Raw genomic sequence first — 72,089 nt, 5'->3', positions numbered from 1 at the left:
CTTGATTGATGTCGGTCAAAAAACTTTGGACGACATTGATAAAAAAAATAGTCTCAATCAACGTCGGCCGAAAAAACTCTTACTGACATTAATCGGAAAAAACAATCTCTACCGATAATGGCTTAAAAACATTTTGAATTGACGCCGACCAAAATAACTCAAGATAACATTGACCAAAAAATAACCCTTACCAAAGTTGATTAAAAAAATCCAGCTGTCATCATACGAAAAATTATATTGAATTTAAAAATTCATACAAATATTCAATCTATATCCAATTAATTGATTGGATTTATAATCCAAAAAATTGGATTTGAATATAAAAGGGATCATTTAAATGAATTTAAAGGAATTTGATTAGATTAAATATAAATTGATTTTATATATTTGGATTTTTTTGCAAGGCCTAGTTGCTGGTTGGTGGTTTATCAAATCTCAGAAACGCTGTATTTTCGGAAGTGACTATTGTAAAATTGGTCCAGCTGGAGTTCAAAAGAACATTAATTTAAAATACACTTGAATGTAATTTAAAGTGTATTTTATACCCTTCTTCGTACGCCACTTATTTCTGATATTTTTCTAGTGAACATAACTTAACTTTTAGGTTATGTTTGAATATCTAATTGTGAACTAAATGGAATGAAATGAATCAGAAAGAAGAAAAACAAAATGAAGTTATTATTTTATCATTAATGAGTGAAATGAAAAGAATTAGAATAAAATGAAATGAAGTTATTATTTAATTGATTAGATTTTTAATTAAAACTTGATTTCATCTTATTACATTATTAGTTTAATTATTAATTTAATTCTCAAACTATTTTAAATTATTTAATTTAATCTTAAATTTTTAAAAATTACAAATTAATTCTCAATTTCTTAAAAATAAATTAATTTGATATTTTTTCCAAATTGGCAAATTCTAGCATTTTCATTTGCAAATAATGACAGCTAAAAACTGTAATTATATTTTTCTCATTTTTTTCCCTTTCTCTTCCTCCCCTCTCTCCTTCCCCAGTCCTCGCGCTTGTTTCTCTCTTCTGCGCGACCATCACCAAGGCTCCGATCCATGCCGTCGCGCAATCCCGACGTGACTCTGGCGCCGTCCTGCAACCCCGACGTGACTCCGACGTCGTCGCGCTACCGTGCGCCCTCCCCACCACCATCAGTGAGCCCCATCGAGCCACCATGCCCTCCACTATCACCCTGGCATTCGTTCGGTTGAATTTCATTTTTCAGTTGCGGAGGATTTCTTATCCATACTGAAGAGCACGAATATCGACATTTGGGCATTCATGGACGCCGCCATCGTGATGCCCTCGTCAACCATGACGACGAGTTAAAGCGTCAGAGAGACAGAATCGTGGAGCGCTTGTACGCTACTGAGTTTAATGCTGTCGTAGGGAACAGGATAGAAGAGAAAGAGAAAGGATTGAGGAAGAAGAGAGGGGAAGAAGAGAAAGAAGAAAAGGAAAAAAAAAGAAAAAAAAACATAGTGAAGATTTTTAGCTGTCTCTGATTATAAATAAAGCTGCCAGAATTTTCACCTTAACACCATCACCTCCAATTTGATGAAAAGCACTATATTGATTTATTTAAGATGGATTGAACTTTTTAAAAATTTGGGGATGAAATTGAATAATTTGGGGATGAAATTGAACAATTTAAAGTAATTTGAATCAAATTGATAATTAAGTTTATTATATTCTTTTTTAAGTTTTTATCAATCCAAACATATCATTGATATGAGAAGAACATCATCAGTCTTGAATTATTAAAATATATCATACCTAGAAAAATATGAGAACTTTATCCGTCTTGAATTATCCAAATATATCATTATATTTGATTTAATCTCTATGGAGTAATATATCACATATGGTGTCATTTTTCTTTTTGTGAACCCTTTCTTATGTTGCTTGATAATGGTAATATACCTTAGTATATTTTGTTTTTATACCCGTTTGAATATGTCACAATTTAATTAAGTTTGATTCTTTTGGTCAACTCTAGAAAACCATCCACCTCAACTCAACGATATGGATCTCAATATCTGATTTAATTCGTATGCATCTTTGAATATGTTACAATTGAATTCAGATTCTTGATTCTTCTGGTCAACCCTATATTTAGCGTGTATTTGAGAAATCATTCTCTCTCTCAACTCAATTATATAGATGACTTACTTTTTTATTTTTCCCATCACAAATTCACAATCCATCAAATTTGTTTTATAGGAAATGTTCTTATTCGTGACAAACAGACACACAAATTCTAATGTTTATAACTTTAGGCCTAATCTTCATAAATGGAGTGAAATAAGGTTATAAAATATGTCTATAGCTAAATGTGGTAAAAGAGAGACCTAAATTAAGATCCAAGTGCATTTTAGATTATAAATTTAACAAAGTGACTAAAGTGTTTAGCATAACATAAAAATACTAAAATATAGTGTAACACCCTTAACTGGCAGCCTAGATGTGAGTTACAAAAAGGTTGACAATTAAGAATGTTAAATTACAAATCAGAACCAACATGATTCATGGCACTTGAATTGCAACACATACGCTGCACTGTTTAAGGATCAAAATCTGTTTGCTATGGGTCTTTGCATAAGAGACGAACGAGGGCAATTTGTAATAGCTAAACAAGTTGCAACATTGGAGCACTAGAACCAATTGAAGTGGGGGTGTGGAGCTTATTGCATGCATTGTCGTGGTTAAAAGATCACAACATTAACAATGTGGACATAGAGATGGATGCAAAAGGAGTTGTGGACGCAATACACTTCCAGCGGAAGTTCAGACTTTCAAGTCTTAATAAATAAGTGTAGAACTCTTCTTTAAAGTTACTTAAAATCGGTGGTGAATTTCATAAGATGACAAACTAATCATATCGTTCAGCCCTTAGAGTGTCAAGTTTATATGCTCGTAGTCATGTTTTTTTTTTCTTTCTTTTTATCAAGTACCTCATTATATTTCTTCTTTCATTATGAATGAAATACCCTAAATGTCTTTTATTAAAAAAAATATTCTAAAATTTATAGCTGGAGAGAAGTAAAATTATAACATATATAATTTGAATATATATATATAATTTGAATTAGAATATAATTATGTTTGTATATCGAATAGAAATGTGCATTTCCCTAAAGTAAATCTCACGAGATTTTTTTAATTTAAATTTAATTTTAAGTCTACTTTAAATTTGAAAAAAAAGTATATAATTATATGCTCAAATATATTTTTCATATATGTTATATGTTTCTTTTTCAATTTAGTACTTTAAAAAAAATTATTGTAGACTTAAATATATTTAAGGTATATGATAAATGATCAAATTTTATTTTAGATCCTTAATAAATTTTTTTGTTATTTTATCAAAGACCTTAAACATATTTAAGCAATTATTTACCACATGATATTTTCAAATTTTTGTTTTTATTACTTATTGTTAGTCTTGATTAGTTAAGTGATGATGTGATAAGCTAATAAAGTTTCACATTATCGATTAGTTAAGTGATGATGTGATACTAACATTACATCATCCCTTAACGAACTTAAACTAATGACAAATAGTGAAAATAAAAGTCTAAAAACATCATATAGTAAAATAAAAAAATATTTTTTAACTAATAAACTAAAAAAAATAAAGATATTATATGTATGAAAAATATATTTAGGTCATAACTATGTTATAAATTTGAATGTTCTAATCATAATTGATCACCATAATTAAATATTTTATAGTTAAATAATCACTTTAATTACCATATATATATATATATATATATATATATATATATATATATATATATATATTTATGAATCCTACCATTACTACTTAAAGTAGTATATATTTGTCTCCAAAGTGATAATCTATTTCACTTTATTTTTCATATACTTATATCTTATTTTTATCACTTCACAAAATATAATATGATGTGTTTTAAGTGAATGAGATTAAATTTTAAATCGAGTAATAACTAATCCAAATGAGTGAAACTTGTTGAATACTTAAAATCTCCAAGTAAGGGTCAAAGATCTAATTGTTGTGATTACCAAAGAACAAGATACTGATACTAAAGTATCTTATAAACATACTTGTTTGAGACAAAACCCTCACAAGAAATGCTCATTCTAAGTTATAAATTTTGGATCACAACATACACATTTTAGCATTTATTTATTATGAATTTGTTTGAATTATTATATACAAGTCTTACAAATCTGGAAAAAGGCTAAAAGAGAGTCTTAAGATAATGTATAGAAAATTAAAAGTATAATTTGTATTAAAAATTATAATATTTAACATTATCAGTCTCTTAAAAAAAATTATCAATACATGTTAATCGTAATTTTTATTGAAAATATTATTTATTATTTTTTAATTATTAAACTCAAACACAGATACACACGTATTATTATTATTTAAAAATAATAATAATAAGGTTGTAAAGAAAACATCATCAAAACAAAACCTCATCTTGAGGAAGTATCTTCTCTTTCTCAGTCTGCTCCAAAGCCACAAATGTTGTCTCTCAGGCTAACCTCGTTCACCCACCTCTTCTCCCCGCCCTCTTCCGCCGTCATCTCTCGCCGGTCCACGGCGTTTCTGCGGCGGCGCCACCACCCCCATCCACGGCCACTCTCCGCCTCGTTCTCCGCCCAGAGCGCGGCGGCGGAGACCCAGGACCGAGTCGAGAACTCGAAGAACCGAGTCACCGAACGAGTCATCACGCCAAGGTCACAGGACTTCAACGCGTGGTACCTCGATATCATAGCCAATGCCGAGTTGGCCGATTACGGTCCGGTTCGCGGCACCATGGTCATTCGTCCCTACGGTTACGCCATTTGGGAAGCCATTCAGGTTCCTTCTCAATTTCTCGCCACGTGTCCCTTTTCTTTTCAATTTATGTCATTTTTATTTTATTTGTTTCTGTGTGTGCAGGAGTATTTGAATGTGAAGTTCAAGGAGACTGGACATAGTAACATGTATTTTCCGCAGGTAAAAGTTAACTACCATAGTCAATTAATTATTATTTACCGTGATTAGGGTGTGTTTGGTTACAGTTAAACAGTTTAATTAAGGACGGGACAATTTTGCCAAAAGTTTTCAATAAATATTTATAAGAAGAAAATAAGAAGGTAAAATTAAGCTCTTTCCGTGAGTTAAAATTAACTTGTGCATAATTTAAAACCAGCTTTTGGAGAACCTAAAATGAGAGAGTTTCTATCATAGTTGGGCTATATAAGTTGATTTAAACTTATATAAGGTTGGTTGTTTTACTTTCATATTTTCTTCATCTATAAGTGCTTACTGAATAATTTATCCAAAGACTGCCTAAATTAAGTTGTTTACCCCAATGTGTCCTATGCCCCTTTCGCGAGTTCAAATAAACTCTGTTGAAGCTCTTTTAAATGATTCCTTAGTGATATATTTGTCTAAAATTTATGCAAGTATTTCTATGGTAGCATTAATAGTTGAGAGAATGATTGCGAAGGGGTTGGAGTTGGAATGTTTATTACCATTGCATGCCGATGTTATATTTAGTGTCAAAAAGTGATGGTTGTGCAAAGTCAAATCTTGATAATGATGGGGTATATAAGATTATGTCCACAACATGAAATTATTGTTCTATCATATGTTTGATGCCTTTTTTTAATCTGTTCTGCAGTTTATCCCATACTCATTTATAGAGAAAGAAGCAAGTCATGTTGAGGGTTTTAGTCCTGAGTTAGCACTAGTGACAATTGGAGGTGGAAAGGAACTTGAAGAGAAGCTCGTGGTATGTATGCTATGCTCTTTAGTTGTTTGTTACAATTGCCTTCATGTGCATGTATTTTGATATTTGTTGTAATATATGGGATGAGTTGAAGTGATTAATCATCTGTAATATTGATTGAAAAGCTGTGACCTAAGGTTTTGTCTTTGATTTTTGCACTTGTTGAGGCTGTGGCAGGTCCGGCCAACTAGTGAAACCATTGTGAATCATATGTTTACTCAATGGATCCATAGCTACCGTGATCTTCCTCTCATGATTAATCAGGTAATGCTGTTGTGAGTTTATTTCTGAGCAAGAACTTGCATTGTTGAATGACGGGACAATTTTGCCAACTTGCTTTCAGTGGGCAAACGTGACAAGATGGGAGATGCGCACCAAACCATTTGTGAGAACTCTTGAATTTCTTTGGCAAGAAGGACATACTGCTCATGCAACTCCAGAGGAGGCCGAAAAAGAGGTGCACATCTTTTCTGTCAAGATGACAAAATCTTTACTAGTGTAGTTGCATAATCTTAGTGACAATATTCTGTTCAACTGCAGGCTATACAGATGATTGACATCTATACCAGATTTGCTTATGAGCAAGCTGCAATACCTGTTGTTACAGGTCGAAAATCTAAAGTGGAAACATTTGCTGGTGCTTGTAAGACCTATACAATTGAGGCTATGATGGGTGACAAGAAAGCATTACAAGCAGGAACCAGTCATAACCTTGGGCAAAACTTTGCCCGTGCCTTTGGAACACAGGTCTGATGTACTGTTTTTTTTATATATATATATTTTTAAATATTAATATAATCCTTTTGATGAGGATGCAGTTGCTCAAAATGTGTGCTTGTGCAGTTCACAGACGAAAATGGGTTAAGGGAATATGTTTGGCAGACATCATGGGCAATTAGTACACGTTTTGTTGGTGGCATCATCATGACACATGGAGATGATGCAGGCCTAATGCTTCCCCCAAAGCTTGCACCGATACAGGTACATTTGGATGCTATTGGTGTCTAAACCTTGCGGTGTAGACCCATTAGTTATATTTAGCTGTTGAAAGTTGGAATACTTTGCACCTTGGTCAGGCAAAGATGGTCAATAATGTAGTTTCCTACTTTTGCTGTAAACTGGCTTACAGAACATCCTGCTACACTTGATACAAAACCTGCTTCATTATAGTGATATACTGAGCTGCCTCTTTTGGACAGTTTGTTGAAGTGTCATGTTTTTAGTACTTATTTATTTATACTTACATGTGATTTGATTCATATGCTAATATCTCATTGCTAATTTTCTTGCTCTGCTTACTGAATTTCATTAAGAGTAAGTTCTGATGGAGAAGTTTGGAGGGGGAGGGGAACTTTTTCATTTCTATATTGAAAGAATTACAAAATGTTTACAATAATAGTTAGGGAGCTTAAAAGGTTTTTTGTTTGATTCTTCTCATTTTAAAACATTCTCAAATAAAGTGAATGCTTACTTCAAATGTACTCTCTTCTACTCCAAAGTCCAAACTCCTACATGCAGATACAGGATACTGTTCCATGCCTGTACTTTTATATTGTAATTTAAATAAATTATAAGTTTTTCCTTTTTGACAAAATCATGTTATGTTTCCTGATTAGGTGGTAATTGTACCCATTTGGAAGAAGGATGGTGAAAAGGAGGCAGTTCTAAATGCCGCATCATCTGTAAAAGATGTTCTTCAAAGATCTGGGATTAAAGTTAAACTTGACGACTCAGATCAAAGAACCCCTGGATGGAAATTCAATTTCTGGGAAATGAAGGTTTGGTGTAAACTTGAACGGAAATTCAATTTCTGGGACCAAATAATGCGCATTGCTTTGTCTCATGCTGCAGGATCTTATCCTGTTTTGAGTATCTGATTATATTTATATCATTTACTTCTTCATATTTCAGGGAGTTCCTCTTAGAATTGAAATTGGTCCTCGTGATGTGGCTAGTGGAAGTGTGGTGATATCCAGGAGAGATATCCCTGGGAAGCAAGGGAAAGTGTTTGGAATCTCTATGGAGCCTTCAAATTTGGAGGCTTATGTTAAAGACAAGTTGGATGAGATACAGTCATCTCTTTTGGAAAGGGCAATTGCTTTTCGAGACAGGTCCATTCCTTTAATGCTACTTTTAGCCTGTGACTCCTAAACATAATCTTGTCTTCACATGCTTTGAATTGAATTCTTCAAAATAGCCACTTTTATTTATTGATACTAGTCACATTAATCATCTTTCCTGAATTGAAGAATGTTAATGGTAGCATAAATGCATAATCTTTGGTTTTGTCAAAACAATGTTGTACTTTGCTAGGATAATTTCCACTGATAGAATTGTGCATTGATTTGACTTCAGTTACAAATATGTGGTTTGAGTCTGAGTATGGTTCTAGCCAAAGTTCAGATCTTACCTCTAAATAAGATATTTGCACCTTGTATTATTGTCGACCAAACCAAGTCCCTTTACTAGAATTTCATCAACAAATGGCTTCCATAAAATCATAAATTATAGACTAATGATGGCCTAATAGGTTAATTGTTGATGTAATCAAACTCAATGGCTTCTTGCTTTTCCCTAAGTTATTAAGCTTCATTTTTTTATTTTTCTCATTTTTTGTTATGCTCATTCAATTGCACATATGTTCTTGGCTTCATTGACAAACAGGCAAATTGACATGCACGGTTTTTCTCTTGCAGTAATATTGTAGATGTGAACACATATGATGATCTTAAAGCTGCAATATCACAAGGCAAATGGGCAAGGGGCCCTTGGTCTGCAAGGTTGGTCACCCTTCACCCCCCCCCCCCCAATTTTCACCAATATGTTTTGATGTTGAAAATGTACCTTCCAACACATGTTTAGACAAGGAACATGATTTATTCACAACTCTAATATCAAGCTTTACACAATTTAACAGTGATGAAGATGAGTTAAAAGTAAAGGAGGAGACTGGAGCAACTATTAGGTGTTTTCCTTTCGAACAGCCACAAGGGGTTAAAACATGCTTGATGACCGGCAATCCTGCTGAAGAAGTGGCTATTTTTTCCAAATCATACTAACTCTGCAAGCTTGCTTATTCTTTAAACTCCCAAATAATATTATCTGCAAGTGGGTATTTGTACTTTGTTTAAATTTTTACTTGCTTTTTGAAAAGTCAATTTCTTGTTGTAACTTAGGTAGGTTAGTACAAAATAACACATAATATATTGATTCAGGACTTCAATTCATACTTTCTTAGTTTGTTATCATTGTTTAGAAAAACAATTGAGATGATTCTCTTAGGGGTAAAAGTTGAAGGATTTATATTACTGTAGTTTGATGAAATCTTTGTAATCTATGAATGCTTCTTTATGTTTTATCTTATTCACTAGTGACTTTCATGGCTTAACTTATTCGCTAGTAACTTTCTGCCTCCGTGAAAGAGCATCTTCCGCTTATGTTCTTGCTTTAAAATTTTCGCTTTAGTGATATAAATACCTTGACCTTTTGTTTTTAATAATATCTCATTTTTAGTAGCTTTGTTAAAGGAAATCCACTAAAATGTTGCAAATGGATATAGGCAACTCAGACTTTTCACTTTTGTATCATCCTCACCCTTGTCGCACATGCATAGGTACTTGTTAGATGCAGATATTTTTCTCTTAATGTGATTATCGGGTCCAATCACCACATAATTACTTGGGAAATACATCTCATAATCTCATGTTTAATATCATAGGTCACATGATATTGAAATTTGCAAAGATACCAATTAGAAAGTGCAATTGCATCTTAGAAATAGTACCAAAGGTCATTTAAAATCATTTCAGTAAGTAATACTAATGATAGCAATGTTGATAGCAATTCAGCAGAGAATGGTGTTGATGACAATTCAGCAGAGAACCCATACCACAGCACAGAAGTTAATATCAATAACAGCAGGCACTAAGTGATTGCAGACCCTCCACTTTAGTTAGTTAAACAAGATCATTCTGTTATAACCATTTCCAATTCTGTTATATATATTCAAATTATGCTGCAAGCATATTTCATGATAGCTACAGACCTCATTTTATGCCATGCTGGAAAACAGGGAAGATATATTACTAAAATAGGAATCTGTTTGGAACACAGACTAAAAAATAGAGAGAAAAAAAAGAAAGAAAGATGGTATTTCTTGATTTCAAAAGAATAGAACAAAGGAATGGATCCCTCCTTCAAGGTTTTCCACTTAGCAAAGGGTTTTCCTTTGAAGTTTCTACAACTAGGCCACTACGCTATTATCAAACTCCCACCTCTGTGATCTGCTCCTCCTCTGTGCCCTCATCTCCCGCCTCGTTCTTGCCGGCAACTCCCACCACCGCCACCACAACCTCCCTTCCCCCGCGACATCCACGTCTTCTACCCCCGCTTGGGTCACCAACAGCACAATGTCAATTGATCCATGTTTCATTTCCCCCCTTTTTTTGTAGTATTTTTCTAATCTAACTAATTGAAGAAATCAGTAGCATAACTCACCTGCGGATTGATGTTCCGTTTTTGTTTTTTTATTTGTTGAAATTTAATTTATTAGTTTGTTTTGCTAATTATGGTCACGGGGTTGTTTTGTTTTTTTTCTTCTTTTCTTTGCTTTGTTGAATCTCAGTTGCTCTCAAGTCTCAATTGCGTTACTTTTGACTTAATAATCATAATTCTTAAATTTGGAATTTTGCAGTTTAAAATTTTGAAATCATGATGATTTGTTTATCATCAAACTAGGATTATTTGGGTGAGAAATGTGCTCATAGTTGCTTTCAGTAGGGAATTAAAAAAAAAAAAAAAAAAAAAGATAGACGAAATAAAAGAAAAAGATTCAAAAGAGTGGTAGCGGGAGGGATGAATTTTTTTATAAAAATAATAATCAAAATGTCTTAAAATAAAAACTTGCTAATTGAGTTGCCTTTCTTTAACTTCATCCGTTCATTTTTTCGAAACTATATCCTACGGTCAATTCTACTTCCTTACTGGTAAGGAAGTAAACTCACTACTTCATATTAAAGATTCAAGCCAAATTTCTTGCTTTAGTAGTCCACATTTTTTCATCACATCATATTTATTAATTGAAGATTAATAGTCTTTTGTTTTTCCTTATAAAACTATCACACAACCACCAAATAATCGACAAGTAAACGACTTAGTTCTTTTTTTCATAAAAAAACTTGTAATTGTATGCCGACGTATGCCGGGCATCCAGCGTTTCTTCTGGGACACCCAATAAATTTTCAAAATGTCAAAAATATCCTTAATTATAAATAGTAGGTTTCATTTTTCATTTCTGTAACGTTTTTTTTTTCTTCTGTAAAATTTAACTCTCTTAGTGTAATTTTCTTCCATTAGCCTCCTATTCGAGTGTTTGTTGTCTCTGGTGGTATACGTGTGTTATTTATGAATATACCATGAAATTGAGTGATTTTTCATCATTGAAGAAAAAGAGATGCATAATTTTTTTAAAAAAAACATATGGATTGTTCATACGGATTGTTGATCCGTAGTTTTTTTTTTTTTAAATAAAATTGTAAATATATTTTTTTAATAGTGTAATTTTTTGTAGTGTAATTTTTTTAATAGTTTTAGCAATTTTATAAATATGGATTTTAAATTTTTTAAAAAAAATTAAAAAGAAATTCATACAGATTGATGATCTAGATCAATATGACTTATACAGATCAATAATTCCTATATTTTATAAAAAAAAATTATTATTTTTTTAAAAAAAATAATTTTTTTTAAAAGAAAAACTCATACGGGTCAACAATTCGTATGAGTTAAAAAAACTCATAAATCAACAACCTGTATGAGTTTTTTTGTTTTTTTTTATTATTATTATTTTAAAAAAACTCATACGAATCGTCAATCCATATGAGTCATACCAATCGTCAATCCATATCAATTATTATATCCCGATCCGTATTTAAAGAAAAAATCATTTTAGTTCTTTCACCTGTGTTGCTCGGTGTCCAAAGTATTTGCCTCACTATTTTACTCCAAAAACACCTGACCCTTTTTTAAAGGTTTTTCTAACTAATCCCAACTAAAAATAAGTTAAACAATCTAGTGGTCCAATAAAATTACACCCATTTGTTTAGATTTTTTTATGCATAAAATTTGATGTAATTTTATTGAATGATTTAGGATGGAATTATTTAACCCAGTTTTACTCGGGGGCAGTTAGACTACTTTTTTTAAATGAAAACTTAGGCTCTACAAAATTTATTGAAATAATTTTTTAAAAAATCAAGTTTCTACGTGAAGCTTATTAACATAAGTTTAAAAAAGCTCACCTAAAGGTTAATAAGGTTTTACTAAATGAAAACTTATTGATAGGCTCTTCAAAATTTATTGGAATGATTTATTTTTAAAAAAATCGTAAATTTCTTTGTGAAGCTTACTAATATAAGTCTAAAAAAGCTTACGTAAAGGCGTAAAGGTTATAAGCTATTTTTATAAATTCAAATAAGCTGTTCTCTTGTCATAGAAAACATGTTCTAAAAGGATATGCTATAAGACGCAATAAAATGTATCTACTCAACAGCTTTTATCTTATGCCTCCAATATAAATTTTATTGAGACCTATGTTTTCTTTTGCGAATAAATAAATAAGTAATACGAGTGCATACAAATAAACACTACTATCGCGTCCCTTATCTACATTCATATTTAAGAATAGAATTTTATCATGGGAATTGACTACGGAATTACTTAACATTTTCATAAAATGAAATTTCGTTGAAAATAAACATTTTTAAAATAATTATATCAAATGCTACATAAAATTTTAAGAGCTACAATACAGATGGATGCTTTAATTAAACTAAACTAGCTAAAAGATATCCTAAAGAAAGTACTAAAAGCTAACTCAATTGCAAATAATGTGTGGAAACCAGCGGCAATGACACTGATCTATATGGGATCTTCAAAGTGGCCAAAATTGGTAGGTTATGATCAAGATTCAAGAGACTTTCATATAATATGATACATATTTAGTATAAAAACATTATCGTGCATCTAAAACATTTAGCACTTCTTTTAACACTAACCGTGACTAGTATTAATTATAAACAGTTATCTGCATGAGCTGGGAACTAACATAAGCGTATTTCTTGACTGAGGATATATTTAAGAATAGAATTTAAGAAAAAGGAAACAAAGATAAAAATATTATTTTAATAAATTTTCTGTAATTTAATAATTTTTAAACTATAAAAAAGAATGATACATTAGCATAAATTTATCATTGTCTTAATCTTCTTTATTTTTTTTTCAATTTCATCAACTGTTTATAACTTTCGTAGTTTAAATATGAAAAAAAAAAAACTATACTAGCCTTTTCCGCCTCTACGACCTCATTCTTCAACATATCTTATTTGTATTTGTAAAAACATATTGTTATTATTAATTATATAAAATATCATCTTTTTTTATTATTATTTTATTTAAAGGGATTTTAAAGAAAATAAAAAACATCATTTTTCTTATTTTCATGTTCTTCACAAAAAAAAAGAAAATATTCCATTTTTTTATAATAAAAACATCAATTTAAAACGATCTCACGCTCACAATTTCTGAACTCACTAATTGCTCTGATTCCATTGCATTTAAAATTAACATTTCATCTTAACTTAAGGAGCGAAAGCATACATGATGTCAAAGTAAAACAGAAATTCAGCAGTTAAATTCAATTTGGAGAATTTCAGATGGATAGTATGCTTCGGCAGTTACAATTCTGGCTAATGGCCTAAATTATATATATATAAAAAAAAGGCTTATCTAAATAAGTGAATTCCAATTGAATGGGTACAAACAATTGCACCACATTTCAATTCATACACCATTGAATTATCCCTTGATTCTGCATATTATATACTTGCACAATTGACTCAAGAAATATTATCACTTTGCTTCTGCTTCTTGGTCCTAGAACTCTCCTCCTCTAAGGATTTCAATTTGTTTTTTATAGCGGCAATTTTTGCACTGCGACTTGTTTGTCCCATGGCACCACCACCACCAGTGAGATGCATCTTGTGCCCTTCACCAGCTGCTTTTGTAGAGCTATCAACTGTTTCCAACATGCACTTATCACCGGCAAGACGAACCACCAATGGCCGGCTGCAAGCTAACCTCCCATGCATTTTCTCCTTGGCTAATTCTGCTTCCTGCATTCTCACTTTAACAATGGAAATCAGAAATTGCTAGAAAGTGAAGTAACTAATGTATGCAATCAACTTACCTCTTTTGTGCTATACTGGATAAAAGCAAAACCACGTGGCTCCCCACGTTTTGGGCCACGCGTGTGCCATAAGAAGTCCTCAGAAATTATCTTTCCATAGGGAGAAAACATTTTAAGCAAAGCAGCTCTGGAATATATTGAGAAGAAAAGGAGAGAATATGTCACTATGTGCATTCAGCACAAAACAAAAACAAAGTCTTGGTGGTTAGTTAGCAAGCCTCACTCTGTAATTCTAAGATCAAGGTTACCAATATAGAGTCTACTTTCACCCCTATCATCATTGGGATCCTGCATTCAGCCATACATAAAATAAGTGCTAGAATACACTGACATGCAAAATATCAAAATCCAAACAACCAATTTTAGGTACTACCTACATATTAGTTAAGTGAATTCTAAGAATTCCAAAATTTGAATTTATATCTATGGGATGGGATGGCTATTTTGCTGCTGTATTTTAAGGAGGATATTTTCAGTCCCTTTTTGTAATAATTTTTCTAGTTAAATAGATTTTCTTCTTTCATCTACAGATTTTTTACATCTGATTGAATTTCCCCTTACATGCAAAAACATACACGTGATGCTTAGACAAGGAAAATCATATTGACAATTTGAGAACAGTACAAAACCTTGCCCCCTCAGACAAGTAATTATAAAATGAGACATTGCAAGATCTGTCCCTCAGCAACGACAACAAAGAGCAAAACGATAAATTCGTAAAACTACACAACATTAGTTGAAATAACAAATAAACATGATATAACTAAGAGATCAGATATTGAGCATACCATGATGGCAAACAATACAAGTGAACCTTCAACCAAAACTCTGAATCATAGAATGTACATCACCCTGCACATAAACAATAACATTTAAGTTTTGACATCTTACTCAACAGCATGTTCAGACATATCATTGACATTATCAACTTATATGGGGTTACTTAGATCTAGTTCACAGAATGCAATTCGACGATGTACAATCATCACTTAGCCAACATAAGAGGCAATATTTTGCAGTGCAGAGTTGCAAATTTGAAAGAGTTTAATTTATATATAGTGTAAAGAATTTTTACCCAAATTATCTCAAAAGATTTAACCAATTTACCACATCATCTTATTTATTAATATCACGCAGTGATAAGATAAATTTCTATTAGATGCCAGCAATGTATATAGATTAAACTCTTTGAAATAACATGAATGAAAGAAGCAATAAGATAAACGACTCCCAAGTTATTAAATAAGAATTACTTGCCACACTCTACACTTTTGAAATTACTCAGGTGCACATAATTTCAATGGGATTTTCATCTACCCAAAAGCGAAAAACGAATAATTTTTAACGGAATTCACCCATGCTACAAAATTAAAATTTCAATTTTGCCAAATGGGTTCGTTATATCAAGAGCAGAACAACACTCTAAATAATAAAAATAAATAAAAGGGGAAAAAGCAAAACCTTGAAAAATCCCCATTTAAATAACACAGGATGACTAACTATCCGATAAATCCACCAATTATTTTCTGTATCCAGCAATTAACAATCAATTTCATTATCCCCAAACTACACATCTAATGTAGCCTTTTTTTTTCCTAATTTGTAGGTGCTAAAGGAATATTATGAAAGCAAAATACGAAGAAAGGGCGAAAGTTACCGTATTATAAAAATTGGGGGTTTCGATTGTAGCAAATAGAATGAAAGCAACGAATTAGGGTTTCTCTCTCGCTAAGGTGAAGAAGAAGAACAAAAGAAGAAACGAACTAGCTCTTTTGAATCCTACACTCTAAAGTGTATCTTGCACCTCATCTTTTTTTCTGAAAAGTCAAAAATAGCCTTAATGAGATACACCTTCCTTCCCAACGGCCTAAAGTATAAGTTACGCTCACGGAATAATCATTCCGAGACACAACTTAATTTATTCTATTAAACGCTTTTAACATTTCGGATCAGGGAATATGAAATCAATAAACATATTTCTAAAAGAGGTATTTCAGAAGCATATTTTCAAATAAAGCATACTTACTGAATATGCTTCCGGAATGCCTATTTCAGAAATATGTTTATTAACTCTGGATTTCTAATCCAAAATGTTAAAAGTGTTTAATGGACTCCCTAATCTAAAAGAATAAGTTATAATTTCTAGAAAATCTATTCCATACATCAATTTATATTTTGGAATGGTTATTTTATAAGCATAATTTATGTCTCTTGGAATGACCGTTCCGTACGTATAATTTACACTTCAATAATGATTTTGGGGAAGGAAGGTGGATCTCATTAAGGGTATTTTTGATTTTTCAGAAAAAAAGATGAGGTGCAAGATACACTCTAGAGTGTAGGATTCACAACTCCTTTGACCCATGAAAAAAAAAAAAAAACTCTCTTGAGATACTCTATTTGTCTTTAATTAAAATATTATTTTAAAAAAATTATTCTTTTTTATAAGATCACTTTCTAATATTTAGATATATTATTTATTTTTTTTAAACATCTTTACTAAATTATTTTTTTTTCAAAAATTAATGAAAAATAATTAAGTAAATAAAAAGATGAGAAAAATAATTTTAGAATAATGATATAAATAATTAACATGTAATTAATTAAATTAATCACTTTTATTAAAAAATGAATTATTTAAAACAATCTTATAATTAACTACGAATAGATTACTATTGATTTATAGATCTCACATGAATGGGAAAAAAATTATGCATTTAATAGGTCATCTAAGAGATTTTAGGATATTATTAATTTGATTTGATGGATTGGACCATTTAAATTAAAAAAATAATTGAATTTAATATAGAACCTATCTAAAGAACACTATGGGTCTATAGCCTACAATTAAACTCTTAGATAATTATCAATTATAATATGTTGCACTTATTCTGCACAATACAAATGAATGTACTATTGCACATTTAATGATTGTACATTTGCACTACATAAGTTTATAATTGTGGATTGCTTTAAGATTACTTTCCAAATTCAATAAAATTCTTGAGTTTTATTTTTAAAATTTTGTTACATTAATTCATTTGGTTTAATATAATAAATATTTATTATTATTATTTAGAATGACACGGCCTCTACATCGCTTTGGAAATACATTTTATGAATTAAAAATACTAACAAACATTTCAATTAAGATTTAATTTCATTAAACATTATCAACTTATGAACTGTGATGCATTTTTTCACCCCAATTTGTGAACAGCTAGTGTACAGTAGTGGAAGGCAGCCAAACCGATTACTTGGAATCAAAATTTCTGTTAACTTTCTTTTCAACCAATTAATGAAGCCAACCAAACAAGACTCATGGGCCATTAATGATTGCTAAATGGACTAGAAGCAAATAAGCTCCACTATACCACTTTCTGTCAATCTAAGTAATTGAATGGATTACCAAAAAGCTTAAGTAATTGAATGAACATTCAGTGCCATTCCAGTGTGCTATTTATCCTTCTAGTAAAGCACTTCAAAAGTCTAATTGATCGTTCACACTTCACACTCAAATTGTTCCTACAATATGCCATCTGGAAGGTGATTACCATCACACCATCTGCTTGGAAATTAATACTGATTACTTTCAATAAAATGTAATTAAATTCAAGATCGAAGCAGCACATATTTTTCCATCTAAATTGTTTTCATTTTGAAAAAGAATGATTATATTTTGACAACAAAAAATTTCAAATTCCTAATCAATAACTCTCTTTTCTCTCCATCTCTCTTCTCATCGTATTATATCAACAATCAAATTAATATCTCTCCTCGCTTTGTTTCTCTCTCAAGTTATACACAACTTAGTTCAAGAAACATTTTTTCAACAAATTCCATGAATATGTTCTAAAAGTATTAATTTTTTTATCTGATTTAATTTTTATTTTTATTTCTCTTCTTTTAAAAAAATTCAATTTAAATACATTTTTTTAAGAAATTAAAAAGAAAAGTAATTTTTTTAATAAAAAAGCTTACAAACAGATTCTCTTAAAATTTAATTGGATTTTTTTACTTTAAGATAAAAGAAAAAAGTTGAGCAAAACACCATTAATTTCAAGTGTATATGCCTAATATATACTTTTGGGGTTAGCTATACATTTTTAAGTCACACATACCATTTATTTACTAGCATTTCAGTTATCTTTCTCCCAAATACTATTTTCCGGATTCTCTCATATTTAAGATAAGATAAATATTACTTTACTATCCAAATTTTTTTTTAAGTTATTAAAATCCTCCCCGTTCCCCAAACAATTGAACAATATTTTAAGTATAACTATAAACTATTCTTCCAATTCCAAATGCGCACCACAAGTATCCAAATAAAAATTGAATTTTAGTTTGACAACTACAAAATGATCTCAGTATTTTTAATTACAAATAAAATATGTAATCGTTTCTTTGTTTCACACTTTCTCTTATATATTATTATATTATTACTCCATAAAAGGACCTACTAAATTTAAGGACCAGAAACCGAACCAAACTGAATCTAGCAGTTAGTTCAAGCCAGCATCCAGAGAAGACACATTTTGTGTAAAGCATAAAAAAATGTTGCTTTTTAAACACAACCATTAAGAAAATGAAAAGTAGTGGCAACCCTTTGACTTGATGAGTGACCAAAATTGAGGTACATTTATTGTCTTTCTCTTGTTTCTTTTTTAAAGTCTTCACTGCAAATCTTTTTCCAGCTTCCACTTCTTCCATGTGAGTTTCAAACTCCTCAAAGACCACACATTCCTTCTTCCATGGAGACTCAAAAGCTAATTACGCATTTCATTCTTCTTTTTCTTCTTCCTCTTCTTTTCATTTCTTGTTCATCCGCTTTCACTACCATAGATAACTACCTTATCAGCTGTGGATCACAGAACAATGCCTCTATCTTCAATCGCATCTTCATCAGTGATTCTACCAGCCAAGGTTCAATTTTCCTCTCTGCTGACAAATCCATTTCCCTCACCAACCAAAACCTCCCTCCACAGTCGCCTACTTTGTTCCACACTGCAAGAGTTTTCCCCCAGCACTGGGAGCTACAGGTTCAACATGAGGATGAAATGGTTCCCACTTTGTTCGTTTTCATTTCTCACCTTTTAAGGCTCAAAGGTTTGATCTAAAATCTGCTAACTTTAGTGTCTTGGTTGATGGCAATTTGGTGCTGAGAAATTTCAAGCCAAGTAATGGTGCACTGCTTAAAGAGTTTATTTTGAAGATAGAGTCAAATTTGCTTGAAATTGTGTTTAGACCTGAAGGTAATTCAGGTTTTGGCTTTGTGAATGCTGTGGAGGTGTTCACTGCTCCTGCTGATTTTGTTGTAGATTATGGAGCTAGGTTGGTTGGTCCTTCTGGTGTGGTAGAGTACAAGAACCTTTCATCTCAGGTTTTGGAAACTGTCCATAGGATTAATGTTGGGGGTGTGAAAGTAACTCCTTTTAATGACACCCTTTGGAGGACTTGGATTCCTGATGAGGAATTTCTGGTTTTCAAGGATGCTGCTAAGCGTGTGGGGATCACTCACACACCAAATTACCAGAAGGGAGGCGCAACTCGAGAGATCGCGCCTGATAATGTTTACATGACTGCTCAGGAAATGAATAAGGATCACTCCATTATAGCTTCACAGTTCAACATAACCTGGAATTTTCCTGTGGCTCCAGGTGGTGTTCGGCACTTGGTTCGGCTGCATTTCTGTGATATTGTTAGTGTTGCTCTTAATTTTCTCTACTTTGATGTGTATATCAATGGGTATTCTGCTTACAAGGATCTTGATTTGTCATCCCTTACATTTCATGTGCTTGCGTCTCCTATCTATGTGGATTTTGTTGTAGATTCTGATGAATCGGGTGTTATTCAAATAAGTGTTGGCCCTTCTGAACTTAGCAGTTCTACGAGGATGAATGCCATTTTGAATGGTGCAGAGATAATGAAGCTGGTGAATGTTCCGGGCTCACATGTTGTTCCTAGGAAGAAGAGGTTGTGGGTGTTGGTGGGTTCAATTGTTGGAGGAATTGTTGTTTTGCTTTTGGTTATAGTTGCTTTGCTGCTTTCTCTCAAATGCAGGAAGAAGAAGAAGAAGAAACCAAGACAAAGAACAATGGAAAGTGTAGGGTGGACGCCTTTACGGATGTTTGGAGGGAGTTCACTTAGTAGAATGTCTGAAGGGACAGCTTTTCCCTCTCCTGGTTCTTATGGTTATTTTGGCTTGAGAATCTCTTTTGCTGATATACAATCAGCAACAAACAATTTTGATAGAAGTCTAATTATAGGGTCTGGTGGGTTTGGTATGGTTTACAAAGGGGTGCTCAAAGACAATGTGAAGGTTGCAGTCAAAAGAGGCATGCCTGGATCCAGACAAGGCCTTCCAGAATTCCAGACTGAAATAACAATCTTATCCAAAATTCGCCATCGCCATCTTGTTTCACTAGTTGGATATTGTGAAGAAAATTCAGAAATGATACTTGTTTACGAGTATGTGGAAAAAGGTCCACTCAAAAAGCATCTATATGGCTCAGCAGGACATGCACCTTTGTCTTGGAAGCAGCGGCTTGAGATATGCATTGGTGCAGCTAGAGGTCTCCACTACCTACACACTGGTTTCGCACAAGGAATCATCCACCGTGACATCAAATCAACCAATATTTTGCTTGATGAAAACTATGTGGCCAAGGTTGCTGATTTTGGTCTTTCAAGATCTGGACCTTGTCTCAATGAAACCCATGTGAGTACTGGTGTGAAAGGAAGTTTCGGTTATCTTGATCCGGAGTATTTCCGAAGGCAGCAGCTTACAGATAAGTCAGATGTCTACTCATTTGGCGTGGTGCTTTTTGAGGTTCTTTGCGCCAGACCTGCTGTTGATCCACAACTTGATAGGGAACAGGTGAACTTAGCCGAATGGGCACTTGAATGGCAGAAAAAGGGCATGCTGGAGCATATCATTGATCCCTATCTTGTTGGGAAGATAAAGCAAAGCTCATTGAAGAAATTTAGTGAAACAGCAGAGAAATGTTTAGCTGAATATGGTGTTGATAGGCCAACAATGGGTTCTGTATTGTGGAATTTGGAATATGCACTTCAACTCCTAGAAAGTGAACAAGAAGGGGAGCCATATGATGATAGCAGTGCTCAGGAAGCAGTGAATGTGACAACTACAACAATTCCTGGAAGTCCTTCGAGTAATGTAAGAAGAGAGGGAGATAATGATAATGCTTATTCAGACATAAGTGCTACTGAAGTTTTTTCTCAACTAATGAACAGGGAAGGCAGATAGAGATAGAAATGTCATGCAAATAGAGGCTACTTTTGCTGATGTATAAAAAATTTCAGATGGAAATAAAGGTATCATCAAGCTTTACTTGTACTTTGATAATTATTTTCTTTATAATTTTTCTTTTGTTAAAGAAAATTGCACCAAAACCAATATTAATATTAACATTTACATATGGAAAGCAGTAATAGGTAAGGCTCATTTATAGTTTCTTAATCTTTATTTTCATGATGTCTGACATTGGAGGGATACAAATATCTATATCATAGTATAACCTTATCCGTTTTTGACTTTTTGTTATGTACCCGTTCTGTATTTATCAAGAGAAGAATTGGTATAAGTTGCTCACTTTATAAGTCTGGTTCTATCATTAATTTCTATTTCTTCCATTTCTGCTTCAGTTGAAAGATCAAGTCTGTCTTAATGATGTTGCTTGAAGTAAACTAGTTGTCGCAATAACTTTTTAAAAATTTCTGTTATTTACTTATTTTGGCCTGTTATGAATTCGTTTGAGAAAATAAAATGAACTATGCTATTCATCTACGGCTTTCACCATTGTGAGGTATGGTAAGGGCAGGGCTGCGCAAATTAGTAGACAAATTAGGCATTAGCGGCATAAAAAAAAACATATTTTTTAGGTTCCTAAATTTTTTTTATTAGTAACTATTAACAAATTTTAATTTATCAAAATAAAATAATTTAGAATCTCTCTCTTCCCTAAAAATTAGTCAATCAATATCATCTTTTTAAAAATTAACCAATATCACAATTAATGTCATTTAAAATATTTTATTTATCCCAAAAAAGTAAATTTTTATTAACTTTCCTTTAACCCGTCCCAAACCCGTCCCAATTCCCTAACGTATCTCACTCTCCATATTTCATTCTTCACGTTTTTTCATCTCATCATCTTATGTTCATACAAAAAAATTTATTTTTCTCCTTCCCTTGAATAAAACCTATTGTCTATTGATCAAATTTTGTCTCCGCGGCTCAACTTTTCTGGATTTGACATTGTCTGGATTCTGAACGCCTATAAATCGTATACATCCCGGCGTCCCGCATACGGAGTCTTTCATCTCCATTCCGGTGGATTGGTGGAACGATTCATTCCACGGACATGACTCTAAGTTCGCAGCAATACAACACGTATCACGTAGCACCCTTGCACTTGACACAACATCTAAACAACAAAATCTCTGTCTGTTTCCAATTTTAGGTTCTATTGTTCTGTTCATCGATCATCATTTTCTATATTTATTTTAGAGTTTATTTTAGAATTTAGTTTATTTAGATTTCTTTAATATTTAGTTAATTTTTTTATTTTGATTATTTACAAAAGAAAATGTTAAATAGAAAGTATGAATCTGGTTATGAAAAATTGAAGAATAAACGAAAAGTTGAAAAGCTAATTGAATCTCAACATGGTGCCCTTAGTAAATTTGTTATTATTCATAAAAATGACGAAGAAGCAAGTTCGATAGGTGAAAATGTGATAGAACAATCATTGATAGATCATACTGACCACGAGGAAAATGTTATAGAACAACCTATAGATAATACTGATTTTATAGCTAAAAAAGCTAGAAGATTAATATAAAATTTGATATTTTATATAATATACTAAGTTTATTTAAAATTCTTATAAAAAAAGACTTCTTTAACATTTTCACCTTAGGTCCCAAAATGTCTGTACACAACCTTAGGTAAGGAATAGATAGGCAATCTTGTCCCCATGAATGACAATGACAGCTTCCACGAGTAAATCCACCGATTGCCATGCCACTCATTGAGAAGACTAAAATTATACCATAAGATAGCTAACCATTTTGCTTAATGTCATATAACAATATGCAATACAATAATGACTTTCTTTAAATTTTTTCATGAGCAGCAAAGATGAATACGCAGAAGATAGGTTAAATACTAGATACAAAATTTATTTATTTACCTATATCTCAAACCTATATTTTTTTACCATATAGGACATGCTAAATCTTTGAACTATTATTGCTTTGGATAAACTCTTATTAACAGGTTCCTTTTTAGTTAAAATGCATACATTTGTATTAATAGACTATGATAAGCAAGAAAAAGACTCCCAAGTTGCAAATAATGCACTGGAGGATGATCAATAAATATACATTTCCAAAATCCAAGTTTGAGGGATGACCTGAACTTGATTCATATATCCTGCATCACTTGAATTTATTTAAGATGATACCTGCCATAAATAATGAGAAATACTGTCCTATTAGTCTAGGCACCATGGTTAGCTATCTCACCATCCAACCTGCTTGATCAAATAGAAGCTTCTCCAGTGAAGATTATATTGTTTTATCCTTAGGAGAATACAAAAACATGAATGGTTTTTCTATCTAACACACTCCCTCATGCGGGAGGACTTTGAGCTTGAAGCAGAGACAAAGATTGAACTCTAAACTGCATGGTCATGTGCAGACTCTGAAATCATGTTATGAACTAATTACCCCAAAAGCTTAAGCTATTGAGTACAAGTACAGGAATTGTTTCAAAGAGTTTACCTTTTTTTTGTACGTTTACACAGACAGCCATTTAATAGGAATTCACCCGTATCCATTTAATTAATAGGATAATGTGGCAATGGGAGTGAATTCTTATTGGATATCTGTGTAAAGAAATTTTATACCGGTGGTATAAACAAATTTAATTCATTGCTTTAATATCTAGTTAGAAACCCAATTGTACTCTTAAGGCTCCTCACAAAATCATAAAAACTTTATATACTCCGATGTTGTGTTTTCGGATCAGTTATACTATAAATCAAGTAGTTACTACCTTATTTCTAATTATAAGACTTTTTCAACTAATTCATGTATTTTAAAAAACTAATTATTATATTAAATTTGTCAATTATTTATACTATGATTCTAAAATTATTCCTTTTTTTATCTACTTACTTTTTACTCATTAATGTTTGGAAAGAGAATAATTAAGTAAAGGTATGTAGAAAAAAAAATAATCAATATATCTAGAAATTAAAAAAAAAGATTTTATAAAAAGAAATTTTAGAGTTTCAAGCCAAAAGATAAAATGCATGCATATTGAGAATTGAATTTTATCACTAAGGTTTAAGTGACTTAAATACAATGTGAAAAATTGCATTTTACTAGTTGAACCTTAGTTGAATGAATGCATTGGAAGTTGTTTTTGTTTCAAGTTACTAGCTTATTCCTAATTATAAGACTTTTTCAACTAATTCATGTCTTTTAAAAAAATAATTATTGTATTAAAATTTTCAATTATTTGTACTATGATTCTAAAATTATTCCTTTCTTTTCTTTATCTACTTACTTTTTACTCATTAATGTTTGGAAAAAGAATAATTAAGTAAAGGTATGTAGAAGAAAAAATAATTAATACATCTAGAAATTAAAAAAAAATTATAAAAAGAAATTTTAGAGTTTCAAGCCAAAAGATAAAATGCATGCATATTGAAAATTGGATTTTTATCACTAAGGTTTATGTGGCTTAAATGCAATGTGTAAGATTATATTTTACTAGATGAACCTTAGTTGAATGGATGCATTGGAAGTTGCTTTTGTTTCAACTTTCAAAAGAACTTATTTATTATAATTGGTGGAAATCTTCACTATAAATAAAGAAGAGAATTAGTGGAGAAACACAAAACATGAGGAGAGAGTGTGTGAGAAGAGAGATTGTGAAACAAAGTCACTTTGTTGAGAGAAAAGTGTCTTTGTGTGAGTGTTATCGTTTCTTGTAACCATTGAGTGGGGTACTAGGGTTTGTAGAGTGATACACTATTTGGGATGGGTTACAATCTTATAATTATTCTTGTGATAGTGAAATAGTTTTGAGACAATTCCGTGGATGTAGACAAAAGGTATCGAATTACGTTAAATTCTTATGTTTGTTATTATTTTTTCTACGGTGTAATCCTTGTGTGTGTTCTCACGATCCTTTGCGGGTGTGGATAATTTTATTTGTGGAAGCGTTGATTACCCAATAGTGGTATCAGAGCTATGGTCGGGAGCACACAAAGGTTCGAGATACCGTTGTTTGACGGAAAAATAAATTTTATGATTTGACAGAGTACTATTCAAGACCTTTTGGTGCAACAAGGTCTTGATCAGGTGTTAGAAGATGAAAGGCCGGCTTCTGTAAATGAAATCGAGTGGACTAAGATCCAAAGGAAGGCTGTGAGCACGATTCGGTTAGCCCTTGCTCCCGAGATAAGACACAACGTATTGAAGGAGATAACACCGAAGGCCTTGTGGGAGAAGCTCAAGAATATCTATGCGTCAAAGTCGCTAACCAATCACCTATGTTTGAAAATGGAGTTGTATCAACTCAAAATGGAGATGGGAGGAGATCTCCATGACCACATCAACAAGTTCAATTGGCTAGTAAGTCAACTGTTGAATGCAAATGATAAATTCTCTGATGAGGAGCAGGCGCTGTTGTTGTTGGTCTCACTACCAAGGTCCTTCAAAGCTTTGGTTCAAACGTTTCTTGTGGGAAGATCAACTTTGAATTTGGATGAGGTGATTGCTGCTCTTAGAGAAAATGAGAGAATGATGAGAGCTGAAAATGTTGATGATGAACACAATGCAATAGTTGTGATGGAGTCTGAGTAAGGGAGGAATCATTTAAGAAGACATGATGGGCCAAGAGAAAGATCAAAATCGCAATCACGCCCGCAATGATATATGAGTAACATACAATGTTACTATTGCAGTGAGAACGGTCATGTGCAAGTGAGGTGCAAACAAATGAAGGAGGACTTGAAAAAATTAAGAGATATGAACAAAAATGACATCAACTCCCAAGCTAATGTAGTAAAAAAGGTTGAAAATGAAAATGATGTGTTTTTGGCAACAAACGATGAGGTTGTTAAAACAAAATGGGTGATGAATTTTGCTGCCTCAAAGCACATTTGCAGAGATCAAGAGATGTTTGACACTTTGAAAATCGATGGAGAATTTGGCCATTTCAAGTTAGGGAATGATGGAAAAATGAAGGTTGAAGGCAAAGGGAGTGTGAGGATGAAGCTCCATGATGGTTCTATTCGAGCTTTCTCAAATGTGAGGCTTGTACCTTCTGTTGTTGTCAATATGATTTCTATGGGGGAGATGACATCACAAGGGTACAAATATGTTGGTTCAAAGTGGGGATGCAAAGTGTACAAGGGAAGACACTTGGTGTTGCGAGGACAAAAAAATAAAGGTAACTTTTTCTATTTGGATGGTCAAGTCTTAAAGAGGAATCATGATAACAAAGTGAAGAAGAAAGTGAAGTTTTCTAATGTTGTGGAAGTATTGGGAGATACATCCGTTGGAGGTGGAGTTTGTACACTTTCAAATTGATTGAAGGATATTTCTCTTTTGGCTTGAGAGGGAGAATTGTAGAGTTTCAAGCCAAAAGATAAAATGCATGTATATTGGGAATTAGATTTTTATCACTAAGGTTTAGGTGGCTTAAATGCAATGTGAAAGATTGAATTTTACTAGATGAACCTTAGTTGAATGGATGCATTAGAAGTTGTTTTTGTTTCAACTTTTAAAAGAACTTATTTATTATAGTTAGTGGAAATCTTCACTATAAATAGAAAAGAGAATTAGTGGAGAAACACAACACATGAGGAGAGAGTGTGTGAGAAGAGAGATTATGAAACAAAGTCACTTTGTTGAGAGAAAAGTGTTTTTTTGTGAGAATGCTATCATTTCTTATAATCATTGAGTGAGATACTCGGGTTTGTAGAGTGATACACTATTTGGAGTGAGTTACAATCTTGTAATCATTCTTATGATAGTGAAATAGTTTTGAGAAGATTCTGTGGATGTAGGTAAGAGGTGCCGAATCACGTTAAATTCTTGTGCTTGTTATTTTTCTTACGGTGTAATCTTTGTGTGTGTTTTCACGATATTTTGTGAATGTAGATAATTTTATTTGTGGGAGTGTTGGTTACCCAACAGTTATATTAGAGCGTTGATTTACCAACAGAAATAAATAAATTTTTGAAAAAAAGTCTTTTAACTAAGAAAAATAGAAATATTTGCTGAGAAATGCGATAGGTTCTTCGCATCGGTCACTTCTAATTAAGTATATTTATAAGGAATATACACTTTGAAGCTGCATATACATTTCACGTGCTTTTGTGTCATTTCTCATCATTTTTTCCGAACATGTCAAGCAAGAATATATGAAAAGATCATTTACCATCTGTGAACATGTTCACATTTGGCATGTCAATCGAACTCATTCAACAACCGCCTATAATATTCTCTTGAAGAATATGTAAAAATTCCTTTTCAGCTGGTAAAAGGGTCAAAGAATACTTATTCAATTCTAGATTTTCTTAAAAGTGATTGGCCTGCCCCATTTTTGCTCACTCCATTACTTTACAGAAAGAGAAGGCTCCTTTCAGATAAGATTGGAATTGAATGATGCATATAGAAGCATTTACATATACACGCACACATATTACTATTACCCGCAATCATAGGTCCAAGGCCAACCTCTTATAAAAGAAAATAAGACTCCTAATCAAGTAGGACCACCTACATGAACAAAATGGGGATGCTTAGGTAAGGTAGGTTTCCACCATTTTGCCTTTGAAACCCCTTTAAGAGGTTATTCTATCATTTCTATGCAAGGATTTCTGAGTTCTCAATCAAAAAAGCCAATAAACTGCGCACAATCCTGCTAATTTTTGCAATGTGTGGGGGCAATAGTAGTTTGTCCTCCACTCCTCTTTCTGAGTGCTGTGGTCCACTTGTCTATATATTGAGACATGCTTCTCTATGCTCCCTACGACTTATTAGAGCAATAAATTTATTTGTCTGGTGGAACTCGTGTTGTTCAAAACATGCAAATTAGATATGGATCTTTCTGATTAGTATTCTTAGTATTGATTAAAAAATTAAAAAAAGAAAATATTTATGGAGAAGAACATAAAAAAACATTATTAGTAACATAATTTTACATATTCTAGTAAAAATATTTTTTTTTAATTTTTTAATCAATATCATACAGACTTTGATTATCATTTGTCATTAGATATCATAAAAATGATAAAAAAGACATTACAAGGGGCACATCACAAGAAGTTTTTGAAGAAAAAGTAATTTGTTATGTCTAGGAATGAGTTTGGTTACATTAACGTGCTTGACTTCACATTTTGGACGTGATTTTCTTAATTTTAAATGTGATTTTTAGTAGCTTTAACATTTTATGGTATATTTGTATTTTCGTTACATTCTATGTTGAATATTTTTTTTATTGATAAATATTAATTGTTAGTTTTTGTTAACAGGAGTAATGGAATCTTTAATATTTTTTTATTTTTTTTATTTTTTAACCACTTAATCAATCTCATCTCCATTTATGTTGAATGTAAAAACTTGATTTTTCTTTTGTCACATTTACAGCTTTTTGGATGTGAGAAATTGCTTGATTAAGTGTGAAATGGAAAACATAACGTGATCCCAAACACACACCTTGACGTGTTTCCTCTATTCGCAACATGTTTCAATACATGCTAATAGGTTTGGGCGCACATCCAACCCATTATAGATGTGTATGCTACTACATGTTCCTGAAGCTATTAGTGCTAGTTTTTACTTCTAACATGAAAAATACGTGATGGATTTCCAAACACCCACCTATAATTTATAAGTCATTAGGTCCAACTAATCTAAGTTGAATAGAGTAAACTCAATTAAGGATTCCCGTGTACTTTCTTTTTTATTCACGAGACCTTTCATAAGAGAAATTGAACTCCTTCCACTTAGATAGATAGATATTTGTACTTAATCAAGCATTTTATTTTTATCGTACAATAACTACTAACTAATCTACACAAGCACAATTTCTTTGCAAAGAACAATAACTGGTAATTAATCTACACACTTTCTTTGGAAACAACAAGAACTGGCCAATGTTAACTAGATGCCATATGTTTACCTGCCCAACTGAAAAATCTGTTGAGCAAAATTTCATGTACGTGTTACATTGCATTCGTTGATTTCTTTACTGCATGGGTTACTGTTAGAACAAATGAAAGTTTGAAAAAAAAAAAGAAAGGAAAAAAAAGAAAGCAAAAAAAGAGTTTCAAGTCCCACATCGCTCAGGATAAACACTTGAATAGTGTTTCACTCCCTATATATAGAGAGCTCATTTCTTCTTTTTTTCCTTGCCCTTGTTGAGAAGCATTTCCTCAATTTTTCTTTCTCCCTTCCATATTTCAGCCGATGCATTTCCGGCAAACTTCTCCTTCTTTCTTTCTGTCGCTCTAAAATTTTTGGATGCCTTTAAGAGTGACTTTGTAAGTCATATTTTTCGGTTGCCTTTAAGAGTGACTTTGTAAGTCATATTTTTCGGTTGTCTTTAAGAGTGACTTTGTAAGTCATATTTTTCGGTTGGTTTTAAGAGTGACTTTTAAAGTCACATTTCTCGGTTGCCTTTTAGAGTGACTTTTCAAGTCATACAAGAGGGTGTAATTCTAGAAAAGGTTCCCTCAGTGCAGTGGGAATCTTATACAGTGATCTGGGCTGTTTTATCCTGGGGACGTCGTGATTGATAGTCTACTTGCACAATTTTTGACAGTGCCACGAAACGTCTTAAAGAAAGCGACATTGTCCGTGACTCAGCCAATAATTTTTTCGATTTGCCATAAACTATTGTTATAACAATTTTAAGACGGTTTCGGTTCTGCTATGGCTACCGTAGATATTACTGGCTCGAACAACAATGACCTCAACAAACCTTTTAGGTTTGAAGGGTATCATTTCAAACGTTGGCAACAAAAGATGATGTTTTATTTAACTATGAGAAAAGTTGCCTATGTTTTGAACACTGATATTCCGGTGGTACTTGAGGATGCTGAGAAGGAAGTGAAGGATAAAATGACTATGGAATTAGCTCTCTAGAATGAAAATGACTACCTATGCAAGAATTTCATTCTGAATGGGTTAGCTGATGATCTCTATGATTATTATAGCCCATATAAGTCTACCAAATTAGTTTGGCTGGCTTTGGAAAAGAAGTATGATACTAAGGAAGTTGGGACTAAAAAGTATGCTGTTAGCCGCTACCTCAAGTATCAAATGACTGATGATAAATCAGTAGAGTCTCAATCCCATGAGATACAGAAAATTGCTCATGATATCATATCAGAGGGTATGACATTGGATGAGCAATTTCAAGTTGTTGTCATCATAGACAAATTGCCTCCTGGCTAGAAGGATTTCAAAAACCTTCTCAGACACAAGACCAAAGAATTCTCTTTGGAGTCTCTGATCACACGTCTGCGCATTGAGGAAGAGGCACGCAGACAAGATCAGAAAGATGAAGTGTTGGTTGTGTCTCACAACAACACTAAAAGGAAGAACACAGGTGCAGTTCTGAAGCCTATTGGCAAAAACTTTAAGAATCAGAACCGCAATGTGAGCAATACCTCCAACCGCAACAAGAACCCCCCAAGGGTCCAACATGTTAGACAACATCCACCTGCCAAGAATAATCCCGGTGAGCCATTCCTCTGCTAAATTATGGCAAACTGGGACATATGACACGTAAATGCAGAAATCCTTCAATGACAGGTGCTCCCCAGGCTAACATGACTCAAGAGCCATACATAGCTGTGATAACAGAAATCAATATGATTGGAGGATCAGATGGATGGTGGATAGACACTGGCACCTCCCGCCATGTCTACTATGATCGTGCTATGTTTAAAACATATACGAATGTTGAAAATAAGAAAGTGTTGCTGGGTGATTCCCACACCACTACTGTTGCTGGAACTGGAGATGTTGAACTGAAGTTTACCTCTGGAAAGACTTTGATTCTCAAAGATGTGATGCATACTCCAGAGATGAGAAAGAATCTGGTTTCTGGTTTTCTTTTAAACAAGGCTGGGTTTACTCAGACCATAGGTGCAGATTTATTTACTTTGACCAAGAATGGGGTATTTGTAGGGAAAGGGTACGCCACTGATGGCATGTTCAAATTGAATCTTGATATTAATAAAGTTTCTCCTTCTGCTTACATGCTGTGTGATTTTAATATCTGGCATTCTAGACTTTGTCATATAAATAGTCGTTGCATATCTAATATGAGTAACTTAGGTTTTATTCCAAAGCTATCTTTAAATCACTTTGAAAAATGTGTTTTTTGCAGGCAATCTAAAATAACTAAGAAATCACATAATTCAGTAGTTAAAGAATCTGAGCCATTGGATTTAATACATTCAGATATATGTGAATTTGATGGAACGTTGACCAGAAATGGAAAACGATATTTTATCACTTTTATTGATGACTGCTCTTATTATACATATGTATATCTTACGAAAAATAAAAGTGAAGCGCTTGACATGTTTAAGTTATTTGTAACAGAAATTGAAAATCAATTCAATAAGAAAATTATGAAACTTCGAAGTGATAGAGGCACAAAGTATGATTCCAGTTTGTTTAATAAGTTTTATAATTTGCATGGAATCATACATGAAACGACTGCTCCATATTCACCTGAAATGAATGGTAAAGTTGAAAGAAAGAACAAAACTTTTACAGAATTAGTTGTACCTACTATGTTGAGTTCTAGTGCAACATCTTTTTGGTGGGGCGAAATTTTGTTAACTGTTTGTTATGTGCTAAATAGAATCCCTAAATCAAAAAGCAAGACATCTCCCTATGAGATATTAAAGAAAAGACAACCAAATTTGTCTTATTTGAGAACTTGGGGATGTTTGGCCTATGTAAGGATCCCAGATCCTAAGAGGGTTAAACTTGCAAGTAGAGCCTATGAATGTGTGTTCATTGGTTATGCTATTAATAGCAAAGCGTATAGGTTTTATGACCTAAACGCAAAAGTGATCATAGAGTCAAATGATGCTGATTTTTATGAAAATAAATTTCCTTTTAAATTAAGGGATAGTGGGGGTACTTCATCCAATTATCTTCCTGCTATTAGTAGTGAAAATCTTGCACAACCAGAACCAGATATAGAGCCTCGAAGAGGTAAGAGAGCAAGAATTGCTAAAGATTATGGGCCCGATTATATGGCTTATACATTAGAGGAGAATCCATCAAACCTCCAAGAAGCTTTGTCTTCTTTGGATGCTGACTTGTGGCAAGAAGCCATTAATGATGAGATGGATTCTTTAGAATCTAACAAGACATGGCATTTAGTAGACTTGCCTCCTGGTTGCAAACCAATTGGTTGTAAATGGATCTTGAAAAAGAAACTAAAACCTGATGGTACTATGGATAAATACAAGGCTCGCCTTGTAGCCAAGGGTTTTAGGCAAAGAGAGAATGTGGATTTCTTCGACACCTTTTCACCAGTCACTAGAATAACATCTATTCGGGTGCTAATATCTCTTGCTGCTATTCACAGTCTAGTGGTACACCAAATGGATGTTAAAACTGCTTTTTTAAATGGTGAATTGGAAGAGGAAATCTATATGGATATTCATGGACAAGAAGATAAAGTCTGCAAGTTAGATAAATCTTTGTATGGCCTAAAACAAGCACCTAAGCAATGGCATGAAAAGTTTGATAACTTAATAGTCTCGAATGGGTTTAAGGTGAATGAAAGTGACAAATGCATTTACTACAAATCTGTAAATAATATTTGCACTATTATATGTGTATATGTCGATGACCTTCTCATATTTGGTTCAAATATTCATGTAGTGAACAATGTGAAATCATTGTTGTGTAACAACTTTGATATGAAAGACCTCGGAGAAGCAAGTGTAATCCTTGGTATTAAGATTACTAGGTCAAAAGAGGGAATTTCTCTGGATCAATCTCACTACATTGAGAAGATCTTAAAGAAATATGATTACTTTGACTGTAAACCTGCTAGTACACCATATGATCCAAGTGTAAAACTGTTTAAGAACACTGGTGAAGGTATATGACAAACTGAGTACGCAAGTATCATTGGCAGCCTTAGGTATGCCACTGATTGTACTAGACCCGACATAGCCTATGTTGTGGGATTATTATGCAGGTTTACCAGTAGACCTAGTATGGAGCACTGACACGCTATTGAAAGGGTAATGAGGTAGCTTAAAAGAACTATAAATCTTGGATTACATTATAAAAGGTTTCCTGCTGTACTTGAAGGATACAACGATGCAGATTGGAACACTCTTTCAGATGATTCCAAAGCAACCAACGGCTATATATTTAGCATGGCTGGTGGAGTTATTTCTTGGAAGTCAAAGAAACAGACTATCTTAGCTCAGTCCACTATGGAATCTGAGATGATAGCACTAGCAACTGCTAGTGAGGAAGCAAGTTGGCTAAGAAGCTTACTTGCAGAGATTCCTTTATGGAAAAGACCGATACCAGCTGTGTTGATCCATTGTGATAGTACCGCGACTATTGCAAAAATTGAGAACCGTTATTACAATGGTAAGAAACGACAGATATGTCGTAAGCACAACACTGTTAGAGAATTACTCTCAACAGGAGCTGTTAGAGTGGATCACGTACGCACTGATGATAATTTAGCAGATCCTTTGACGAAAGGATTAGCTAGAGAGAAAGTCCATAACACTTCTAAAAGAATGGGACTATTGCCCTTACTGCGATGATCATTCATGATGGTAACCCGACCTATATGACTGGAGATCCCAAGAACTAGGTTCAATGGGTAATAACAAGTTATGAAGTGATATGAGATGAACATGCTGTTATAAGTGAAAGCAGCATGATTCCTGAAGTAACAAGAGGATGAGTTATGGAAAAAATTCATAATTCTTAATGAGATCTATGCTCTACATTGAGTGGAGTACCTAGGCTACAGGAGTACTCTTGATAGACTCACCTATGTGAATGTTGAAGTGGGGGCCGCTTCATATGAAATTTTGGGCAAAAATTTCTAGAGCGTTCACTATACCGGGATAGACGTGCATGACCTTTAACGCACAGGCTTTATAGAATACACCTATGAAAAGGTTGTGTGTGGTTTGATGTCGGAGATAGAGTTCAAGACTTCGAGTCACTCTAATAAAATCTGAATCTTACTCACTATGCAAAGGTTCAAGTTGTATGACACCTTTGTTTATGCACAATTTTATGAAATCCTCGAAAATCTTCTTTTCAAATTTCAAGTGGGGGATTGTTAGAACAAGTGAAAGTTTGAAAAAAAAGAAAGGAAAAAAAAGAAAAAAAAAGCTTCAAGTCCCACATCTCTCAGGATAAACACTTGAATAGTGTTTCACTCCCTATATATAGAGAGCTCATTTCTTCTTTTTTCCTTGCCCCAGTTGAGAAGCATTTCCTCAACTTTTCTTTCTCCCTCCCATATTTCAGCCGATGCATTTCCAGCAAACTTTTCCCTCTTTCTTTCTGTCGCTCTAAAATTATCGGTTGCCTTTAAGAGTGACTTTGTAAGTCATATTTTTCGGTTGCCTTTAAGAGTGACTTTGTAAGTCATATTTTTCGGTTGCCTTTAAGAGTGACTTTTAAAGTCACATTTCTCGGTTGCCTTTTAGAGTGACTTTTCAAGTCATACAAGAGGGTGTAATTCTAGAAAAGGTTCCCTCAGTGCAGTGGGAATCTTATACAGTGATCTTGGCTGTTTTATCCTGGGGACGTCGTGGTTGATAGTCTGCTTGCACAATTTTTGGCAGTGCCACGAAACGTCTTAAAGAAAGCAACATTGTCTCATCGGAATATGGTTTCACTTATTGCTAAAATAGATCAACCATAACATATTGCCAGAGAAAAAAATTGAGAATTTCTCTGCCTAGTGGTGTTAAGTACAATTATTTATAAGATGTCACACTAGTTGAACTTAGTAAAATCTTCAGCATTGATAATGAACAACTCAAAATTATTTAGCCTTTAACCCAACAAGATTCCATGAACATAGCAAATTCTGACTTTGCGAAAAACATACCTTTTAATTTCTTGGATTAATTGCAGTAAATGAGTAAAATCATATGCATATAAACTTATATGCTGTTATAATTTATATGGGTTTGGATTTGATTGACAATATGCTGTTATAGTTTCCTCCTTTCCTTCCTGGTACCTAAAACCTTAATTAAATATACTACTTAGACTTTATTACTTTTCTACCTATTTGGGTCACTCTTATTTTAGGACTCTAAATAATTATTCTATAACATTGCCTCCATTAATTAATCTCCCTGTTGCCCTTCCTAAATATGCATGTTTGATCAGAGGTCTCTATCAATCCTCCCATAATACTTTTCTATTAATCCTCCGACAACTTCATTCAAAAGGTTATTACAAAAAAAATTTCTAATATCTTAAAATATAAAAACATTTAATATTTAATATTTTATTCAACAAGTAAACAGATTAGTAGAAGGATGCATAGCAGAATTATAAATTATTCTTTACAAACTAAATTCTCCAACATAAGTACACATCTTTATTTAGCAATGAGCACTAAGATTCAACAAAGCAGGGAGATAATAATGTTTTTGGACTGACTGTTAGTTAACGAACAATTGCCATAGTGTAAGAAAAACAAAAATAATTCACAGTTTGAAAGAATAGACAGATAAAGCCAAATCACAAATCCCTTTCAAATATAAGATATATTCATTCTAGCCTTAGTTCAACCACTGGAAACTATTCTCTTAATCATTCATAACTCCACTACAGAGAATACAGGCAAGTGTATCTATCCCTGCTAATATACCTGTTCCCCAAAGCATAAGCAAGGGAGCCTTGCCTCAAGCAAGAACAAAAGTGAAACTGCCATTAACAAACACATTCAATTAAATAAAGATTAAAGGGACTAAAAAAGACCGACAATATGTCAAAAATAGAGTTTCTGGAAACATACTTAATAAACAAGCCACTTACAATAAAGCAACCTATAATTTGCTGTAAGAAAAGAGTATTTAGGACAAGGAGAAAGGTAAGCATAAAATAGAGACAAAAACTGAATAATATTCTGTAAAATTCTCTACATAAAGAATTAAACATGGATATCATTTAGACACTTATGATATCAATTCGGTCCATTGGAGAGTTTTGAAGAAAGGACTTCACTAATGTGTTTAGTTTCTCTTCAGATGTGTTTGAAAAATAACGCTTGTTGATTTTCAATGACTCCAATCTAACAAAGCTCGGAGGTTGAGGTCCAGTTGAGATGAGATCAGAGAGTTCCTACACAATTAGTGTGAATTGGAGACATTTAATAGTCAAATATTTTGACATGTGTACACAAACATGTTATAAACATTAAAGAAGAATAGAAGCGAAAATGTACTAAAACAACTTACATATAGCATTTTTCGTAGGGCACCCAGACAAAATTGCAGTATCTTTACATTGGCCACTACTTGCAGCCATTCCATGATCATTAAACTTTTCCCATGTTTACTTGGACCCAACCTCACATCAATATTCACTTCTTCAAGTAAAGAAAGATTCAATTCAGAGAAGAGTTGGTGACTAATAACACCCCTGATAGTAAAAAAATAAACTGAGATTTGGAGTGGAAAACACAATCTGGTAAAGTTGTCTTCCTCTTCCAGATATTGTCAAACTTGAAAGGGTGGAATTAGATATGCAAAGGACTTGCGCATCATTATACAAAGAACAATCTTCAAGGACCAAAGTATTCAACACATGGCAGTTTGAAAAGGGCTCAGTTGAGTGATCGTCACTTGCAGTAAATTTGACACATTCAAGATGCAAGCTTTTTAACACAGGCAAGTGCAGAGATTTCGGAAGTATTGCGAGGGAAGGGTTTACGCCATGGCAAAGCTTAAGAGAAGTCAAAGACTGAGAGCAAAAGATTAAAGGGAGGGACTCAAATATATCCATTTTCAAGTTCTGCACGTTATAATTAAGAGCATGTTTAAGGAGCCTGTCAAGGAGTTTGGTATCAGTTCACCTGTAAATAACCCAAGACGCAAATTTCTTAAAATTTTCTTTTTCTTCCACAAATGTCCTTGTTATTTAGGTTTCTGAACGGAGTAACCCAATTTTGATTAATCCACTCACGGGGTGTCCTTAGCAATTCTTTTGGAAACTCAGTCTCGTCTGAGTCATTGAAAGACACAAGGAACCTTCAATTCCCTAAATCTTTGGTGACACGACCTTTCCACCGGCGATGATTGCAGAACGCTTCCACCCTGTTGCCGGACTTGAATTTCCGATCGATCTCCGGCGGGGAAGTGGCCGGGGCCGGTGAAGATTGGCAAGTGCTCTCTCGGAAAAGTTGTGGTAATGCAATAAGAATCTGTTGGAGTCTATGCGGGCTTCCACTGCAGAGCGCGGTTCGAACACCGCGTATTTGATCACCATCAGTTCTTGCTCTAGGGTTTCACGGTGTGTATGTGTATTGTATAATGTTTTTGTGAACCAGAAATTTAAAAACGGAAGAAAGTGAGTGAGTGGGCTAACAGAGTTTTTCCACCACCATCTTTTGTATGTTGTCAAACAATTTTTTTATTTTTTTAAAAAATCCATGCCTTAAGATTTTTAAAAATATTCTAGGAATTAATTTTTTTTTTTTTTGCAGACTCAATAAAAGTGAGACATACATCAAAGAAGATATTGCCGGGTTTTGTAGACGATCCGCAAAAATTAAAGTAGTGGGACCAAAGTAAATTGTAATCGACTCTTTTATACGATTTTAAGTGGTTGTAATTTTTTTTGTGTGAAAAAGACATTAATAATGAGTAGTTTGGTATTTGGTATTTACTTAATTAAGATGGTCCTTATATTGGGTGTTTGGTATTTACTTGGATTTGTTTTGTAGGTGTAAGCAATTGTGTTAAAGTGTATTGTATTTACTTCATTAAGATGGTGATTTTATTAGTAATTAAATTTTCATTTACCTAAACAAATAATCGATATCCCATTTTTTCCCTTGAAATGTCCTTTCAGAATTTGGTGTTGCCAATATATTTACCAATAATGATGATTATAAATTGAACCTGTCATAACAAATTTCATTATCTACAATATTCATGTTTGTTCATAAAATAAGCAACACATAAGTGTGTTATCCAAAATAAACAACACATTTACAGGCTTAAAAAAATGTTCATATCATATAAGATAATTACCCAAAAAATTGTCAGCCTACATAAGTGGGAGTAAGAACACTTTGACTATACCCAAAAAAGAAGATGATTATCCTTCATAAGTGATTAGAGTAAGACCACTCTAACTATACCCAAAATAAACAGACTCAAATAAGCAATTCCAAAACATAAGAGTTGCCTAAAAACTTTCTATACCATATAAACATGTTTGTACTCAAAAAAATAATTCAGCATAATGTTATCATAAAATGTAGCACATGATTTTCCACATCAGTTGATCATTGGTTTCTTTTTTGGCTTGGCTCTTGGCTTCTTTCTCTTTTTTTGGATTGGTTGATGTTGAAGTAGGAGGCTGTGAATTTACTTGCACTCCTTATGTACACAAAAATAACCAATCAATATAAAAAAAAAACATGCCTTAACCAAAAATTGGTTTTAAAGTACATTTTAATTGATTTTAAGTTGCCTCAGATCTGGTTGTTGATTGTTGAGAAAAAGGAACTTGATTTTTCACAAGCTAAGAAGTTCCAGAGTTGCCAAGTGGTTAGGTACCAGACTGCTCAACATTGTTTTTCTAAGTGAAAAAATAAAATCATTCAGATTTAGGCAATTACTACAAACAATTCATAATATTACATCATGCTCACCTTTTTGTTGTTTTCACCAGTGCCCTTGGACATGTTCTACTATTATGTCCAAACAGATTGCAATTAGAGCACCTTAAGATGTTAGACCTTTTTCTTGGTTGATTTCCTGATGGCCCCTCAACAACACTTTCTTCTAGCCTTTCTAGGCCTTCCAGGTTGCCTTCTTAAAGAAGGTGGCTTAATATCAGGATAACCATCCATGTTATTGGGGTCAATATTAGGCATGGGATGAATCATTTCAGCATATGTAATCCTTAACTTAGCCACGGAATGTGAATCATCACAAAAAATCATCACAAACATGTTTGCAAGGAAACTCAATTATTTGCCAAATCCTACATCCATATTCTTTTGAGTTTAGGTTAACCACGAAGGTGGTGAAATCATCTATGACTTGAAATTGATCTTGACCAGCATACGTTACATTTAAAAATCTACCATCAAGGTCATGTCTAACAATCTTCCAAAAATTTATCATCATATATATTATATAAAATACAATTATTGATTGTGTTTGTCAGCAAGCATATCAAATACTACTAAAATAGGTCTCGTCTTTTCCATCTCAACTTTACTGCATATTAATTATGTGATTAATTTTTATCCATGATTTCAATCAAAATTTAATTTTTGTTTATATATATGTTATCAACTTTTGATTGATTCACCCTGCTCCGTTAAATCAATTGATTTGTGCTCATGACTAGATTTCAATCCATGAAAGACTATTTTTTTAATATTAAAAAATTAATTCTCTTTTCATTTTTCAATTTTAATTGATTGTCTCATAAACCAATTGAATTTTAAATCCAAATCAATCAATAATTAATTCTCTTTATGAATCAATTTTAATTAATTGTCCCAAAAAATTTTTTTTATTATAATATAATAATTATATAGGATATTATTATCTTAAAAAGTTCTCAAATTTAAATAACACATCTAAACTTTGAATTTTAATTATTTTAAAATTTTGAAAACTATATTATTTTACTTATTATTCCAAGTAAATAAATAAAATAAAATTATATTTTTAAAACTTAACATATGGTTAATAAAAAAAAAACCTAACATATGGCCCGTATCGTTGATTTTAATATTCTCAAATAAAACCATATGAAATTATATGATTTTTTTAAAAGAAGGAAATTATATGATTTGAGAAGTTGCTTTTTTGATTGATACATATATTAATTTAATTTCTTTAACTGAAATTGAAATAATTTAAAATGACACACTATTTATCGAAATTAATACATAATTAGAAATTAATTTTTCCTTTAAAATGACCCAATTTTCTTTATTACATCTTTCATTGTGATATAAATTGCAAAAATCAGAATGTGACTTTCTCCTACCTCTCTCCCTCAAATAATTAAAAAAAAAACGTACCAAAGAGTCTACCTCCACAAAAAAATGATTCTCCTTCTCCATCATGTGAGTATTGTTTATAGAACCTTTTTTCCCGCTAAGAATTGGCTTTAAAGAACCTTTCTCCACAACAAATCTAGTGAGTATTGTTTATGGACCATTTTTATCCCAATGAATTGACTGCAGAGACCCATTATTGATTGATCCACTGGAGGGGTGCCCTTAGCAATTCTTTTGAAAACGTTATCTCCTCTGAGTCGTTGAAAGACACAATGAACCTTCCATTTCCTAGGGTTTCGGTGACGCGGCCTTCCCACCAGCGGTCCTTGCGGAAGGCTTCTACATTGTCACCGGAGTTGAATTCATGGTGGCTCTCCGGCAAGGGGAGTGGTCGGAGGCGGTGAAGGCCGACAACTGCTTTCTCGGATAAGTTGTGGTAATGCACTAAGAATTTGTCGGAGTCGACGTGGCTGAGGATGGTGTCGGAGACCCATGAGCTCTAGGTTTTCACGGTGTGTGTTGTGACTTGGTTGGGGAACGTGAAATGCAGTACGCATCGGAGAGTGGAAACGTAACGACTTTTGGTTTTATCTAGTCTAGTTCAATAATGTAAACATCTTATCAAAAGCATAACTTATTAGTAAAATAAGTAGACAAATAATATTTAATTACATCTTATTATGTATTGTAGTAGTAAATTACGTATTAAGTATTTTTATTTTGAGTTTTCCCATAATTTTTTTTAATGTTTCTTAATATAATAAAAGTTTTGTTTTAAGTCTCAATTAAGTAATATAATATAACATTATTCTACAGTTAATATGTATTGAAATAGTGATTAAAATGATGTCATATGATCAAAGTGAGTATAAGATTTGAAATAAAAATTTTAATATATCATAGATTTAGAATAATAAAAAATTTATTCAGGATTCAAAAATAAAATCAGATATATATAAAAAAATTAAATATATTTAAACCTTAAGAGTATGCATGTTTGAATTATAGGAGAGAAATAGGATAAATAAGAGATAATTTAAAAAAGGAAAAAATAAAGTAAAAATAAAATGAAATGTTGTCATGTTTGGTTTAAGAGAAGTAGGTGAGAAATAATATTTTTGTGTCAAAGAAAATCGATTCCTTTATCTAGAAAATCAATTTTTTGTACCTAAAACATTGATTCTTTTAGATAAAAAAAAATATATTTTATCTAAAAACCAAAGAAAAATTATTTTTTTTAGAAAAAAAAATCAGTTTTATATAAAAAATCAATTTTTGTTGTATATAAAATTGATTTTTATGCAAAATAAAATTGATTTTGTTGTAAATGGAAAGAGAGAAATTTGTAAATTTACTCTTTCTAAAATCACACGAATCAAACTTACTCCATTTTCATGCATGTATGTAAAAACTCAATTTTGAATTTGATTTTATTATTAGATTAATATCTAAATGATGTAAAACAATTTTATACCGTCATTCAATCATAAATTTAAATTATTTTAAAATAAGAAAAATATGTTTGTACACCCTCGGATGTAAAAAACTTTACTCAATGATTATCATATCATATAGTAATTCTTTAATTAAATCAAATAATAAATTATTTTTAAAAAAACAAAACAAACAAGAATCTCGAAGCAATTAAAATAATTACAATTCAAAGTATTACTTAATTACAATGCAATGATTTAAATCAAATAAGAATCTATCAATTGACTTGTTGCAATATATCATTTTTCCAATGCTCTTCTCCATGTTCCTGAAAATATAAAGAAAATAATCAATTCACTGTCATTTCAATGGTAAAAAGAAGAAAAAGATAAAATCATTCCTAAGTTTTACCTCAATATGTACTCTAATGTAGTCAAACATGAACGGATGAATCCATCATAAATCACCATCTCATAAGTTTAATGATTTTTATAATAATTATTTTAAAAATTATAATAATAATATAAAATTATTTTATATTGTTATTATTGGATATGTATTAAATTCAATAAATAATGATTTTAAAGACTCAATATTTAATAAAAAAAATCGATTTAAAAAATCATAACAAAAACTTAAGTTGGCATGTTTCCAACAATCCTTGCTCCTCATTTCTTTCCATTAAAGAAATGGTGTACGTGTTTTATTAAAAATATAAATATTTTATCTATTTTAAATAATTAAAAATTCCTTTTAAAATATAGCATTAAATATTAAACTAACATTCTTTAATTGGCAACATTTGTAATAATCACTTAATGATAAGATTTAAATCATATTGTATAGTTTATACATAAAAAAAATTACTACCTCCTTCAGTAAGCATCGCATGAACATTATCAAGTATATATATATATATATATATATATATATATATATATATATATATATATATATATATATATATATATATATATATGTATGTATACTGTATAGTTTAAAACAAATATATTATATATATTTTTAAGAGAATGTTATATATTTAAAAACAACATTGTCAACATACTGTATAGTTTATACATAGTTACTACCTCAGTAAGCCCGTGCACGGACACTAATTATTTTGATTCAAATTTGTAATAGCTAGCTTGAAATTAAAAAAATTCACAAGATGTTATATTTAAATCCTATTATTTGTAACAATCGCTAAATAATAAGATTTAAATCTAATATCTTAAACGTTTTTTCCTTATTAAATTAAAATTTCACTATAAAATTACTTAATAAATTTTAAGATTAGTTATCAAGATAAGATTTTAACATTAATTTAAAGTACAAAAATATCTACTAAAATCCTACAACTAAATTTGACCAAAATAAACCCTTATACTAGGATGATAGGACAACGGTCGTCGACGTGACAATGAGCAACAATGCGAGTACCACGATAATTTGATGCACCAGAAACCATACATCCATCAACCTTTAAGATTGGTGGTAAATTCACCATTATAACAACAACAAAAGAAACAATATTAATAACTAAGTAATAATTTATAATAAACATGTTTAACTATCCAACAAACTTTATTCAAATATAAAAAGATTCAAAATTTACAAACAGAAAAATAGAGGACTATTTTGTCATTGCAACATCGTTAGCAGCCTGTATGTGTGACCGTTAATAATGACCATGCGGAGCCCACATTTCCTAACTCCCACTTATTATCATTAGCCAAACAGGTCTCTAGTGGCAACCAGCTGTAATAAAGACAACAGCATTTCATGTAGTTTCACACCTCACAGGAGGATAAAAATGTCTTTTGATAATCCTTTTTTTCTTTTCTTTTCCGTTCTTTTCAATTCTTCTTTTATCAGCTTTGGTCTGTTACATACTCTTTCTCTCTCTCTGTTATGTTCCCTCCTTCTAGAATATAAATTCACGAGAGAAACACGAAAATCTTTCGATTCCGGACAGAAAAAAACTTGGGACGGTGAAATTGGAGGGTTTTCCGGGATCCCAAGGCCGAATCTTGATTCAATTTACGAAAAGAGAACACCATCCGTTGCTGAATCTTGAAGCCGAATCAAATCGTAGAGAGAGAGAGAGACACCCAGATAGGCGAATAGCGTTTAGAGAGAGAAAGGTGAAGTGGGGTTGTCTAAAGTTTGGGTCTTGTGTTTGTTGTGTGTGGTGGGTGAAAGGGAAAGATGACGGATGTGGTACTGCATATATACGATGTGACGAATAGTGGATCCGAGAAAACCAACAGCACCATTGTTCAGATCAACAAGATCTTCAAGGATGGGATTGGTCTTGGTGGCATCTTCCACAGCGCTGTGCAGGTTTTGTTCCTCCTCTAAATTTCGTAGAAATCAATGTTTCTGTTTTTTTTTAGGATTCACACTGTTTATTGGATCTGGTTTTTCTTGTTCTTGTTTTGTGGGGCACTTGATTGGGGGAGTTTAATTGCCCAATGTGTGACTCTTCTGCTATATTTAGAATTTCATTTATTTTACCTTGGTAATTTTTAGGGTTTTGATATTTTTTTTGGGTGTTGTTTGCATGAAGCAGTGTAGGAAACAGCAAATTAACTTGGTGTCTAAGTGATTGTTAGTTATGTTAGTTATGATGGGAGTTTTGATATTGCTGGTGTCTGTGGTGCTGGTGCAGATATTAATATTCGTTCATTATTCAGCACGTATGAATTACATGTATGCTGTCGGATTGAGAAGATGGTAAATTGTATGTTAGAGATATACTAGATTCTGCTTCTAGTTGTTTCTATCTTTATTGTATAATAAAGTGGGGTACCTTGGATTATTGTGGCAGTTAAGTGTTTGAGGTGGTTTTTAGGTCCTGTGGAGTGTGTGGTTGTAACTGGCTCGCTGCTGTGGTGTGAAAAGTGATCATACTGAAATGAAGAGAGAAATTTGAGATATGGACACTGGCTAGTAGAGGTGATGTATGGTATGGCTGCAACTGTTGTGATTGGGTATATATATCTGTTTCTGGGAAAAATTAGAATGGAAATCTTTAGTATCATTTGTTGACAATGAATTCACAGGCCTATCAACACCTAGACAATTTCGGATTTTTTCTAGCTAAGTTGAATTACACTATTCTTCTCTGATTCGGTATGTGCTGTTCATTTGTTATGGCTGGCTTGATCCAGTCATGTGAAATACCAAATTGCATTGTTCTCTGTATTGCATGACCTAGAATACTCTAGAGGAATTTAGGACTTGGGAGGAGGTATGAACACATTTATTAGGCATGATTAATGCTCAAAGCAAGGGGACATGTGACAGGAGTAGTTACATATTAGGTTAATATACCTTGGAACGATGAATACTACCAGACATTTTTCTATGAACATAATTTTGTAAAATAAAACTCAAAGTTCTTTGTAGACTTTTAATCTTCTTTATTCTGAGAAGCACAATAAACTAAGAGTGGTGTGAACCTATGTTTCTGTGACTTGTACCCTTTAATCCTTAATTTGGGAATTTTGTATGGCAATTTTAACTCATTTACTTGAGATACTAAGTGTAGGAAACTATAAAAATATGACTCTTCTCATTGTTGATCTGATTATATGTTAATTTGGCATTCCCAGTCTCAGATAGCAAAAGGAACCTATCTTTTGTTTTTACTGGCTTCTACATAGTAAATATGGTGATGAAGTCTGTTTGTTTATTTATTTTTTCTCAAGGGAGGGTATCAATATTTGCATCTTCGTTGATATTGTGGTTCTGCTTAAACAGAAACTGTCACCTTCATGATATTACTTTTTTGTTGTTTATCTGGTCATATAGTATGCTTGCATCTTTTAGGTCATTTTTTTTTTTCATTTACTCACTTCTGCTTCCTTGACATATGGTAGGCCTGCTGTTTTATCTTGTGCTGACATATTTAAGATTGTTTTGCCATTACAGGTTTTTGGAGATGATGAATGGTCATTTGGGTTCTGTGAGCAAGGTACCGGGGTTTTTAGTTGCCCTTCTGGAAAGAATCCAATGTATACATATCGTGAATCCATTGTTCTAGGGAAAACAAACTTTTCTATTTTCAAGTTAAATCAAATACTGAGAGAACTCAGTAGAGAGTGGCCTGGGAGTTCATATGATCTGCTGTCCAAAAACTGCAATCACTTCTGTGATGAATTCTGTGAAAGACTTGGTGTACCAAAACTTCCAGGTAAACATGTAACTATGCTACTATGATATTGCTTTTATGATGTTCATTGTTAATGTTTTGCTCAATGATGACCTAGTGATATATAGGGATGTATCATGTAAATTCTATGGTATGTGTAAGGCCCCAGGAATTGGTTATTCCAATCTAACTCAGTCATGGGCCTTCGGTTTGTAAGTCATATATCAGAAGAAATAAGAAGAAATGCAGGGGAGTGAAATGGGATATACAAGTGGAAATTAGCAAGGTTTTTAAAATCGAACCAGTGAAGATACTGATTCAAGGTTTAACAATTCAACTGTAATTGGAACGTGGTCAAACCGATTTTAATAAAATATATTTTTTTAAAATTCAGTATATACAACCTTAAGTTATAATTTAAAATATATTATTATCATCTATTTATTAAAATTATCATACATAATTTAATACATATAATATATCAAATGTTACCTTATGTACATGTATCAATGTTGTTAATGGCGGATGGCGGTTCATGGCCGAAAGCCAAAAATCTGCCATAAAAATATAGCGGATGACGTAACGGTAAATGGCGGACGTCATGGCGGACCAAAAATATATATATATATATATATATATATATATATATAAATATTTATATATACATATAAATATTAACAAAACAATATATATCTAGAAGAGGGCTGAACAGAAAGAAAAAAAAAAACAGAACCAAAAATAAAAAATGGGTGTCAAACAGAAAAAAAAAAAAGCCGAACCAAATATAAAAAACGGGTGTCAAACAGAAAAAAATAACAGAACAAAGAAACAACAAAAAAAAAAAAAAACAGAACCAGTCGCATACTTTCGCCGTTGCCGTCCGTTCGTCGTTTGCGTGGTGCGTCGTGCTCGCGTGTGTGGTGCAGGGTGCTCGCGTGCGGGGTGCTGCGTACCTGGTGCGTGTTGCTGCTGCTGTCGTCGTGCTGGAGACTGGAGTTCGCCGTCGCCGTCGTCAAACGTGCCGCCATCGCACTGGAGCTCGCGTGGTGCCGCTGGAGTTCACTTGTTTCTGTTTGTGCTCTCGCTCTTTGTCTCCTTTTGCATGCGAAAATCGAGTTAGGGTTGGGTCGGGTCGGCCCAATACGACGCGTTGCGAAAATTTCAAAAAAAAAAAGCTCTCTTCCGCCATAACCGCCATTCCGCAACAACCGCTATGGCTATGGCGGCCGCCATACAAAACCCGCAACGCCACCGCTATTTGGTGGTGTTTTTTCGAAAACCTGCGACACCATACCGCCATGGCGCCACCATAACCACTTTTTAACAACACTGACATGTATGATAAATTGTTTGCTTGTTATTTTTTCAAACTATTTAGTATTTTAAAAGAATAAATTAATTAAATTATTCTTAAAAAATAATTTATTTATGTATACTATAATAATGTCTTTGTACCTGTGGTTGCTTCATTAAAGTAAAATTCACACTCATAGAATAAGAATAGAGCCACGAGCTTTATTGTTTGGACAGTGAGCAAATTAAATTTAAATTTTACTTGGGCAGTGGGCATTTCAACGTTTTAAAGTTAAACTCTTGGTTAGCTAGAAGATAATCCTTCCACGACCTTTCATTTCAGATTGGTCTTCCCTTTCACTTTCAAGTTTCTTTTGAAGTTGGAAAATGCAAGACTGGCGGTGAAGCTGTGCTCACCTTCAGCTTTCACTCTTGTTCTTCTTCACGAACCTTCCATCTTCAGCTCACCATTCTTACTCCTTTTCATTGCAAATTTTTGGCTCACATTCATCTCTTCACTGCAAATCTTTGTTTGGTTCACATTCTTCTTCTCTGCAAAAACTTTTGACCCTTTTTTTTTTCTTAAAAAAAATGCCTTTTCACGAAACCGGTGCAAACCATACAAACCGCCAGTTTGCACTGGTTCTTCACTGGTTTGTGAACAAAGCGGTTTTAAGGAACATCCGGACAGGTTCAACCTACCTTGAGAACCTTGGAAATTAGAGATACCATATGTATCACCTTAATATGAATTAGGAAGACAGGTAGTGGAGTGACAGGAGTTAGTTCTTGTGCTTTTCTATAAGTAATGTGAGTTGGACTTAGCTCTGTGTAGGGGTGTTCGTGGGCCGGTTTTAGTCAAACTCAGGACCTAACTCAATCAAATTTGATCGGTTTGGTTTGGTTCAATTTTCACAATTTTTTTTATTTTGAAATCCAACCCAACCCATTCATGAGCAGTTTGGTTCGGTTCGGGCTCACGGGTTACCAATTTAAATTTTGATCTTTTTTTTTCTTCTTAAAATCATTTTTTATATTATGATTCATTTAAATATCCAATACAATTAACACACTATTATCAAATGTATAAAAGTAGTAAATTGATTCATTTAATATCATCAACATAATATTCTAAAATAGACTAATATAAATTAAAACAAAATATTCTTCAACGAGATTTATAATAGTATGAATCACAATTATTCCCTACAAACTAATTTCTAGCAATAAGCTTTGTTGCGACTAGATTTTCTACAATCAGACTTGTTGCAACTAGATTTGTTGAAACAAATGAACAAAATATGATCCATTAGTATTATAAACATGACAGAAAAAGTAAATATGGAAAAAATGGTGAAACAAATAACAATGTATCTAAAAGTAATACATTAAGAAGTTTCAACACTAGTATTCCCAATACTTGCAATTCCAACACTTAAGTCTTACTATTAACAATATTTAAAGTCAAACCAAACAAATCTAAAAAATTTGATCGGCTCAATTCGGTTTTGATTGGATTTATAAATCTAAACCCATAACTCAACCTGTACATGAACGGTTTTGATCGTTTTCGGTTTTGATCGGTTTGGTTCCATTTTGACCCAAATACATAAATGACTCAAACCCAAACTGTTTGGATCGGTTTTGATCAATTCGGGTTCGTGGGTGACCCGTATCCATGAACATCCCTGTGGGTATTGCAGAATTCATCTCTGTAATACATTGTTTCTGAATACAGTTTTTTCCATCTTTTACTGATTTCGGACAGCATGCTAGATTTTACCTGTGAAGTTTCTCTGTTTGAGATATTGTTTCTCCCAGTCAACTTTGATACTTATCTTTGAGGAAACCCAATTCCTGTTAGATAGTTATATGCTCATTATCATACTGTAACCCAAGTTCCATTCTATTGGCTTTCTTACTAATTTTGTATGGTAGAAGAACATATCTATTTAGATCAATATGCATTTTATTTTAAGAAAAAATGTTGTTGGCTTGGATTTCAAGTGTGTCATTTGAATATAGGGAGTGGAAGTTGTAAAATGATATAGTTAAGGCAATTAGTGTTATAGGGAAGGGTGATAGATATGCTTATACCTGAAAAATGAACTTGGTAGTTTCAGAAGTACTTGCACTTGCACCCAATGTAATTGGGTTTTAGGGTATATAAGATAATTTCCCACTTCTTGTTTTAAATTTATATGCTAACTTGCTAAGTGAAGGAGGTTTAAGCATTGATCCATCCAACTTGTGAATTATTGCTTCTGTACATTACTTTTCTGTTTCCACTGTGTATTCTTACAACTTCCATGACAGGTTGGGTTAATAGGTTTGCCAATGCTGGTGATACTGCTATGGAAGTGGCTGGAAATACAGCATTACGGGTAAGAAACAACTTTCAAAATCCAGACTTATGGTCTTGTCTTGTGTTAACTATTTTATAGAATTATCTCACCAGTCACCACAGCCTGGCTGTTCTTGTGCTTTTGGCTTGAATGTTTAAATTACATAGTTATTAGTATTGGCATATCTTGAGAAACTCTATGTATGATTGCCCTGATGATCATACCCTGGCCATTGCAGTTCCGGCAAGCTAAAACTGAGATTGTATCAGCAAGCAAAGTAGCATACCGGTTCCTCTTAGGAGTTACCAATAATGTTACTAATAATGTTAAAAATGGTCCTGAGACCCCTAACAATTCAAACAGAGGAGGGTCCCCTAGGCTTCAAGGTTCTTGGTTGAAAAATATTATTACTAATGGTGCAAAACCGTCTACTAGTTCAGAAGCCGAGAATCAGAACGGAGTTATGCCCCTACCGCCAACACGAGAAGATGATCAAGCATTGCTACATAGCTCATCTTAGTTATGCAATGTATTGTAATTTTAAGTCAGAAAAAGTATAACGGAATTTTACATGCTATTCATGTGTATCAAATGTAAAATTTTTCGTTTGTTCAACTCAAATCTTATTGGTGCCTCGTAAGACTATGTTCTTTGAAAGGTACTTTTACTGTTTTTCTCTTTTTCCTATCTGACTTGGCAAACTATATTCACGCAGTCACAATTCCAAATTTTGATGAGTTTGAATTTATAAAGTGGATTTGATGTATTTTGATTTTAGTTAAAATATATATTTTTTATCCTCGTAAATATAAAATTGTTCGAATTTAGTTTCTGCTAAATTTCTACTATTTTTTTTTTGTTCTCGTTAAATTAAAAAATGTTACTGTTTGATTTGGATTATATGTGTTGTTTATTTAATGTAAAATTTAAAATCATGATTTGTGAGGGTTAAAAATGGTTATAAATTAAAAAAAAAAAATTGCAAGAATGAGTGCAGCCCACCCACCACCATCAAACACCATAATCACGGCACCTCTAACGAAACAATAGCCTACACAACGATAAGAAACTCTAACAAATTTCAAGAAATTAATATTTTATATCTTTTTTATTTTTATTTAATTATAATGTTATTATGGATTAAATAAATATTATTTTTTATTGTTAAAAAATTACTTTTTACAAAAGATACATATATTATTTTTAAAAAAACTCTCATTGTCACATAAATTTGCTTCAATGGAAAGAAATAGTTTCTTCACTTTAAAAAATTCTTCAAGAAATTTTCATTAAATATAAGCTTATATTTGAATTTAATAAAAATAATATATTTTAATTTTACAAGAATGAAAAAATTAAATTTTTTATAAAAACGGATTTCAAATATTTTATTATTTAGAATGCAAAATATATTTTAGTTTTTGATTTTTTAATAGCAAATTGAGTTATACTTCACATCATTCTAATATGGTTTAAAGGAAAATAATTTCAACAAAACAATATTCACAAATAATATGCATCTTTTTCAGCAAAATAATATATGATTTAAAGTCTTACTGTGTTACGATCAAACATACAAATGGCACAATTTATAATGCGGCTTATCTTTAAGATAATGTAAACAACCCTTGCGTAGTGCCAAAAGTCAACGGTATGAAGCCTGTGAACTCCCGCAGAAAAATAAATCATGAACAAAGGATGTTTTATTGAGTTAGAGTCTAAGACAAATTTTATTATAATAAATAAATATTAAAAAAATATAAAAAATATTTATATCATATAGTTAAAGAAAATATATATCAAATGACCTATATAAATTTTAATAAACATTAATTATATATCTAAATACAATAATTGACACCTTAGTCACTCTCTTTGAGTACTCAAATCTATAGTATATATTTTCAAAGCGAGCTTCTACGGTGAAGATGATAACAAATGATTTACCTATGAAAGTTAAAAAAAATATATTAAAATAATATATAAAAGAGTTACTGATTATTAAATTAATATTATCTGTATGAAAGATGTAAATTGCATGTATGGCCTTATCAACAAAATATTGAATGATTGCATTGCCTTCAGAGTGGTTTAAAAGAAATAAAAAAATATTTTATGGAGAACAGGAAAAAGATTTTTTCTCGGAAAAGGGTTATTAGTTGCGGGCAATGCCTGCACTTCATGAACAGCAGGAGATTAGTTATTCTCAATTTCTCATCAATTCTCACCTTTTCTCGGAAAAGGATTTTTCTGTGTGGTAATTCGCTGCGGAGACTTCACGGTGACATTCGGTGGGATACGGAGTTATTACTTGTGTTTGTTAAAATATCAACTGCAATTTACAAATTATTCGATATGTTATTATTAATTAATTTACTTACATCAAAAGATAATTTAAATCAAGTTAAATTAGACCTACAATATCATTAAATAATTCTAATTACTATTATTATTATTGACAAAACTTAAAAATATGTAAATCTATGTCACATTAATATGAAATTCATTTATTATTAGTGATAATTTTAACTAATTTAGTCATATTTAAATTTAACAATTTTATAATATCTTAAATAAAATTAGAAATAAAAGTGAGACTATAAATAAATATATTTTCTCTTTTTGAATATTGTCTCAACCTTTATGCTATTTTAAAGAACTTAATTAACTCATTATGTTTGTTTCAATAAAATTATTTAATTTTATAAACATATATTTAAAGCATGTTTATAATCATAATGATTCGTACGAATGCACATGAATCATACTAGTTAAGAAAACAAAAATTACAACTAAAACATTAGTAAGTATTTTACCCAACCCCCTCATTTTTAGACTGTGATTTATAATTATGTATTGTTTGTCATATTTTATTTTTTTTACCCAACTAAAACATAGTTTTTAAAGTAGAATTGATAATCGATTTGATTAAGGTACTGGGTCACTAATTTTATCACATGACTAGGGGTGGAAATGAGCCAAGCCAAACTAAGCTTTATTAGGCTTGAGTTTGGCTTGAGTTGAATACGTAAGGCTTGAGCTTGACTCATTACCTGTCATAGGCTTTTTTTTAAGGCTCAGCTCGGCTTACATAAAAGTCTGGCTTGGCCACGAGCCTATTTAAAAGCTTGCTTAAAGACGTCTTTGATTAATTAATTATTTTAAAATCTAGTGAAATACTAACTAAAAAAAGAAACTTATAAAATTTCATATAAGTAATGTACAAATCCAAAAATAATTGATAAACAAAATTATATTGAATTCAAGTCGTTAAAGCACAATGTATATCAAAATCATATTGATCCTAGGTCGTCTCCCAACGAGCAATGGTCAATCAAACGTTCATAATAGATAGTAATAAAACAGTAACAAACTGGGGGGTTGTTTATTTTTGTAAATTAAACAGCAAACAAATTTGAATTAAAAAATAACAGAATTAAAACATGTTTCCCCTTAATTCACAAGTAAGTCTCTTATCCTAGGTTACGAGAATTTATCCTTAATCAGTTCAACCACTTAATCCAACCCTAAATTAAATTACTAAGTGAAAATTAAGATAAGGCTGTCATTATGTGACTAAACAACACATACACCAATTAATCATGAATGAAACTGATCATTAAGCATGAACGTAAATTAAGCGCAGAGACAATTAATCAAGCACTAAGCATGCATGGATTAATAGTAACAAATACAAAGTAATTGGTGAAGAAAAAAAACTGATCAGTATTCAATAGTAATAACAAAACCTCAAAGAGAACTGTGTTTGATCCTCAAGAGAAAACAATGCTGGAGACTTAGCATTCCATTAATCAGTAGAAACGAAACTGTAGATTGAAGCCGAAACGAAATTGCAGAAAATGAATTTTATTCTACGTGAAAAGTATGCATGAACAGTAATAAAAACTAGAATTCTAAAATCCTAGAATTATTCTCCTCTCCGAAAAAAAACTCCCTAAACTAAAACCTTGGTGTTGTTATATAGGTCCTCAGCCCCAAAGCTCACAAATCTATTTTAAGTCCAAGACCATAAACAAAACAAAATAAAATCTCGACAAGATAAGATAAGATTTGATGAAATAAAATCTGGACGAAATAAAATCTAGATGGAATAAAATCTGGATAAAATAAAATCTAGATAAGATAAGATTTGATAAAATAAAGTTATTATTATTATTATTATTATTAATATTAATATTGTTAGTTAAACAAGCTGGCTTGTCAAGCTTAACAAGCTTTTTTTATAGTTTGAGCTTGACTTTTTTTTTTTTTTTTTTATCTAAAGAGGCTTTTTAAAAAGCTTGAGCTTGGCCTTTATGGTAAACAAACCGAGCCGAGCCTTACATAGGCTGAGCCAAAGGCCCTCGACAAGTTACTCGGCTCATTTCTACCCCTACACATGACCCATTTTTTACTTTATTTTCTAATTATGTTTTTTATTTTACTTCTTTAGTAAATATGGGTTAATGGTGAAACCAATGAGTTAATAATTGAAGTATATAACTTAATTTTTTAATTTATTTTTCTTATTATGATTTTTTCTTTGCTTTAACAAATCTTCATATTTAACCTCAACCATTCAAATAATTATTCCCAATCTAATGACTCATCCATCATGTTGATTCACCCATACAACAACTACTAATTGTTTTAAAAAAATCCAACTAAGGCCTTAAGATTATTATTGTTTAAAAATGATTAGTGTAAAAATATGTTTTGAGTCTGTATTTTTCGTCTCTCCTTTTGCTTGTTCTTCCACCTGAGTTTTTCATTTTTATAGATTTCTAGAGACTCGAGGAAATTTTTATAAGATTAATTGCTCGATTTTGCATGCTCTGCTCCCAAAATGAAGAGAGACTTTCGAGGGCAGATCCGGGTTGGTCCGGAAAGTCATGGGAGAGGCGGGCTAAGTGAAAAAAAAAAGATAAATGGAGCTATGTCGACTTACATACGTCTCGTTGACCAACCGATCAAGTATAAAGTTTAGTTTTAGTTCCTATACTTTAACATAAACCATTTTGAACTCAAAATTTAAATAATATGTTGGTTTAGTCCCTCCCTATAATACAAATGATTGATTTTAAGAATTAAAATAATATAATTTTCAAAATTTAAGGACTAAATACACATGTTTATTTAAACCAAATTTTACTAAAAAAGTATAGGGACCAAAATAGTGGATTAGAAAATACAGGGACTAGAACCAAATTTTACTTAAAGTAAAGAGATTCAAAATTATATTTTACCAAAAAATTAAATTTTAAATAAACAACACAACCTACATTACAAAATAGAAAATCATTTCATGCTACTCTTACTTACATCTTGTAGGTTTTTTTGGAATGTAATTTTACATTATGAAAAGGGTTGCCATAATGTAGAGTCCGTTTAAACTTATTTGTTTAAAAAAATACTTATTTTAATCAAATAAGTTACTTTTTAATTTCTTAATATGTTTGTCTAAATTGCTTTTGTTTTTTTTTAAAAAAAAAATTGCTTATATTGAGAAGTAAATTCTATCTCACTTTTCTGAAAAAATACTTATTTTAAATTTAAACAAATCGGTCCATTATAAGTGCTTATGAAGAAGTTTATTTAAACATACCCAAATCATTTTTCATCATTGAGGAACTAAATCGATGTTGCCAATCTTTCGGTGATCAAAGTAATGTCAACCTCCATTTTTCAATGCGAGTATGATATTTGACTATGTTAATCCTTCCTTGCTTTGCATTTTGAGTATAACACACTAATTACCTTACATCTATATAGTTTCCACCATCTGATTATAATATGGTGACACCTCGTTTTCAGCATATTTACTTATTATGCCGCGTACTCAGACGTGAGTGAAGTGTTCAATGAATCAATGCAGATGTGCAACTAGCATTTCTCTTAGTGTAGTTTTGTTCTCACAAGTTTCTGGTCTGCAAAGGTGAATAGGCTACCCAATCACTTTGATTTAAAGGTAGAAACACCAAAGTTAAAGATGTTCCAAAATTGAGGATATGAACTGTTTCTTCTATGCTCTGAATTACTATCAATCTACAAACGTTATCATAAGAAAGGTGACTGTGTCCATGATGAATCATAAGGAAAACCATCAACACCTGCCTGCTGTGACGCAAAGTGAACATATACTGCAAGCATTTGAACTGTTCTGCATTATAGTTTTCTTCTTTGGTTAATAATTATACCAACAAAAATAAGTAATGAACCTATTAAATTAAGATAGACAAGGGGCAAGCTTATGCACAGACAGAATGATAGGTAGAAGGAGGTACAAGGGTAGCAAACACACGGGTTCCATGCTCAACTAGCAGAAAATGTGGTGCAAACAGCAAGCTTGCTTTAAGGTTGGTGCACGTATGAAGAATAGTGGCGTGAAAGGGAGCAAACCTGGATTGTGAAAATGGAATACAAATTGCAGAATTGTTAATGATTTCTAGAATATTCCCTTTACACAAAATGACAAATTCCGTTATTAGGGAACTGGTATAAATAAAAGCATTTGTAAACCATTGAGGGGCATGAATGAATGAAATAGCAGATTTCTTCCCTTAGCTTTCTTCTTCTCTTCTTCTTCTTGGAGGTGTTGACCCTCGAAGTTCAGCTAGCTTTTCCCTGCACGTAACACATAATTACAGTAAAAATGAAGAGTAATGCATCATTAAGGATTGATCCATTCAATTTCTGGGCCTTAGCAATTAGATTTATTTATTTATAGAGTATGGATGGCAGATGGCTTCTTCATTGTTAGCTTTGACTAAAATTTATTGTTTCCAATGTGTCTAAATCTTCAAGGGGTTCAAAGTATAATCCACATGCTTATGAAGTATGAGGTCCAGTGATGTATAAGGTTTTTAAATTTTGTAGCTGGTCTGGAAGACTAAAATTGAATTAGACAAAATTTTCAGGGAGCTAGAGAGAAAATTCCCTGTAAAATAAAGGTGCATACCAATGAGAAAAGGTTCATTTCTTTGAAGTTGATGATATTTTATATTGGAAATCAGAAAAAACTTTCCATTAACAGTGCACCCGTTCCCATTAAGAGCAGCAAAATGAGCTACTTAAACTGCATAAATTAAGCAACCAGATTCATACAACAACAACAACAACAACGCCTTATCCCACTAGGTGGGGTCGGCTACATGGATCAACTTCCGCCATAATGTTCTATCAAGTACCATACTTCTATCCAAACCATTAATTTTTGAGATCCTTTTGATAACCTCTCTTATAGTCTTTTTGGGTCTTCCTCTGCCTCGAATTGTTTGTCTTCTCTCCATCTGGTCTACTCTCCTCACTACAGAGTCTACCGGTCTTCTCTCTACATGCCCAAACCACCTAAGTCTATTTTCCACCATCTTCTCTACAATAGGCGCTACTCCAACCCTCTCTCTAATAGCTTCGTTTCTAATTTTATCCTGTCGAGTCTTACCACACATCCACCGCAACATCCTCATCTCCGCTACACCTACTTTATTCTCATGTTGACTCTTGACCGCCCAACATTCTGTTCCGTACAAAATCGCCGGTATTACCGCAGTCCGATAAAACTTTCCCTTTAGCTTGATCGGTACCTTTGCATCACATAACACCCCGATGCTTTTCTCCATTTCATCCATCCTGCTTGAATGCGATGATTCACATCCCCTTCAATTTCCCCATCATCCTGTATTACAGACCCAAGATATTTAAACCGTGTGACTTGAGGGATAATATGGTCTCCTATTTTCACCTCTGAGTTAGAAACCCTCCTTCTTTTGTTGAACTTACATTCCATATACTCCGATTTGCTTCTGCTTAGGCGAAAGCCATGTGTTTCTAGAGCTCGTCTCCAAGTTTCCAACCTCTCATTCAACTCCTCCCTCGACTCTCCAAGGAGGACTATGTCATCTGCAAAAAGCATGCATCTCGGTGCTATCTCTTGGATTTGTTCCGTGAGGACATCCAGAATTAAGGTAAAAAGGTAGGGGCTAAGGGTTGACCCTTGATGTAAACCAATTGTGATGGGAAAATCGTCTGACTCTCCACCCTGTGTCCTAACACTAGTCGATACCCTATCATACATATCTTGGATAGCTCGAATATATGCAACCCTAACCCCTTTCTTCTCTAGAGCTTTCCACAAAATCTCTCTAGGCACTCTATCATACGCTTTCTCCAAGTCAATAAAAATCAAGTGCAAGTCTTGTTGGGCCATGCGATATTGCTCCATCACCTGCCGTAATAAATAAATCGCTTCCATGGTCGACCTTCCCGGCATGAAACCAAATTGATTCTCAGTAACTTGAGTCTCCTTTCTTAATCTCCGTTCGATCACTCTTTCCCATAATTTCATGGTATGACTCATGAGCTTGATTCCCCTATAATTTGCACAATTTTGTATATCCCCCTTGTTCTTATAGATTGGCACTAACGTGCTTCTCCTCCATTCCTCCGGCATGCGTTTTGACCTCATAATTTCGTTAAAGAGTTCGGTGAGCCACTCAAGACCTCTATCTCCAAGAGTTTTCCACACTTCAATAGGTATGTTGTCTGGCCCCACCGCCTTACCATTACTCATTCTTTTCAACGCTTCCTTTACTTCCTGTTTCTGAATCCGACGATAGTACTTATAGTTCCGGTCCTCTTCTCTTGTGTCTAGACTGCTAGAGTCATATCCATATCCATCATTAAATAAGTTGTGGAAATACGCCTTCCACCTTTCCTTGATATCTTTTTCATGCACTAAGACTTTGCCTTCTTCATCCTTAACACACTTTACTTGATCCAAATCTCTAGTCTTCCTCTCTCTACCCTTAGCAAGCCTATATATAGATCTTTCTCCGTCCCTGGTTCCTAGAGCTTGGTATAGTCCGTCAAAAGCTTGGGCTCTTGCCTCACTCACCGCCTTTTTGGTTTCATTTCTAGCTATCTTATACTTATCCCAAGTTTCAGAATTTCTACACCTAGACCACTCCTTGAAACACTCCTTTTTTACTCTAACTTTGCTCTGAACATTTTCATTCCACCACCACGATTCTTTACCCCTAGGTCCAAAACCTCTAGATTCACCCAACGTCTCTTTAGCCACTTTAATAATCTCTTGGGACATCTTGTTCCACATATCATTTGCACTTCCTTGTGATTGTCCACACCAACCCTCCCATATCTTTTGTTGGAAGATTCCTTGTTTCTCACCCTTCAAGTGCCACCATTTGATCCTTGGTGCTACCAGAGGACTTCTTCTCTTTGCCCTATCTCTAATTCTTACATCCATAACCAAAACTCTATGTTGGGTAGTCAAGCTCTCTCCCGGAATAACTTTACAGTTCAAGCAATACTTCCTATCAGACTTCCTGATAAGGAAGAAATCTATCTGAGAACATGTCCCTCCACTTTTGTAAGTGATAAGATGTTCCTCTCTTTTCTTAAACCATGTATTGGCTATAGAAAGATCCAAAGCCTCCGAAAACTCCAAGATGGATTTACCCTCCCCATTCATCTCTCCTAGGCCAAAACCCCCATGCACCCCCTCAAAACCTCTAGCCACGCTACCTACATGTCCATTGAGATCCCCTCCTAGGAAAACTTTCTCTCCTTGGGGTATATCCTGAAGTACCCCTTCTAGATCCTCCCAAAATTTTACCTTAAAGTGTTCTGCTAACCCAACCTGAGGTGCGTACCCACTAATAACATTAAAGGTGTCCTGTCCCACTACCAATTTTAAGACTATGATACGATCTCCTACTCTTCTTACATCCACGACATCCTTCTTCCACTCTTTGTCCACAATAATCCCTACCCCATTTCTTGATCTGATTTTTCCCGTATACCACAGCTTAAATCCCGAGTTGTCTAATTCTTTCGCTTTTTCACCTGTCCACTTATTTTCTTGTAGGCACATAAAATTGATCTTCCTCCTCACCATAACATCCACTATTTCCATAGATTTTCCAGTAAGTGTGCCTATATTCCATGTACCAAAGCGAATCCTCCTGTCATGAACTAGCTTCTTTACCCACACCCGTTCACGAAAATGTGGGAACCCTTGCTTACTTTTCACTACATCCGGGCGGCGATGCAGCGGCCCTTGCTCTTTTGACACTGTACTCGAGCCATACAGCGCGTTGCTTCCGGGCAACGACCTAGCATTCACATTATTACGTAATAGATCCATGTCATAGAGATTCGACAAAGTTTAACGTTGGCTGTCGAAAGCCTAACACAACCCTCTCCTTTTATCCGGGCTTGGGACCGGCTAAGAATAGCAAAGCTACCCTAGGCAGGATTAAGCAACCAGATTCATATAGATGAAAAATGCTACACATATCTTGGATTCATATAGATGAAACCACATTCAGCATGACCAGTCCATGAAAAATAATCCGTTATCAACAAAGTTTTAAGCTATATAATACACAACCAGTGGTGAACTGTAAAAGTCTCATGAGTAAGAGTTTTACCATGATAGCTGGATGCTAAATTAGATTTCAGCAGGCAGTTATGTGAAGCACCTTCTAGCATTGACATAAAATACTGAGAATTTCAAAATCTAAAGTCTCGGTGCAGATTTTGCAGCTAAACCCTGAGGAATTAAATGTTGGCACATATTTTTACTTACAATTTTAAATTTAAAGTTAAAATATCTTCTTATTTTTTCATTCAGTTTTATCTAAAGATAAAAGCTAGTACTATCCATCATCTTTTCCAATCCTTCTAATTCCTAATTTTTTAGGAATGTTTTTTTTACTTGTTCTTTGCTTTATATAAGTTAAAAACTGTTTTGCACGTTGAAGATTTTTTTGGAGTCAGTTTTATATCTTCCTGCTGGTAAACAAACACGATACAGCACACAAAGTGAAACACATACAGAAAACAGAATTTTTATTGGTACTATTAAAAACATTTTGGAGCATTGGTGTTCATGGGTTCGAAAATTCTTTGCTACACAGGATCGGTCTGATGGGTTGACCTATCTTGGGAAAGAAGCACAAAATATCCTATTCTACCAGTGCAGTGGATGTTTTCTTTCAAAGGGTAGCGCATTGTACACTTCAACCTAGGCTACTCTAAACTTCTCTTCTAAATATATATATAAGTATCGATTGTTTGTATTTTCTTTCCAAGAAGAACTGTTGCTATTTTTCTTCTATACTATTTTCTGATTCTATGTGAAACTACTGTATGTGTTTGCTGTTACGGTTTTTCTAGTTTTTATCTAACAATAAAGAGCTGGGAAACATGGCTGTAAATCATGTAAGTCAGCATGAGAGATTGAAAATGAGTTTTATGTACCAAGGAAACCGTCATAAAGCTCTGCCATCAGCCCATCACTTAGCATTGGCTATAGTTTTTTACTTTTTTTTACTAACCTCTGAATTACTCTGTTAAAGTAATTCACAATTCACAGCAAGTAATGGCCAATCTCTCATCTTTCTCAAGAAATAGAATACTCTAGTCTAAAAGCAAATGATACAACCCCTTTTAAAATTCAGAAGGGCATAACCCTGTATCAAATAGAACTATTCCCATTAGTTTATGAACTGAAATACCAATAAATGTTGAGCAAATCGGAATCCTCATTTTCCCTTAAATGCTCAAAGAAAAATTTTAAAATCAAATAAATTTCATCTTGTTTATTATGATTCTGGTCTCCAGTAAGAAAGGGATGAACTTCACCTCTTACTTCAATCCAACTGCTACCTGGAATCCTCTTCATCCCTTTTTCCTTCATTTCAGTCCTTACGGTTGCCACATCTGACCACTTACCTGCTGCAGAATGAGCATCTGACAACATCACATATGACGATACATCATCAGGATCCAAAGCCAAAATCTTTCTTGCTGCCAGCTCTCCCAACTTCAGGTTAGAGTGGATTTGACACCTCGCAAGCAATGCCTTCCAAAATCCAAGTCCAGGGTCAAGAGGTACACTCTGAAGAAAATCCTCAGCTTCTGCAAACCGTCCAGAGCGAGCGAGCAAGTTAACCATACAAGCATAATGCTCAGACTTCAGCAAACTGGGGCTGTCAAGCCAGGCCCGATTGAAATATGAGTAGCCCTCATCAACAAGACTGGCATGATTGCAAGCCCAGAGTAACCCAAGAAGGGTAACATAATTGGGTTTATAGCCTTCTGAACCCATTCTTTTGAACAAGCTTATTGCTTCAACACCTGTTCCATTCTGTGCATAACCACATATCATCGCATTCCATGAAACTATGTCCCTTTTAAAAAGCTTGTCAAACATTAGCAGGCTGTCTTCCATGCTTCCACACTTTGCATAAAAGCTAATAAGTGAATTACCAACAAACTGATCAACCTTCCCCAAAAACTTGATTGCACATGCATGAAAACTTTTCCCGATTCCAAGGGAAGTTATATTTGCAGCTGCACAAATCACACAAGGAAATGTAGATTCATTTGGTATAAATCCTTCTCTAAGCATGCCAATAAAAAAATCCACAGCTTCTTCACTGTGGCCCATTTGGCTGCACCCACCAACCATCGCATTCCATGAGACAACATTTCTCTCAGGCATCTCATGGAAAACCTGCAAAGCATCTTCAAACCTCCCTCTCTTCAAATATCAACAAATTAGAGTTGTATAAGACACCACATTAGGATGTTGAGTACCTCTGAAAACCTTCTGGGCATTCTATGGTACTCAGCTTGAAATACAAAGCAAGCAGAGCACTACCAACAAATACATGACAACTAAGGCCAATTTTCATTGCACAAGCATGAAGCTGCTTTCCAACAACAACATTTCCAAGTGCAGTGGAGGAGTTAAGCACAGTTCCAAATGTGAACTCATTGGGTCTAATTTTTGAGGCCAACATCTTGGAGAAAAGATAGATTGCATCTTCATGGCAATGCCGCTTAACAAAGCCCTGAATTATGGTCGTTGCCAATGCTACAGTTTGCTCAGACATTTCCTCAAACATGTGGCAAGCAACCTGGAAAGTGGTTGAATCCAAACTACATGGATTAATGTCTATGTGTGCAACTGAGGCTTCATGCTTAGTGACATTGGCATGATGGGTTTTAGTTATATAGCTACAAGAAACAACGTGGGGTGCAATCCACGTGTGAGCAACGCAGAGTCTAGAAACTATGTTTCTCATATGAATCTTCATTCCATGCTGGATTGAAGTTTTCACATTAATGTTGTTCTCTCACAATTCACAACCTTATGTTGTACTCCAGGAGTTGTGCTCTATTTTTCTCAAATCAATGTTTTTTTTTTTTTTTTCTTCCAGAGAATCTTCTAATTGTTCCATAGTAGAGTAACTAGAATGAGATTCTTTAGAATTCAGTTCAGATACTTATCCAATAGTTTTTGCAATTCAATCATGTATGATGGAATATCTACGTTTTGCCATACACATGTAACCATGGTTGATGAATTTGACAAGGAGAAATAACAAACAAACAAACTCTTTTCCACATGCACCTTCCTATTTGACTGATTTATTAAAAGGTTACAAAATTTAAAGAGATTCATTTATGGATTAATTATGGGTTTTTTGTTTATTAGACTTTTGTAAATTTCACATTTTTATCCATATACTTTTCTTCTTTCATTAGTTTTAGTCATATTTATCGATTAATAACATTAACTGACGAAGTATGAATCAATAAGTAAGATATCATTAACTTTTTTAAACAAATGATAAATTAAATACACAATTTACTAAAAACAATTACATGTGATTGTTCCTATAAGTCACCAGATTGTTAGGGTGATTATTATGTCAACATTGTTATTTAACAGTAAAAACTAAAATTATTAACAAAAAAATATAATAGTATTTCCTAAAATAAGAAAAAAATAATTTACTCAATTATAATTTTTTTAAGGAAATTTACTCACTTTTAAATTAATACTATAAAAAATTTATCAAAAATGCGTTAAAGAATATGTTGCTAACAATTCTCTTTTAGTTAAATTGTAACTATGTCGTTCAAAAATTAAAAAGAAATAATGATAAGCCTCTTATAGAAAAGGTTTTAAAGACTCAAATGGTTGAAAGTATTAAAAGAACATTCAATTTTGTTTTGTCATTTGCCTATAAATAATTTTTTGAAGATATAATATTCTAGTAATTTAAATAGAGTAATTTTATTTTCGGCTATTTTATTTGGAATAAATATATTTACATTTCATAAGATTTAACAAAATTATATTAGTTATCAGCAAAAAAATAAATAGATATTTAATTTTTTATTCACATAACTACATAAAGAATTAGGAGAAATCAATGTTATAAAAAAGATGTACAATGCTATTATAAACTGAAATGTAAATATATTTACATTAGTGAGACTTTAAATTTTACTGTCAGTAAATTAAAGGCTAATAAATATTATTAATACAAGATGAAAAAACTAAACTTAAAATATTTATGAAAAAAAAATATTTTATTTTTATATTTTCATGAAATTTTATTTCTATTTCTTGAAGTTTCATATTATTTAATTTAGTTCATGTACTTCATAGAAAACTTATTTTTAGTCTCTCCTTACAAATTTTTCACAAACGCATTAACTTTTTGACATCATTTCTTACATGACAAATATATTACACTATTTATTTATTGTGTGAATTGTCAAAAAGTAACGTTCAAGAAACAAACAAAATAAGAAGAAAATACAAAAAAAAATCTATAATAACGGTTAAAAGAATGATGATGAAATCCAAAACAAAGTTGGAGTCCTTGAAAGTTACTATTCGATATCTTTGGAAGAGACATTAATAATTTTTTTTTTTAAAAAAAAGCAAAACAAGTTTTATTTTATTTTAATCAATTAAAAAAACTCATTTTGTTTGACACTTCAGATAAAAGTTAATAGTTAATGTCGTTTGTGAAAAATCTATAAGAAGAGACTAAATTTTGTTTTTTTTTTTTATAAAATACATGGATTGAATTGAATGATACAAAACTTCAATAACTAAAAATAAGATTTTAAAAAATTGCATGGACACAAAACATATTTTTTTCTAACATTTATTTAAGTAATTGAAAATATCTAAGAGGATGCATTAAATGTTCTTTGGTTCTATAAGTATTTTCCTGTATGGGCACTAGGCAGAATCCTATGCTTAAATGGAAATTAACTCTACAATTAAAAAGTATAAGCTCATGAAAGGGCAAGCACTCATTTAAAAACTACTAACTTGTCTGAAACCATGGAGCACTTACTAAGAAATTTCCTTAGAGAGGAATGACCACTAAACGAAACTACCAATGAATAGGGATTCCAATTCGCACATTAGTAAAAGTGACCCTAAAAAACAAAAGAATGCATGCGATTGGAAAACACTACTTTATTTACACTTTAACGTGTCGATCCTTCCACGGTCCATTAGCATAGATATTTTTGTAATTAAAAATAGAATTCAAAAGGTGACCCTTCACCAAACAACCCTAGAATTATCTGATAAAAAATAGTAATTAATTAATCTATTGTATTTTTTTAAAAAAGCAAACATGTTTTAATTCTTTCAAAAAAATTTATCAAAATTAGTCTTAGCTTATGTATTTTAAAAACAATCATTTTACTCCTCATTTTTTATATAATTAGTAAATTTCATCCCTTTTTTTATAAAACTTAAAATGCTGAAATAAGTGATGAAATTCACCCATTACAAAAAATGAGAACCATAGGCATCAGTTTTAAAATATAAAGACTAAAATCAATTTTAACCTTAAATTAAGAAACATAAAACACATTTTTATGGACTTTTAGAGGGGTCCATTATCAAATTGCCAATCCTCAAAGTGATGGCATAATCCATGAGGCAACCATGATAGTAGTACAAAAATTCTGAGGGGGCCAGTAGTGACTTTATATTATTGGAAATAAGCTCAAAAAGTCACTCAACACAGGAAATTAGAAGCGTCACATTAACATACAGTTAAAAGATGATCAAAATAAAAACATGGTCACACTGCAACATGTTACATCTTCAATCACAACTGAAGCAGAAAGTGTTAGACATGGACAAGACTCATAATTATAATTATAATATATATACACGCATATATATATCTTCAATCAAAATAGCAAAAAGACTTCATCCAGTCACCACCACAAACAGTTATTCCTTCTTCTATCACCTCAGCATGCCCTTAATTAATTAAAAACTTAAAAGAGAATCCTATCTTCATCTGCCTCCTCAGCAATCTGCAGTGATGAAACTGCTTGAGCTGCTATGAGATCAGCGGAGAAACCTGCAGGTCCCCATCCTGCACCTTCATATAGTGGTTCATGCATGTTCTTCTCAAAAGGCTCAGTTGAGAATGACCATTCACCATTTTCAGCAGCACCCCTCTCGCAACCATATCTGTATGCATCAGAGACCCAACCCACTCTTTCAAAAGACCAACCGCCGCCACCCTCTAGATGAGGGAAGCAAGCACTTTCTCCACTTACGGAGATGCCAATATTTTGGTTACCATTATCTATCACAACCTTACATGACTCGTCCGAGTCTTCGCCGAGTAGAACATGCAGAGCAACTGCCTCAGCAATAGCAGCACCCTCTTCGTCGAGCCTCTGCTGCTCTTCTTTCTTTATCTGTTTCTTTTTCTCCAGTTCAGAAATAATGGCTGCGGAAGTCGCGAGTGCCTTTTCTAAGCGTCTCTTTTTCTTCTCAGCCTGTTTAAGACGATCCAGCTCGTCTTTCACCTGCTTCTTCTTCGCCTTTCTCACATTTTGCCCTTTATTGCATGCCATGGTATCCATATAATTTACTACACCTAAATAGTAAATACTAAAGTGACGTCTTTGAGACTTCCTTCAAGTGAATTTCTTTAGAGCTGTATACATTTTTCTTTTCTGTAATTCTTTTCCACTCTTTCCCTAATTGTAATAATGCTAAATATATTATTTGTTGAAGTATCAAGACTAATACTACTATGTTCCGAACCACTACACCCACTCAGGTCTGTAGGAGTACCTCATTTTGCGAACTATGCAATCCCAAACAGAAACAACAGGAGCCAGCATCAGAGAAAATTCATAAGCACTCATATGACTTGGCCTCATTCTTCCTAACTTTCCACAACCCTTGCACTTGCCCATCCTGAAAAAGCCAACAGATCTACAAGACTATTAATAAATCCGTGCACTGCAATTACACTCTTGTTCTGGTATGCCCTTCCCAACTGCAGAGTAAGCTACATAGAGCATGCAGAATCATCAAAATCTGAAAGTTCCCACAAAAACAAAGAGACATGACTCATTTACAAATACAGAATGACAAGCAGCCCCCAAACAAATAAATAAAAGAAACCAGAAGGCCAAAAAGAAACGTGCAAATCAACAAATATATGAAAGAAAATGTCTCAAGCCCAAATCAAATTTCACTATAAGGTTAGACATCTGAAAACTAAGATTCGCAGAAAGATATGAACACATTTTTTTTACCAGCAAATAAGATATGAACACATAATCATGTGCACAGAAAGATATGGAGAAATGAGTTTAATGCCTATACTGACAATGTAGAACATCTAATCACAAATCACTCTTTGAATTACTTTAAGATAATTATTTTAAAAGTCAACAAACTTACCATACATGGTGGCTTGTGAGTGAATGTCTGTGTAAATTTTTTTACACAGTCAGAGTGTGTAACCCTTTTCCTCTTAAATTTATATGTTTCTACCAAAATGGAACAAATAATTTTGAATTGTCATATTAAACATGGTTGGACTAAAATCTTCAGAAAGACTGCATTTATATACATTTCAAGACTAACAAAATCATTTTGTTGATTAAAAATAAAAAAAATATAACAGCAACATGACTTAATCAAGTTCAAGAACAACTGAGGAACCAAAGGTATCGGGAGGGATGAAAATGTAACTTAATTTTAATAGACAATAGTTGCATCTATATGCTGCTCATTCCATTACATATCAGTCTTGAATAAACCATAAACAAATGATTCAAAAGCCGGTAAACAGTAAACACACTGTCCTTATCACATAAATAACAAATCAAACAGACATCCAGTGTCCACAGTGCTTTAACCAAACATGCACTTAAGATATTAGCCAATTCATTCTAATTTCACCATCCACCAACACCACACCCACTTAACAACCTAAACCCAACATTAAACAAGAATCACTAGAACTAATACATATACAATCTGGCTTGACCTGAACAAAAACACTCACCAAACTTGAACCAATATCTTCACTGTGATTGATTTGCTGATTTTCCATAAAAGAGAAGAGCCCAATGCCCCCATTTTAATTTCCCCTCAATTCTATTTGCAACCAACCCAAGACTAACAAATCCATTACCCCTATATAGACCAGATCCACCGAATTAAGAAGAAACACATCAATGAACTCAATTCAAGTAAAATCCACAAACACCCCATCAACTAAAACTACAAGATCTACCCAAAACACCCCACTTCTACAAAATCAACCACTTCACCAAAGAATTCAGACCCAGATCCAAAATCCCGCAAAATTCTCAATACCCACAATTCATCCAAAAAAAATAGAAAAAGAAAAAAACCCACAATCAAGATCAAAAGAACAACAACAAAAACGCAAACTTTGAGTCAGAAAACGAAGAATCAAACCTGTTGGAATGGCATAGAGAGCAAAAAAAGGGTTGAACCTTATCAGAGACACAGTTGAAGAGTGAGAGGTAAAGCTGAATAGGCAAAAGGGGTGTGTTCCTGGTGACGATGGAATTGGTTGGATCTGAAGGAAACGTAGGTGGGTAAGGAAAGAAAGTGAAAATAAGTTTTGTGCTTTAAGAAAGAGAAAACGGAGGAAAAAGAGAGGGAGAGAGGAACAATAAAAAAACCAATTACGCAAGAAAGGAAAGGAGGCGGTCGTGTGAAGGACGAATGAAATATGGACACGTGGCAAATAATGTCGAAAGGGATTATAGATTATCTGACTTTTCATGGTGACACGTCAGGCTTGGGGAGGAGTCGTGTCACAGGTAGATTGGACCAGTGGCACTATCATGAGTATGATGCATATCGTCAGGGTCCCTTAGTGGACAAATTGTAAACTCTCTTTCTTCTAGTAACTAGTACTAACAAAAACAACTAATGATGAATATTTAATTTAATATTTATTAAATAATATTTTAAAAATTAAATATATTTGATTCCTTGTAAATATTGGCTTTTAGTCTAAAAAAACAGTATGTTATTAATATAAAATATTTAATATTTATTAACTTCATGGATGATTCATTTTTATTAGAGAACTTGATTTGTTTTAATTTTTACATTTTATTAATGTTTTAGTCTTTATTAGAAATGAATAAAATTAATTAAGATAACAAAAAATATTTAAATTATTTTAAGTGCATGATTTAATTAAATAATATATTTATTATTTTATATAAATAAGAAAATTAAATATAATTTTATATTTTAAATATAGTTTTTTTATTAATTTTAATATTATTCTTATTTGTCAACTCACTATTTTACTTTTAGTATTTTAATTTTTAAAAGAAAAATTAAAATTTACTTAAACATTTATAATATATTTTTAATGTATTGATGTATTAAAAAAATTATATTATATTCATTCAAAATTAATGAATTAAAATATAAAAATGATATATTAAAACTAAATTATAAGCGACTAATCAAATTATTATTTAAAAAACAAAACTAAGAGTAAATCAATGAATTGAAAAACAAAAATAGAATTAAAAGTTAATAAAATATTGTAAATAATATATTAAAAATTTAAATATAAGTTATAAAAAGTAAATTATATGAAGTATCTTATTGGTATAAAATAAGTTATATAAAATCATTGCAATAGGGTTTTCACAAAATATATATATATATATATATATATATATATATATATATATATATATATATATATATATATTATTAATAAAGGGAATGCCCTTTTTTATTTCCACATATTTTAGATAAATTTACCCTTTAAAATTTTTTAAACTTCTACTAGTATTTCCTAATAATCATCCATTACTCTTGTTAGTTTTTTTTTTAACTTTTAAATCTTTTTTATTTTTATATAAAATAGGTAAAGAGGCACTGAATGCCCATCTCCCACTAGTTTATACTATTAATAAATGAAATACCCTTATTTATGTCTACACATTTTAGATAGACTTACTCTTTAACAATTTTTAAACTTCTATTATTGTCTCCTAATATTTATCCTCTCTCATGTTAGTTATTTTTTTCAACTTCTAAATCTTTTTTTTTATATTTACTAGTGTGAGAGACATTATGTGCTTCTTTACATATTTTAAATAAAAGTAAAAAAGACTTAGAAGTTAAAAAAAAACTAACAACATGAAAATAGTGGATAATTATTAGGAGATAGTAGTAGAACTTTAAAATTTGTTAAAGGGTAAACTTATCTAACATTTGTGGATACAAGAAAGGGGTATTCCCTTTATTAATAAGATAGATAAAGCGAATAAGGTATCTTGAGGGAGCGAGAGGGGAGTGGGGAAAGGAAAAGGCCTTCAAACAAGTATGCATCTTCACAAAAGAAACTTGCATAATCAATGGGGGAGAAAAGGTCACATGCTCAAATACAACCTTGTTGCACAAATCACAAATTAGAAGCAAAAACAACAAAGGCCAAAAACCAAGAGAACCCCTCCAAGAGATCAAACTGACAAGCATTACCCTGAATCCACTAATGGATTTAAGAGTAAGAGAGGAAGTGGTTGAAGTTAGGGATCCCTAACAAAGCCCGCATTTGTAGCGCCAAATATATAGACACATTTAACAAATATCAATGGTACCATTAATTATTCTCTGGATTTGTTCAATAATTCTTCCTAACCCAAAGAAACCAAAAATTACACTTGTAGTGTGACTTCCATAAGAAATTCCTGATCAAGGACTATCATCATTGTGATTAATGCTAATTCATTTAAATATGTTTTACAACCTTTAAATCATAAATAAAGGTATTTTAATTGAGAATACCTGGTAAGTGGTAGCACCTCTTACAACATCCCAATTGTGAACATAAGAACCAATTTTTTAAAATTGATATTGAACCCCTCCTATGCAGAACCTTCCTTTCCTGTTATAAGATCATCCTGATACCTAATCTAAAACATGATGGATAATGAAAATGAATACCTAATAACATTAAAGAAGTAAAAATAAAAACTAAAATAAGAAAAAGTAATTCTAGAATGTCATCCAAATCTAATAAGGCTATTGGGTTCATGATTGAACTGATGGGTCATTAGATAAACTATATGAAATTATGTGCATGTGTATAATAATAATGATAATAATAATAATAATAATTGTTAATTTATAACTACAACATGTGTAGTATCTTGTTAAAAATTCAATTTCAGTATTAATTTTTTTTAAAATTATTTAACTATTTTTTTAGTTAACAACTATTATTTATATTATTTATCATACAAGCTCACAACAGTAAATATTTTAAATTACCTAAGAGCCCAACATTTTGTCTAAAAAATAGAACTCAACATTTACTATACAACCTAATAGGCCCACATTTCTTACTCATTAGTAACCCTAAATTTCTTGTCTCGTATTATATTCACATATAACATGCATATAACTTTCACACATTCCTATGGTTCCCATTCCTTTTTTCTTCTTTTTTCTCTATTTAAATTTCACAATTTTTTTTTCTTTCACGTTTCCTATCAAATGAAGAATGTTTGATTCTACAAATTTCTTCTTCTTCTCTCCTATAAACTCTTATTTCTTCTTTCTTATTTTATGTCTTCCTTTGCTTAATAATATGAGAATTTGTTAATCATGTTCACTTGTAAATAGGGTCACCAAGTTATACCACTATATTTCAACTTTTGTTCAATTTAATAACACCATCATCAATTTATGGGCATATTTGATTTGAATACATGCCCTGATTGATCTTAAGTCCAATTCTCGATCAAATTAATTGGATCGGTTGGTCCGATATGAGTTTTACAACACTATTTCTCCTTTTTTCTTCTTCTTTGACATTGACATCATTTGTTTCCTTTCTAGACATATTTTGGAAAAACAAACCTATTAAATTATTTCTCACCTTCCTCTTTGTGTTTCCCCTCAACAAATTTCAAGAACACATTGTCTTGACTGAACCCTAACTCGTCCACTTACACAATTTTTGGTGACTTGGATTGTTATCCCACAAAACCACTCCAATTAATGTTTCCCCATATTTTCTACATTAAAACCCAATTCTTTTGGTTTAAATTTGAGTTTTTGTTTTCTATTATTGTTGTCATTTTGTCAATGTTGAACCTTTTGCTCGACTGTTATTGTGCAAATCCATTGATTTTCCATGCCAACGGAGATACCATTGAAGGTATAAAACATATTTTTTTCTTTTTGGTTTTTTTTTATAGGGTTAGTTACTCATATCAAACATTGGCTTTGTTTGCATGGTTCCTTTAATAAAGAAGCTCTAGTACAAATAAGGTGCATTATGATTGCTTGA

At 32.5% G+C, this 72,089-nt stretch overlaps 5 protein-coding genes and 1 pseudogene across 10 annotated transcripts; 3 read left to right on the top strand and 3 right to left on the bottom strand.

Moving 5' to 3' along the window:
• The first annotated feature begins 4,468 nt into the window (after nt 1–4,468).
• LOC100815508 (proline--tRNA ligase, chloroplastic/mitochondrial) lies at nt 4,469–9,173 on the top strand. The gene is made up of 11 exons (XM_003533936.5): nt 4,469–4,869; nt 4,951–5,007; nt 5,678–5,788; nt 5,963–6,049; nt 6,129–6,242; nt 6,326–6,532; nt 6,629–6,766; nt 7,402–7,563; nt 7,697–7,896; nt 8,482–8,565; nt 8,703–9,173. Exons 1-11 carry the CDS (start codon nt 4,531–4,533, stop codon nt 8,842–8,844), a joined length of 1,641 nt encoding a protein of 546 aa, XP_003533984.1. The 5' UTR covers nt 4,469–4,530; the 3' UTR covers nt 8,845–9,173.
• Nucleotides 9,174–13,453: 4,280 nt separating this feature from the next.
• On the bottom strand, nt 13,454–15,912 carry LOC100806572 (probable RNA-binding protein 18). Of its 2 annotated transcripts, XM_003533116.5 has the most exons (5): nt 15,688–15,912; nt 14,819–14,882; nt 14,254–14,318; nt 14,031–14,157; nt 13,454–13,956 (listed from the first exon to the last, which is right to left on the bottom strand). In XM_003533116.5, exons 2-5 carry the CDS (start codon nt 14,819–14,821, stop codon nt 13,681–13,683), a joined length of 471 nt encoding a protein of 156 aa, XP_003533164.2. In that variant the 5' UTR covers nt 14,822–14,882; nt 15,688–15,912; the 3' UTR covers nt 13,454–13,680. The 2 variants fall into 2 exon arrangements, with proteins under 2 accessions (XP_003533164.2, XP_025979539.1); XM_026123754.2 differs by lacking the exons at nt 14,254–14,318; nt 14,819–14,882; nt 15,688–15,912 and having other exon boundaries at nt 13,454–13,967; nt 14,031–14,163.
• Nucleotides 15,913–18,527: 2,615 nt separating this feature from the next.
• LOC100814974 (probable receptor-like protein kinase At5g24010) lies at nt 18,528–21,636 on the top strand. Its single transcript, XM_014762125.3, is given in 3 exon segments — nt 18,528–19,051; nt 19,053–19,091; nt 19,093–21,636. Coding segments are annotated over 3 exon segments (2,514 nt in total). The 5' UTR covers nt 18,528–18,784; the 3' UTR covers nt 21,301–21,636.
• Nucleotides 21,637–43,613: 21,977 nt separating this feature from the next.
• Nucleotides 43,614–50,223, top strand: LOC100814440 (deSI-like protein At4g17486). Of its 3 annotated transcripts, none has more exons than XM_041005442.1 (5): nt 44,021–44,157; nt 44,669–44,782; nt 45,751–46,012; nt 49,580–49,647; nt 49,847–50,223. In XM_041005442.1, the coding sequence occupies exons 2-5, from the start codon at nt 44,780–44,782 to the stop codon at nt 50,126–50,128; spliced, it is 615 nt and encodes a 204-aa protein (XP_040861376.1). In that variant the 5' UTR covers nt 44,021–44,157; nt 44,669–44,779; the 3' UTR covers nt 50,129–50,223. The 3 variants fall into 3 exon arrangements, with proteins under 3 accessions (XP_003533983.1, XP_040861376.1, XP_040861377.1); XM_041005443.1 differs by lacking the exon at nt 44,021–44,157 and adding an exon at nt 44,491–44,557; XM_003533935.5 differs by lacking the exon at nt 44,669–44,782 and having other exon boundaries at nt 43,614–44,157.
• Nucleotides 50,224–61,020: 10,797 nt separating this feature from the next.
• LOC100805514 (pentatricopeptide repeat-containing protein At5g42450, mitochondrial-like) lies at nt 61,021–63,065 on the bottom strand (annotated as a pseudogene).
• Nucleotides 63,066–65,546: 2,481 nt separating this feature from the next.
• LOC102665232 (uncharacterized) lies at nt 65,547–68,423 on the bottom strand. 3 transcript variants are annotated; one of them, XM_014762120.3, is made up of 2 exons: nt 68,210–68,423; nt 65,547–66,811 (listed from the first exon to the last, which is right to left on the bottom strand). In XM_014762120.3, the coding sequence occupies exon 2, from the start codon at nt 66,346–66,348 to the stop codon at nt 65,749–65,751; it is 600 nt and encodes a 199-aa protein (XP_014617606.1). In that variant the 5' UTR covers nt 66,349–66,811; nt 68,210–68,423; the 3' UTR covers nt 65,547–65,748. The 3 variants fall into 3 exon arrangements, with proteins under 3 accessions (XP_014617606.1, XP_014617607.1, XP_040861375.1); XM_014762121.3 differs by having other exon boundaries at nt 65,547–66,782; XM_041005441.1 differs by having other exon boundaries at nt 65,547–66,688.
• Between the last annotated feature and the right edge of the window lie 3,666 nt (nt 68,424–72,089).

This window comes from Glycine max, chromosome 9 (genome assembly GCF_000004515.6).
Source record: "Glycine max cultivar Williams 82 chromosome 9, Glycine_max_v4.0, whole genome shotgun sequence".
Classification (NCBI taxonomy): Eukaryota; Viridiplantae; Streptophyta; class Magnoliopsida; order Fabales; family Fabaceae; genus Glycine; species Glycine max.
The sequence above is the reverse complement of the archived record's forward strand: the minus strand, read 5'-3'. Positions and strand labels throughout refer to the sequence as shown.

Coding starts and splice junctions, on each gene's coding strand:
- LOC100814440 (XM_003533935.5), top strand. CDS start 44,023: ATGACGGATGTGGTACTGCATATATACGATGTGACGAATAGTGGATCC. Junction 44,158..45,750: donor TCTTCCACAGCGCTGTGCAG/GTTTTGTTCCTC, acceptor TTGCCATTACAG/GTTTTTGGAGATGATGAATG. Junction 49,648..49,846: donor CTGGAAATACAGCATTACGG/GTAAGAAACAAC, acceptor TGGCCATTGCAG/TTCCGGCAAGCTAAAACTGA.
- LOC100806572 (XM_003533116.5), bottom strand. Junction 14,158..14,253: donor CTTGATCTTAGAATTACAGA/GTGAGGCTTGCT, acceptor AATATATTCCAG/AGCTGCTTTGCTTAAAATGT. Junction 13,957..14,030: donor TCCAGTATAGCACAAAAGAG/GTAAGTTGATTG, acceptor GTGAGAATGCAG/GAAGCAGAATTAGCCAAGGA.
- LOC100815508 (XM_003533936.5), top strand. CDS start 4,531: ATGTTGTCTCTCAGGCTAACCTCGTTCACCCACCTCTTCTCCCCGCCC. Junction 4,870..4,950: donor CCATTTGGGAAGCCATTCAG/GTTCCTTCTCAA, acceptor CTGTGTGTGCAG/GAGTATTTGAATGTGAAGTT. Junction 5,008..5,677: donor GTAACATGTATTTTCCGCAG/GTAAAAGTTAAC, acceptor TCTGTTCTGCAG/TTTATCCCATACTCATTTAT.
- LOC102665232 (XM_014762120.3), bottom strand. CDS start 66,348: ATGGATACCATGGCATGCAATAAAGGGCAAAATGTGAGAAAGGCGAAG.